Source organism: Nicotiana tabacum, chromosome 15 (genome assembly GCF_000715075.1).
Source record: "Nicotiana tabacum cultivar K326 chromosome 15, ASM71507v2, whole genome shotgun sequence".
Lineage (NCBI taxonomy): Eukaryota > Viridiplantae > Streptophyta > Magnoliopsida > Solanales > Solanaceae > Nicotiana > Nicotiana tabacum.
The window spans coordinates 12,443,771-12,515,859 of record NC_134094.1 but is presented as its reverse complement, the minus strand read 5'-3'; the positions used below and the strand labels follow the sequence as shown (position 1 = coordinate 12,515,859).

At 38.8% G+C, this 72,089-nt stretch overlaps 1 protein-coding gene and 2 long non-coding RNA genes across 3 annotated transcripts in view; all 3 read right to left on the bottom strand.

Annotated features, from left to right (window-relative positions):
* The window catches only part of LOC107774449 (uncharacterized), a 4,833-nt gene extending 269 nt beyond the window's left edge, over positions 1 to 4,564 (bottom strand). The window contains exons 1-4 of the long non-coding RNA XR_001645505.2: positions 3,638 to 4,564; positions 3,205 to 3,292; positions 1,231 to 1,369; positions 1 to 254 (exon numbers count right to left, since the gene is read on the bottom strand). The exon at positions 1 to 254 is cut by the window's left edge and continues 269 nt beyond it. This is a non-coding gene — a long non-coding RNA (uncharacterized LOC107774449). The remainder of the gene's footprint in view (positions 255 to 1,230; positions 1,370 to 3,204; positions 3,293 to 3,637) is intronic.
* A 22,673-nt stretch (positions 4,565 to 27,237) lies between these two features.
* On the bottom strand, positions 27,238 to 40,107 carry LOC107774450 (uncharacterized). Its single transcript, XR_012699139.1, has 3 exons — positions 39,154 to 40,107; positions 38,517 to 38,682; positions 27,238 to 27,596 (listed from the first exon to the last, which is right to left on the bottom strand). It is a non-coding gene; the product is annotated as an uncharacterized LOC107774450 (long non-coding RNA).
* A 1,386-nt stretch (positions 40,108 to 41,493) lies between these two features.
* On the bottom strand, positions 41,494 to 70,442 carry LOC107774451 (putative DNA (cytosine-5)-methyltransferase CMT1). The gene is made up of 21 exons (XM_075230576.1): positions 69,330 to 70,442; positions 56,522 to 56,556; positions 56,300 to 56,402; positions 49,928 to 50,032; positions 49,703 to 49,822; positions 49,429 to 49,522; positions 48,385 to 48,575; positions 48,245 to 48,310; positions 47,912 to 48,160; positions 47,586 to 47,644; positions 47,171 to 47,237; positions 46,741 to 47,070; positions 46,432 to 46,500; positions 46,222 to 46,311; positions 46,035 to 46,122; positions 43,989 to 44,110; positions 43,816 to 43,917; positions 43,654 to 43,697; positions 43,484 to 43,553; positions 42,513 to 42,616; positions 41,494 to 41,922 (listed from the first exon to the last, which is right to left on the bottom strand). The coding sequence occupies exons 1-21, from the start codon at positions 70,410 to 70,412 to the stop codon at positions 41,754 to 41,756; spliced, it is 3,360 nt and encodes a 1,119-aa protein (XP_075086677.1). The 5' UTR covers positions 70,413 to 70,442; the 3' UTR covers positions 41,494 to 41,753.
* Positions 70,443 to 72,089: the final 1,647 nt, after the last annotated feature.

The window sequence follows — 72,089 nt, the reverse complement described above, 5'->3', positions numbered from 1 at the left end:
ACGCCAGCTCGAGCTCGCCTCAGGCCTGGCTTCGCCAGCTTCAATGCTCGGTGGATCTCGCCTTCTACCTCGTCTCGCCAGCTCTCACGCGAGCTAAAGGGCTCGCCCAGCCTGCTCTAACGCCTGCTCTAGGCCTGGCTTCGTCAGCTTTTCATTTGTCGGTTGCTCACTTCTTTCTTTCTTCTTTTCAACTGGTTTCGAGCACGCTTTAGACTTTAATTATTCTTTTTGCTCTACTTTCATTTCCAATGCACCTACACATAAAATAGACTCCATTACGCGCAAATAAAGTGTAATTTATCATTAAAGCATATAAAATGCAAAGCAAATAATGTACTAAACTATGGAATTATAGCCACACATCAATCGCTATATATCCTTGAGAAATATGAGCTCTCCTTCCTCAACTAAGTAATCTGTACTTGAAAGATATACCAGATTAATGGTCTAGCTAGTTATCAAAAATAATATACGAATAATAGCAAAGGACTAATAATTGTTAAAAAATTTATTAGTGACCCAGTAGAACTTTACCACAATAAGCTAAAAGTATGTAACATAGAATGAATTTCAATTATTTATTAGGAGCAAGATTTGATATCTTTGGATTAAATAGTTGATGATTGAATAGTGTGAAACTATCTTGTTTTACATAGAATGTACAACTATTCATGGTTAACCTGTTGTGAAGACATAACTTCATTAAGTTCATGAACTGCACGATGATACCTTTTATGTACTGTATGTTTAAGTATTAACATAAAATTATTTGTTAAGAGGAATTACAGATTAATGTAAAAGATTTAGCAGTAAACTTAGAAAACATGCCTCTTTTGGAGGTGCTGTTTCAAACTACAAATAATTGAAAATGTTGACTCCAGTCACAATGTTAATGCATATAACTTAGGGAAGGACTCACCCTCGGTAGATTGCTTTAATTGGTAAAGGGAACAACCAGAAAACCTTCAAATAGAAGACTTTTTAGTTTTTACTGTGATAAAGGACATTTTTTTAAATTTATCATGCTAAAAATTAGAAGCATATATCAAGAAGTTGTACAAGCTCCACAATGAAGGATCCTCAGTAAAGGGATACTGCTCGCTGCTCAACAGATTTCTCAAAAAAAGATAATCGTACGTCTTGAAGATGCAAATCTAAGAAGTATCATAGGAAAAAAATTTCATTGCTTAAAAAATGCAGTACAAGAAACAATAAAAAAGACTATTTTACCTCACTAGCAAATCCGTAATCATTGCAAAGTGGAAGTTACAATTGATAGCACATATCTGGCTGCCAAAAAAATATAGCTTCTTGTCAATGTTTTCAGACATCACATTGAGTGCAGATGTTGCTCTTGTGAACTAAATACCTGGAAAACAGAAACGGCACATCCTTAAATTGACAACTTAGAAACTGGTGGAAACAGAAAGAAAAAAGATTAATTTTCTACCTGCTGAAAGCTAGTCGACTCGCTATCCTAGTTGTGGGCGCCCTTTTACATCAAAAGTTTTGACTCTCAAAAACTTTAATTTATGCATTAAAATTTGTCACGACCCAAAATACGTTAGTCGTGATGGCACCTAACTCAACCCGCTAGGTAAGCCAATTAATAACTATCCAATTTCAATAATGTTAACAAGTCAATTAAACAGAATAAATTATCTGGATCTATTATATTTCTCAATGATTGGTAGTACAAATCATGAGCTACTAAGAATAGAATTTACAAAGCGGAAATGAAATAAACACATAGTCTGTTTGAAAACTACATAAACAGCACAATTTAATCTAAGGCTACCCAGAACAACAGAGGCAGCTACAACATGGGCGCGGGTACATCTTCAAATTCAGCAACCCTCGAACACAGCAACAACTGTAGCCAACATTTGCACGCAATGTGCAAAAGTGTAGTATCAGTACAATCGACCCCATGTACTGAGTAAGTAACAAACCTAACCTTAGGTTGAAAGCAGTGACGAGCTATCACAAGGTCGGGTCTCATACCGGAATTCTACAACAGTTCATAACAGCATAACACAAGAAGTAAAGGGGTATCTCCGAAGTAAAAATGCACAACTCGTTCATAGTTCCAGAAAATAGGCATGCTTTTCAAATATCTTAGTAGAAATTCAATTCTTTTGCCGAAGATGCCAAAAATACGGGTAAGTTTGAAAAATATAATTTTTCCAAAATCCTTTCAACAATGAGTGAGAAGTTTCATTTTCTTTCCAAATAACAAGTATAAAATCCCTCTCTATGCCCACATATCAATGTGTGTAAAAATCATGAATGACGTGATACCGTACAGAAAAATGCATCTCTATGCATGTATGTCATGTATGCATGCCAATGCCATGTACCCCAGAGATGAATCATGTACTCACACTCTCAGAGTACTCAATCTCACTATCTCACTTTTTTCACTCATCAATGCTCAACTACTCGGTACTGTATATGGCCCATACGGCCTAGGGAAGATCCATCCCGGAGTATATACATCACTGATCATCAATCATTCGGTACCGAGGAAGGCCAATCCAGCCCCATGGAGAAGATCAATCTCCAAGTATATAATGTTTCGGACAAGATCCATGTTCAGGGAAGATCCATCCCTCAATATAATCAATCGCGCTCACTGGGGGTGTATATAGACTCCGGAGGGGCTCCTACAGCCCAAGCGCTATCATAAGTGGGATCCAGGTATAAATCAATATAACATGCTGTGACGTGCAGCCCGATCCCATAACTGTCACTCACAATCAGGCTCTCAGCCTCACTCAACCATCCATCTCTCCAGTCTCACTCTCGGGCTCATAATGTCATGAAACTAGCCCGACTACAATGATATGATGTATCAATAAACACTGAGACTAAGATATGATATGAATGCATGAATATGACTGAGTACAAAATCAGTGAGATGACAGCAAGAAACGACCACTATGGGTCCTAACAATATCAGCATAAAAGCCTAAACATGATATTTAGCATGATTGACAGCTCAGATACTTTATCACATGGTGGAAACACAAATATCAACAAAATAGGGCCGTTATACAGTGCCATGGAAACAACCGAGTCCCTATTAACAGGGTGCACGCCCACACGCCCGTCACCTAGCATGTGCGTCACCTCAATACCAATCACATAACACGAAATGCGGGGTTACATACCCTCAGCACTAAGTTTAGAAGAGTTACTTACCTCGAACGAGCCGATACCAATGCCGAGCAAGCCAAGCGATGCTCCAAAGATGCCATCTCGCGTGTTCCGACCTCCAAACGGCTCGAAACTGACCAACAACAATTCAAATACATCAAACAATGCTAAAGGAACCAATCCCGATCATAAAAGATCGAATCTTGAATCAAAGCCCGAAACCGGCCCAAAAGCCCAACCCGGGCCCGCACCTCGGAACCCGACAAAACTCACAAAATCCGATAACTCATTCAATTACGAGTTCAACCATACTAGTTTCACTCAAATCCGACTCTAATTCGATGTTCAAAACTCAAAAATTCATATTATGAAACTTTAGGCCAAAACCCCCAATTTCCTCCTTAGCAATCATCAACCAAAAGCTAAAATCGATGATAGATTCATGGAATATAATCAAAACCGAGTAGTAAGCACTTACCCCAATCCTTGTGATGAAATTTGCTCCAAAATTGCCCCAATCCGAGCTTGGAAATGTCAAAATGAAGCCAAAATCACGAACCCTTGTATTTATCCTTCTGCCCAACACTTCCGCATTTGCGGTCAAATTGTCGCATCTACGACCACCGCATCTGCGGTCATATCCTCGCTTCTGCGACCACACTCACCAGCCGACCCTCTCGCACCTGCGGAACAATTTCCGCTCTTGCGCACCCGCATGTGCGATTTTTCCTCCGCATCTGCGATGAGCTCCATCCATGACTTCTTGTGCATCTGCGACACATGGCTCGCACCTGCGCAATACCGATCGCAGGTGCGGAACACCAGAACCAGCAGCTGACATACTGAAGAAAATGGTCCGAAATCAATCTGAAACACGCCCGAGCCCATCGGGACCCCGTCCAATCATACCCACAAGTCACATAACATAACACGGACCTACTCAAGGCTTCAAAACACACATAACAACATCGAAGCGACGAATCACACCTCAATTCAAATCCAATGAACTTTGAACTTTCAAATTTCCAAAACACGCGTTGAAACATATTAAATCATCCCGGAATGAACTCAAAATTTGCACACAAGTCCCAAATGACATGATGAAGCTATTCCAACTCCTGGAACCATAATTTGAATCCGATATCTTCGAAGTCAATTTCCGGTCAAACTTATGAACTTCTCAAGCCTTCAAATCTCCAATTTTCGCCAATTAGTGTCGAAACCTTCTAGAAATATCCAAATGCAAATCCGGGCATACACCCGAGTCCAAAATCACTATCCGGAACTAACGGAACCATCAAAACTCCGTTCCGGGGTCAAATTCTTAAAAAGTCATATTTGGTCAACTCTTTCAACTCAAAGTCTCAACCATGAAACTCATTCTTCCATACCGATTCCGAATAACCTGAAAACCAAAATCGACGATTTACATAAGTCATAATACATCACACAGAGCTACTCACACCCGTAAACTACCGAGCAAAGTGCAAATGGTCAAAACGACCGGTCGAGTCGTTAAAAATCATTGTATTGAGTCTCTCAGAATCCAATTGTCACAATATCACTTCAATAATGTTATCTGATTGTTTAGTTATTGTTTCTTTTTTTATTTTTTTTATTATGGAGAAGGTAAGATAAAGTAAATCCATAATTTTGTAATGTATCTAAGGAAAAATAATCCTCTAAATTATTTGGAAGTAGAAATGTTTATTCACACTATACTTTTTTTCTTCCCTTCCCACCAAACAACTCCATTTTGAGGAATCCTCGAGAAACCACGGCGGAAACTGGAGATGAGTATACTTGCTACTACTATTATGTTAAAAGAATCATATAGAACATAATAATGCACAACAATTACTGGATGACTTTAATTGCTGTAAAAAAACTAAACAGATACCACTGAATCTAAAGAATTGGATCAGCTTCAACTATAGGGTATACTTGATTAAAGTACTATCATCAAGAAAATGGGCACTCAATACCTATAGGTATATTTTGTATGCATATAAATGAGAAAAGGCCCAAAACCATACATTATCTTTGGCTTTAGACTCAAAGTCATACATATTCTTTCACATGGAGCACTAATAGTCCATTTACTTTAATAAAGTGGTGCACTTTTAGTCATATCACTAGAAAAAGCCTAAAAACATACATTATCTTTGACTTTAGACTCAAAGTCATACATATTCTTCCACATGGAGCACTAATAGTCCATTTACTTTAACAAAGTGGTGCACTTTTAGTCATAACACTAAATATATTTTAATTTTTAACAGAAATCTAAGATCTGACAAAATATATGTTCCATTTATTTTCTTGTTTACCGAAAGAAAGAAAGATGACAGATTTATCTAGATAGTAAATAATAAATATACATAAAATTTACTTACTATTTATCTATTTACTATTTATTTACTATACGTAAAATATACATTTACTAAGAAATGTTAAACACCGTTAATTTTTATTTGCAATGATTGTTATCTAGATAACCTCAAATGTTATTTAAATTTTTTTATTATATACATAAAATTTATTTTTATTTTATGTATATTTACTATACGTTGACTCCCCTTAAAATAAAAAAATCTAATAAATATATATTTATTTTATGTCAACGTATAGTAAATATTATGTATATAATAAAAAATCTAGATAATATTTGAGGTTATCTAGATAAAAATCATTGCAAATAAATTAACGATGTTTAACATTTCTTAGTAAAATGTATATTTAACGTATAGTAAATAAATAGTAAATAAATTCTTGATAAATCTGTCATCTTTATTTCTTTCGGTAAACAAGAAAATAAATGGTACAGATATTTTGTCAGATCTTAGATTTCTATTAAAAATTAAAATATGTTTAGTGTTATGACTAAAAGTGCACCACTTTGTTAAAGTAAATGGACTATTAGTGCTCCATGTGGAAGAATATGTATGACTTTGAGTCTAAAGCTAAATATAATGTATGATTTTGGGCTTTTTCTCAGTGTTATGACTAAAAGTGCACCACTTTGTTAAAGTAAATGGACTATTAGTGCTCCACGCGAAAGAATATGTATGACTTTAAGTCTAAAGCCAAAGATAATGTATGATTTTGGGTTTTTTTTCGCATATAAATATAGCGTTTGTGAGTAATGCTCAAAAAGGGGGAAATCAATCGGAGTGTGGAACTACAAGGATAAAAGCGATGAAAAATTGTCACGAAATAAAAAGACAAAAGAGAGTAAAAAATGGGGAGTTTTTATTTTCAGAGAGAGAGATTTAGGTCAAACGAAAGCTTCATCGATTTTAGCCGCTTTTAGATATCTATCCCAAGAATAGATCACTTGCAGTACTTCTCACATACTTGCACCTGGGTATACATTTTCTAACATGCACGAGCAAAACAGAGAAATTAGTGACATACATGTAGAAAATCGAATAAAAAACAACCCAGAAACAACCCAAAAGTACAAACGGTAACAAAGAAAGTGAAATAATCAAGGAAATATTGCAGAAAAAATTGACCAAAATAAAAGGCTCATACTTTGAAAGATTACCTCTAAGGAAGAAACTGACGACGTGTGATAGATTCAGGAATAAGAAAAATAGAGGGATGCAATAGAGAAAGATAAGGAGAAAGAAGGAACAGTGAAGGAAAACTGTGTATAGAAAAGAAAAATGGGTATGAAAGCCAGTTCTCTGTATTGTTCTCTCCAAGTTCCAAGCCAACTGTGGTAAACATGTGTTGCCGAGAATGGAGAAATGAAAGGTACCAAAATGCCAATATAAAAGAACTTTATTATGAAACTACCCTTTAGCGTACTAAAAGTTTCACTTATTATACCGTTAAAGTGGGGTGGTTCTTGACCACGTGGAATCGAAAATAAATGGGTGAACTTAGTGCCTAAAATGTGTTTGATAAAATGCCTTCTTGAATAAGAAAATTGTGAAATTTGTTGCTTAGTTGGAGGGTAATTGTTTGGTGCTAATGTGATAATAGATGATAAGTGTGGGGTGGGAGTTCATGTTCTTATATTGTGAAACTTTAACGTGTTAGCTCCGAGTGCAAATCAATTGATTACCTCGTGCTAATGTGTTGCTAGGTGCTAATTGGGGTGTTCGGTTCATGCTACATACTTGTGTACGTTGTATTGTAACTTCTTCCTTTTGTTAATGGTAAATTAGTATAACTTCTTATTTTTCTTTTCTTAGTTACTAGTTTAGCTTCTTAATTTTGTATTTTACACTAGTGTAGTCCATAATTATGTTGTTGTAGTATTATGTTGGTAGTTGGGTGGTGTGTTAATTACTTGTGGCGTGTTTTTAATGAGTTAGTCTGAGCCCCGATATACATTGTACTTGTGAACATGCCAATAACGTAAGTGTCGGGTGGTTACCCTGTTTGGTCTTGTTTTTATTTGAAGTGTTGTGACTAATGTTGTTCGACTTGTGCAGGTACTATGTCTTGCTGTCCTAGCAAACGTTCTAACGCAGGTTCCTCCGAGGTTGCCTCTAGTAGTCGTCGAGGAGGTAGGCGGGCACCTCCCCCACCCCAGTGGGGGAGGAAGAAGAGCGCATTGATCCAGATGCGGATGTAGTACCGAGCTGCAAATATGGTATTCGGGTTGTGCTAGCTCATTCCGGGATGTGGTACCGGACCTTTGTTCCGGCAGTGAGTCCCGACCCGGAAGTTAATATTGATGATGGCAAAGCTAGCCAGGAAGTACTCGGGGATTTACCACAATATCAGATACCTGGGTTTTGAAAGCTTGTTCTGTCCCGGTGAGTCGGTGAACGTGAACATGGTCAAAGAGTGCTATGCTAACTCGCAACTTGAAGCCAGTATAGATGCAGTGTATGAAGTGGAGGTGAGAGGCAAGATGATTCCCTTTTCCTCACGGATAATCAATCAAATCATGGGGTTTACGGAGCACTCTCTATGATGACCCAATAGGTCATCTATAATTTTAACGTTCATTTATGTATTTTGAGACCTCGAATAGCTCCATTCAGACTTCTTATATTTGTGTGCGCAGTCCGTGTCTTAATCCGGGAGGTTTTTATGTGAAAAATTTATAAAATATGAAATCATGCTTTAAAACGTATTTGAGTTGACTTCGATCAACATTTTGAGCAAACGGACTTGGATCAGTGTTCTGACGGTCCCGGTGGATCCGTATCCTGATTCGGGACTTGGGCGTATGCCCGAAATTTAATTCGGAGGTCCCTAGCTTGAATTATTGTCATTTGTTAAAAACTTAAAAGTTTAAAGATTCTAAAGTTTAACCGTAAATTGACTTTGTTGTTATCGGGCTCGAATTTCGATTCCGAGAGTTGGAGTAGTTTCGTTATGTCATTTGGGACTTACATGCAAATTTTGAGGTTATTCCGGATTGATTTGGCATGTTTCGTCGCGAGTTATAGAATTGAAAAATTCATAAATTCATTAAGCTCGAATCAAGGTGTGATTTGTAGTTTTGACATTGTTTGACATGATTTGAGACCTCGAGTAGGTTCGTGTTACGTTATAGGACTTATTGGTATATTCAGACGAGGTCCCGAGTGGCTCGAGTGAGTTTCGGACGAGTTTCGGATCATTTTTTGTCAAGAAGGCAGGTCCCATTCTGGTGCGTCGCACATGCGAAATCCTTGAGAGCAGGTGCGTGGCCACTCCTGCGGAATTTTTGGTCTCTTCTGCGATGTTGGCACATGCCTGTTTCTTTGCTCCTGTGGAAATTTTTTGCGCAGGTGCGCAATCGCTTCTGCGAAGGGCGAGCCCGCTTCTACGAGATAGACCGTTTCTGCGGTCATTTGGGCGCGTCCGCGATGTCGCAGGTCGATATTTTCTTACGCAGGTGCGGACCTCTACCTAGCAAACTGGCTTATTCGATCTTTTTCTCACAAATGCGATCTCGTAGTCACACAAACCAGTCAGCATGCGCGAAAGAGCTAGCAGAATGCTTAAGTTCGGGAGTTCGACATTTTTGTTCATTTTTAGAGTTTTAGACCTCGGTTTTGGGCGATTTCAGAGGGATTCTTCACAATTTTGAGTTGGGTAAGTATTCTTTATCCGAAATTGGTTATATTTCTTGATTTCATACTTATTTACATCAATAATTAGTGAATTAAATGGAAGAAAATGATATTTTTGTAAAACCTTCCAAAAAAAAAAATGAGGATTCGAAGGACGATTCGATATCGAAATTAGATAATTTTTGTATGGTTGAACTCGTATCGGAACGGGTGTTCGAATTTCGTAAAGTTTTGTCGTGTTTCAAAGTGTGGGCCCCGCGTTTACTTTCGATTGACTTTTGTTAATTTCGTTCAATATATATTTAAATTGAACTCTTTTCATTCGTGAGTAGTTTCTAAAACTTATTATGAATCGTTTGGTCAATAATTTGCTAGATTTGATTGGTTTGAAGGCTTGTTCGAAAGGCAAGATCATAGTTAAATTTTGAGTTAATTGCAGAGTGAGGTAAGTGTTGAGTTTAACCTTGATTTGAGAGAATTAGGAACCTTTGAGCTATGTGCTATGTGAATTACATGTGTAGCGGCGTATAGGCGAGGTGACGAGTGTCTATACACCGTCAAATCCTTGTTTCCATACTTTCCCGTATTTCATTAATTGCTTTATTTCATGACTTAACTGTTATTTTACATATTGCCCTTATCTTCCTTGCTTAATATTATGTCTTTATTCCATGCCTTATTTGCTAAATGCTTATTTGGCTTTCATGTCATACTTGCTACTTGACATTTAGCATTTTTTTGTATCCCCTCTCTGATTTTCACACTTATTTGTTACTTGTCCTTATTTGTTTTCCTCGTATATCGGAACAATTTTGCATTAATTGTTGTCTTCATTGAAGTAGTTTCACTTATAAGTATTGTTAATTTATATTGTTTGGGAAGCGGGTTGCAAGAAGCAACAGAAATTGAACGTAAATGAATTGAAAAGGCTGGATAAGGATGGTATGATATTGACAGATGATTATATGGAGGGGGTCGGGTTGCGCGCCGCAACGAATTTGTTTAAACTTTATATTGTGGGATCGAATTATGCGCTGCAACAGAATTATTTAATGTTTATATTATTGGATCGGGTTGCACGCCGCAACATATTGATAAAAATAATAATTTATGATTCGATTGTTTAAATGAGTTATATGACTGTTTATTCGAAGATATGTGCTAGCTGATTTGAGTTTTATTGATATGAGTTATCTGCCTTACCTCTATTCCTGTTTTTCTGTTAATATTATTACTGCCTACAGGATAATATAAGCGACCTGCCTTAGCCTCGTCACTACTTCGTCAAAGTTAGGCTCGGCAATTACAAAGTACATGGGGTCGGTTGTACTCATATTATACTCTGCACTTCTTGTGCAGATATCGGAGTTGGTCCCAGCGGTGTACCGTAGACTTGCTCAGATTCAGCTACCCAGAGGACACTTGAGGTATAGTTGTACGGCTTCCGCAGCTCTGAAGTCCCCTTCTACCTTATCTTAGCTGTGTATTTTTTTTCCAGACAACTTTACTTTCATTCAAACATTTATCTGTATTATTCTAGTTGCTCGTGCACTTGTGACACCCGATTTATTCTTGACAAATTATCCTCCTCAAAGCGATCTCTTACATCAAGAAAAATGCTCAAATCCTCAAAGTGCTTGATTGAACTTGCTGATGGTTCGTAAATATGGACTTTCCTTATTTAGCTCAGTCAGCTACAAGAGGCACCAGGTTCCGGTAGTTCTCATAATTCATAGGTTGCCCGCCTGACGAAGGAGAATGCTGAGCTCGGGAAACAGGTGGAGGACCTGAAAAAAAGATTGCTCAGTGAGCAAATGTCCGCGAATGCTCGCATGGATCTTGTCCTCAAAGCCCCTGCCCTCTCCTCGAAGCCCTCTTCCTCCAGTGCCCCCTAAGCAGTGTCCAGTTTCTAGTGGCCATCTTCTATGAATGTTTCTTATGATATTTTTTTGTTGTTGGTACTTGCTTTTGTTTTTGTTTTGGAATTGTGGATGGTAACATTGAATCTGCTCATATTTGTAAAATCCAAATTGTTTTATGGAAGCTTTTCCTATTTTGTCGTGTGTGATATTGTTATTTTGTCTCTGTTTTCTATCATGTTTGTGTGCACACAAGTGGTATGAGTTAACCGCACTAGACTTTTTTTTGATACCTACTTAGTATTCTTCTTTTTATGATACCAAAAGGGGGAAGATTTTTGCATAATTGAATAATGATGTGCACTGATTAAGGGGGAATACAGATTCAGGGGGAACTAAATGCTTTCCTGGTTCACTATCTGGTTTTTGTGGTTCTTCGTAGGATTTTCAATTATAAGTTTGTCATCATCAAAAAGGGGGAAATTGATAGGTTATAAGTACTTTTTTTTATGTTTTGATGATTTAACAAACTTAATGACAAGAACCAGATGAGGAACCTGATACACATTTGGTCCACATTCCCAAGCGCATGAAAACAACCAGAATTAAGCTGGAGATGTTCATCAGTACCTCAGAAGTTAAAGAATCAACAAGGGGAACAGATGGTCTTCAGTTTCCCTGGTGATTGTACCAAGTCAACTCTCCATAGTTGGAAAGTGACTAACTACACACACAACATTACAGCACAGTACAACAGTCAGCTCCATTGGGAAGGACCTTGTACCAAAGTTGCTTACATCATACAAGTGATGTCATCGATGTTATATTAACATTAAACCAATGATAAAACATCACTTGAACACTAGAGAATTCACTCAAGCACTCCAATAGTGATTAAGCTTCCGATCAACAATTCTCAAGTGTATCAAGAACAAAGAACAACACTGCTACAGACCAGTTCCCCATATCAAGTGATTGTATGTCCTTAGTTGAGTTGTAACTTTGTTAATGTTCTTACTTGGAACTCCTACTTAGCTTACATAGAATCAGTGTGTAGGAAACTCTTGTAAATCATAAACCTCAGTGCTTGTGTCTTGGCTAGAGTTAGTCAAGTTATAAAGTCTTTGTAATAGAGGTATTACAAAGTGGCTTGTAATATGTGTGTTACAAGTTAGTGAGGGATTAAGGAGTTAATTCCTAGGTTACAATAGGTTATAATCTAAAAGTTTCCTCAGTAGTGAAGTTGAAATCCTACAAGGGTAGGTCGTGGTTTTTTTTATCCCGTTGACTAGGAATTTTCCACGTAAAAAACTCTCAGTGTTATTTACTTTCTGTTGTGTTCGTGTAATCTGTGGAAACTAATAGAGAACCTGGTTCTCTATATAGTTTGGTGGACCCTCGAATTCTATCAATTGGTATCAGAGTGAGTTCTTTCTATCAGGCTAACACCTAGAAAGGATTCTCATGGCTGCTCCACCAAACTTTGAAGAAGGTCAGTCTACCTACATGCCACCGAGGTTCAATGACCAGTACTATGGGTGGTGGAAGACTCGTATGCACGACTTTATCATTGCTGAAGACTCTAGGCTATGGGATGTCATCTGTGACGGACCCTTTGTTCCTACCAAGAATCTTGGCGACCCTGTTGTAGCCATTCCCAAAACGAGGAAGGTTTTCAATGACGCCGATCGAAAGGCCATAGAAAAGAACTTTCGTGCAAAGAAATTTCTTGTTTGTGAAATTGGTCCTGATGAATATAACAGGATATCGGCATGCCAATCAGCAAAAGAAATCTGGGAGGCTCTTCAAATAGCTCACGAAGGAATAATGCAGGTGAAGCAATCCAAGATACATACTCATAACTGAATATGAGCTCTTCACGATGAAAGATGATGAATCCATCCAATATATGCATACTCGATTCACCTCCATCATCAATGAGCTTCACTCTCTTGGTGAAATCATTCTAAGAAACAAGCTTATAAGGAAAATCCTTAGTGTATTGCCCAGTTCTTGGGAAAGCAAAGTAAACGCCATTACAGAAGCGAAGGACTTGCAGACACTGACCATAGATGAACTTGTTGGAAACCTGAAAACTTATGAAATGAAGAAGAAGAAGAAGGACAATGAAAGAAGAGAGCCCAGAAGAGAGAAGAACCTGGTCCTCAAGACAGACAACAATGACTCAAGTGGTGAAGATTGTGATACGGCATACTTGACAAGAAGATTCCAGAAAATAGTTCGCAGGAATGAAGGCATTCCAAAAAGGGGCAGTTATAGCAACCAAAAAATTATGACCTCTGTCATAAATGTGGAAAGCCAGGACGATTCATCAGTCCTCTCCTAAAACAAAATCAATTCAAGCACAATTGAGAAAAAGCAGCCAAGAGGAACCCGGTTCCTCATAAACGCTTCAAGAGAAGGAATGTCTCTGACAATGTTGTAAAACAAGCTCTTGCTGCATGGGGAGACTCCTCCAGTGAATCTGAAGAAGAAAATGATCATGGTGATAGCTCAATGATGGCAGTGGAAAGTGAAGCAACTGAGTATGACTCAATCTTTGCTTTGATGGCTCAATCTGATGATGATGAAGATGACGACGATGATGAGGTAAATTTTCTGGATGTTCAGAGAAATCTGAAATCTTATTCTCCTAGAAAACTCATGTCTTTGGATAATGTGCTAATTGATACTTATCACAGTCTTATAAATGATAAAGATGCTTTAACCCTGGAATTAGGAGAAGCAGAACAGACCAGAGATGACCTAGTAGTCGTTGTAGTTGATTTAAAAGAAACAATTAAGAATCTGAAGAAAGAGAAGGATGCCTTAGATGAAAAAATTGCAAATACAGAACGTGAGAGAGATGATCTAATGGTTGTTGTGGTAGACTTAAAGGAAACCATTGAGTGTGTAAGTAAGTAAAAAGAAGTCTTAACTGAAAGAGTTGCTAACATTGAGTATGAGAGAGATGACCTTTTAGTGGTGGTAGTAGACTTGAAGGAGACAATTGAGGAACTTAAAATGGAGAGTAGGCCTGAAAATTCTCAAAAGGGAAAGGAAGTTGAATGTGAGGCACACATTAAGCTTGAAAGTGAGTTAAATTTAGTGAAGTCCAGTCTGTGTGTTGAGCTTGAGAAAAACAAACAACTTTAGGAAGAACTAGGAAGAGTGAAGAGTGATCTTGAAAAATCACTCAAGTGGACCTGGTCCTCTGATGCTATTACTACCATGTACATTAATAATGGGGGGAACATGCACGGAATTGGGTTTCAAAGGGAGAAGACTCCCTACAACCCTAATAGCAAGTATGTTATTGTACCCGATAATTGGCTTTGTACTCGCTGTGGTAACAATGGGCACCTTAAGGAAAATTGCAAGGCTAGGGTTCAGTCTCAACAGAAAAATAAAGTTTTTGCTAAGAGAGTAGTTGTTGTTAGGGAACCTGGTTCCTCATATAGAAAACGCATACTGCCTGCTAGGACTAAAAGAGCACTCATTCCTCCCTTCCCTCACTACAAGGGACCCAAACTTGTTTGGGTTCCTAAATCTAACCCTTGATTTCTTTGTGCAGGGAGCAGTAAAGGGGAGCAGCCAACAATGGTACATGGATAGTGGATGCTCAAAGCACATGACTGGAAACACAATCAATTTCCTTTCACTAAAGGCCCTGCAAGGAGGGAGTGTATCCTTTGGAAATGGCAAAAAGGAATGCATTTTGGGAGTTGGAGGATTGGGAAGTCACTCACTCACTCAATTGAAAATGCGTAATATGTCAATGGCTTGAAGTATAGTCTGCTAAGTATCTCTCAGATATGTGACAAGGGAAACAAAGTGGAATTATTGTCAAAGATATGCACAGTCACAAATCTTGTGACTGGTGAGGTGGTGCTAGTGGCCAAAAGATACAAGAACATTTATGTTACTGATTTTGAGTCCCTGCAAAGTGGTGGTCTAAGTTATTTAAGAGCTGTTAATGACGATGCTGAATTATGGCACAAAAGGCTGGGACATGTAAGCTTTTCATTACTGAACAAACTAGTCCAGAAGGACTTGGTTTGCGGTCTGCCCAAGTCAAGCTTCAAGGAACACAAAGTATGCGATGCTTTTGCAAAAGGAAAGCATATCATATCTTCATTCAAGCCCAAAAAGGAAGTCAACACCTCAAGGCCACTTGATCTTCTTCATATGGATCTATGTAGACCTATGAGGGTGCCAAGCAGAGGAGGAAAAAGATATATCTTTGTAATAGTGGATGACTACTCCAAATTCACTTGGACCCTGTTCCTCAGAACTAAGGATGAGACTTTTCAAGTATTTGTTGCCTTTGTCAAGAAGATCCAAGTAAAGATGGGCACAAACGTGGCCTGTATCAAGTCAGACCATGGGATTGATAATGCCAGTTTTGATGAATTCTGTGTTGAAAATGGCATTACTCATAACTTCTCAGCTCCAAGAACACCACAGTAAAATGGTGTTGTGGAAAGTAAGAACAGGACTCTTGAAGACATGGCGAGGACAATGCTAATTGATAGCGGGATCGCAAAATATTTCTGGGCAGAAGCAGTTAACATTGCATGCTATTTGATAAACAGGTGCATGATCAGGTCCCTTCTAAACAAAACACCTTATGAGCTGTTGAATGGAAGAAAACCTAAGTTGACTCATCTGAGGACATTTGGCTGCAAATGTTATGTTCTCAATAATGGCAAGGAACCGCTTGGAAAATTTGATGAAGCTTACAAAGTATACAACAAAAGAACTCAATGTCTTGAGGAGAGTGTACACGTGATCTTTGATGAGTCCCCTCTCTTGTGAGAAGGACATGGATGTTGATCAAGATGGAGAACCCTTATTGGTTCCAGGTGAAGTTATTGACATGGCAATGGGAAGGCAGACATGACGAGTCATGTTAAGGAATCTAGTGAAGATGATGCAACTACTTCTCCATCCATTGGAGAGGAACCTGGTCCCACAATCACAACAACTGAAGCTGAAAATAGAGTTGTTGATGCAGTCCAAGGAACTCCACTTGCTGAAGTAAGAAGCGGCCAAGAACCTCAGTCAGATATACCCGCTTCCTCTACCAATGAGATCCAGGTACCAAATTGGAAGAACAAAAGCTCACATCCTCTTGACAACATAATCACCCCTCTTAATTCAGGAGTTCAAACCAGATCAAAAGCCAGAAATTAACTTGCCTTTTAGATTTTCTTTCCCAAAGAGAGCCCAAAAATATCAAAGAAGCACTAAAAGATGCATATTGGATCATAACCATGCAAGAAGAGCCGCATCAATTTGAGAGAAACAAGATATGGCACCTGGTTCCTCGACCTGCAGATCAAACTATCATAGGGACCAGGTGGGTATTCAGGAACAAACTTGATGAGTTTGGAAATACAACAAGAAACAAGGCAAGGCTTGTAGTTCAAGGCTACAATCAGGAAGAGGGGATTGATTATGATGAAACATTTGCTCCAGTTGCTCGAATGAAGGCTATAAGAATTCTTATTGCCTTTGCATATCATATGGAATTCACATTGTTCCAAATGGATGTCAAAAGTGCATTTCTGAATAGCTTCCTAAAAGAAGAAATTTATGTCAAGCAGCCTCCTGGATTTGAGTGTCACGAGCATCCTGAGCATATGTTCAAGCTGGACAGGGCATTGTATGGTCTAAAGCAGGCTCCCCGGGATTGGTATGAAAGGTTATCAAAGTTCCTTCTAGAAAATGGCTTTACAAGAGGAAAAATTGACAACACCCTTTTTCTGAAGAAACGAGGGAGGAACCTGCTCATTGTTCAAGTATATGTTGATGATATCATTTTTGGAGCCACAACTGACTCTCTTTGTGAAGAGTTTGCAAAACTCATGGGGAGTGAGTTCGAGATGAGTATGATGAGAGAATTAAATTTTTTCTTGGGACTTCAAGTGAAACAATCCAAAAAAGGAACATTGATAAGTCAGCAGAAGTACATCAAGGAGCTGCTGAAAAAGTTTGACATGGAAGCATCAAAAGTTATTGACACTCCCATTGCCACAGCTATGCATCTAAACATGGATGAACTTGGTTCCCCTGTAAATCAGACCATGTATAGAGGCATCATAGGATCACTCTAGTATCTCACTGCAAACAGACTAGACATTGTGTTCATTGTCGGTCTTTGTGCAAGGTTCCAATCAAATCCAAATGAGTCTTATATGAAGGCTGCTAAAAGAATATTGAGATATCTTAAAGGAATGCAGGACCTGGTTCTCTACTATCCCTCAAGTGACAACTTTGATCTCATTGGGTCTGCTGATGCTGATTATACAGGATATCCGGACGACAGGAAAAGCACGTCTGGAATGGCACATTTTTTGGGTTCTTGTCTCATCTCATGGGGTATAAGGAAGCAAAACTCAGTGGCACTCTTAACTGGTAAAGAAAAATATGTAGCACCTGCTTCTTGCTGTGCTCAATTATTTTTTTCAAGCAGCAGTTGGAAGACTTTGGAGTGTACTCAGATTGTGTACCTCTTTTGTGTGACAATACAAGTGCACTCAACACAGCCAAAAATCCAGTCCAACATAAGAGGACCAAGCACATTGATATACGTCATCACTTCCTTAGGGACAATGTTGAAAAGGGGATCATCTGTATGAAGTTTTGCAGCACTGAAGATCAGATTGCAGACATCTTTACCAAAGCCTTGAGCAGAGAACATTTTGAAAGAAATCGCATGGCACTGGGTTGATAAAACCCAATTGAGAACCTGGTTCCCCAATGATTGGCTATGAAAGAAATGTACAGGTAAAATTAGCTAAAAGTGTTTCCTGGCAAAGTCTAACTCATTTCTATACCGTTACATGCAGACACGCATGATGATTACAGAGTAGCTGATGTAGTGCAGGCTGGTAAAAGGGGTGCTTACTCTTGCAAGACCTGTCAGGGAACCTGTTTCTCCTGACACAGGTTAGTGGCTTCTTTGTTTTATCATACACAATTTAGAACAGATAAAAATAATGCCACATCATCAGTGTGTCAATCTCTTTACTTGGCGTCTTTTGAACCAAAACGTCTCACTTGTTACTAAATGATGCAACTCCCCAAAAACTGTCGTCGTTTCATAACCGATCCCTCACCTCTCATAAATACATCTATAAATGTCACAAACCCTTCACTTAAAACTTCAAAATTTTCATTCCCTTTCTTCTCTTCTTAAACCACTACTCTCTCCAGTGAACTCCACCATGTCTGAGAATCAAGAAAATTCCGACGTTCTCAACAATACCCCCATCGAGTCCACACCAGTTGAAACTCCAATGGTAGACTCCTCACCCCAACACAACCACCAGTCCAAAACCTAGAGCAACGTCTCCCCCCACACTCTATTTCTTCTCCTACCCACTCAGGTTCTGGTTCTCAACGGAATCGCAAAACCTCAACTCTGAAAAAGTTTATGGCTACCAGCTCTCCTCCAGTCTCGCTAGTAAAACAGAGTGAACATGGTAACTTGGTCCAAGAGGGAAATTAGGAAACATCGAATCTCGCTATGGAAGAAAACTCAAGTGCAAACCAAGAGGTTAGTCCTGAAAATGCTGGCACAACCATGACAGGTCGTGATTCTACAGATAACACTACTCCTTTTGTTGAAATTTCCATGAAACCACAAGAAAAGGAGGCAATAGAAAATATGCTCTCCATAGCTGCTGAAGGGGTTTTTGTTGAGGAAGGTGTAGGGGATCTGAGCCTCAAGGGGAAGAGCCTCATGCCATAATAGATGGGAGAGAGCTTGTGCCAATTGAAACATCGACACATAATGATACTACTGGGGTCTCTACTGATGGACCTGATCCCTCCACGGAGGATCCAGGTCAGGGGTCATCTCCCCAGGTCAGTATTGATCCTGCTCCTTCTCCCCATTTTTATGTTGAACCCTTATCTATAGTGGTGCTTGAGATGCGGTCTGATAGTGAAGAAGATTTGGATGGTATGGTGATTTTTAGTTTTATCAGGTCTAAGAGTAATCCAGTTTCAACTTCAGAGCCAACCCCTAAGCGAACCACTACACGGTTGCAGAAAAAGGAGGCTGAAGAGTCTGCACTCAAGAAAAGTTTAAGGAGTCAAAGAAGGAGAAAATTGGTAAATGATGGAAAAGTTGTACATGAAAAGGTTGTTCTTGATGTTAATGTGGATGAGGAAGTAGAAGAGGAGCCTAATTCCTTAAGTCTCAAGCCCTCAAGGCAGAAGCACTCTCTCTCTCAACCCAAAAGAAATACTTCTACAAGTGTTGAGAGTACAACCAAGAGTGATAATGTTGTTACTAGTGAAAAGGTTATGGAGAAATCTGGTGATAAGACAGTGAAAGAGAGTGGTGGAAAGTCTGATGGTGAAGAAGTGGAAGATTGTGGTAAAAATGTGCATGAAATGTCAGTGAAAAGAAAAGTGGATGATGCTAAGGAACCTGGTTCCTCCAAGAAACCAAAAGTTGGTGAGAGTTTGAGTTATGGGAAAGACAAGTTGTCACGACCCCAAATTTCCTCCGTAGGATATCGTGATGGCACCTAGTATCTAAGACTAGGTAAGCCTATCAATGCGAAATAATAATAAATATCTGAAATAAATAAACTACAATTCAAACAATTTCAACTCCCAAAACCCGGTAGAAATAAGTCACAAGCTTCTAAGAATTTATTCTCAATGTCTCTATATGTCAAGGTCTAGATAAAATATAAGGAAGCAACATAAAATGATAGAAGGGGACTCCGGAGTCTGCGGACGCTGGCAGATATACCTCGAAGTCTCCGTGTGCAGGTAACTCAATGATGTCTAGGCTGGTAAAATATACCTGAATCTGCATAAAAAGATGTGCAGAAGCGTAGTATAGTGCACCACAGCGGTACCCAGTAAGTGCCAAGCCTAACCTCAGTAGAGTAGTGACGAGGTCAGGTGAGGCCCTACTGGAATATAATAATGGCATGGTAAAATGTTTATCAATGTAGTAAAATAAAATGACATTGAAAATGAATCAAATAGTATGTCACATTTAATGACACCAAATAATTGCAAATAATATCTCGTGGAAATCAAAACAGAATTTCCTTCAACTTTATAAAAATCACAATAATAATCAAAGGCAACTACGGCCATAAATCAATATCAACAAGGGCACTCCCGAGGTACCGCCTCGTAGTCCCAAATCATAAATAAATTCACAATATCTCATTTCCTTATATCACCGCGGGAGCCTTCACAATTTATTTAAAGAAAATATTTTTTCCGAAATAGCATCCCGCGTTTTAGCCACCCTTATCACACCGCATGACTTCTAGTAGTTCCCCTACTAGCCACGCATATCAAGCCACCCTTATCTCACCGCATGCGTTTCAACACCCAGACCTTATACCACCGCATGCGTATCAATATCACAATATATCACAATTTGCACCTCAAGTGCTCAAATAATTTAACTTGCCAAAATAATTCAACAACAATATTTTTCTACAATAAAGAGCTCACGGCTCATGCCAAAATAAATCATCAATAATAGTTTGCCACAATAAAAAGCTCACGGCTCATGCCAAAATAAATTCATCAATAATAGTTTGCCACAATAAAGAGCTCACGGCTCATGCCAAAATAAATCATCAATAATAGTTTTCCACAATAAAGAGCTCACAGCTCATGTCAAAATAATTCATCAATAATATTCTTCCACAATAAAGAGCTCACGACTCCCTCACAATGAGTATAAAAATATTCAGGAGTAAATAATTTAGGAAAATAATATTTCAAAATCTTTACTACGTTGCTTCAATATAAAGTTTAAAAATGTCAAATACTTCATATTAATAATATTTAATTTAAAGAAAATCAACCTTCAAATAATGCACAGAATAAAAGAAACCAAGTTTCAACTAAACAGGTAAAATAATTAGTAAGAAAAGATCAAACAAATTTGAAGTATATATCTCACATCAATGATGAAGAATATAACAAGATAAAATAATTTAATAAATGCGCAACAGTGATCTACACAATTTAAAAATATAATCTTTCGCAATTTAACCCGTGTACACACTCGTCACCTCGTGCACATGACTTTCAACATATTTCAATAATCACATCAATACCAATCCTAGGGGAAATTTCCCCCACACAAGGTTAGACAAGTCACTTACCTCGACTTGCTCCAATTTAACCAAGTATTATGCTTTTTCCTCGAATTTTCTGACTCCGATCGACTCGTATCTAGTCATAATTAATTCGATACAGTCAACAAAAATTATAGTAATCACTTTCATAAGAAAATATTACATTTTCATTAAAATTCGAAATTAGCTCAAAATTTGCCCGTGGGGCCCACATCTCGGAATCCGGCGAAACTTATAAAATTCGATAACCCATTCAATTACGAGTCCACCAATACCAATTTTACCAAAATCCGATAACAACTCGACCTCCAAATCTTAAATTTTTATTTTTGGAAGATTTTGCAAAAATCTTGATTTCTTCCATTTAAATCCGAAATAAATGATGAATATGACCATGGATTTATGAAATATAATCACATTTGGATATAGAACACTTACCCAAGTTGAAGTCTTGAAGAAATCCTCAAAATCACCCAAGAACCGTGCTCCAAAACTCCAAAACGAAATGAAGGAAATGACCATTTTTGGTCCTTAAGTTTCTGCCCCAAAAACACTATTCCGGTCGCTAAAAGTCCAATCCCATCGCTAAAAGTGTCACATCTGGTCGCTAAAGGTGCACACCAGGACTATTTACACCAGCAGTTTTATTTCACTAAAAAGGCTCTATCTCCATCATACGAACTTGGAATTCGACGATTCTTGTTCCTATGAGTCATAAATAAAACTACGAACCCATTCGTTCAATCGAAACTCAATTCAGAGCTCATTTGCTCAATGTGATACCAATTTCGCTCGTTAAACAATTAACTCATATTTCGCGCTTAAAACTCAATCGCGACTTGATGAAATTAGACCAAACTTTTCAGATCACTCCTATAATTCATTATCAAAATGTCGAAAGTCTCGAAATCGAATTTCAATCTCTAGAACTAAAAATGGACTTTTGGATCATTACATGCTTATGTTGAAAACATCAAACTCTTCCTCGACAACCTGTAGTGTATCAATCATAACTTCTTGTACTCAACTCCAACTACCAAACGTTCAAAGTTCTGCAAACTAGATACAAAGTACTACAACTTTTATGTTTTGCTCATCGCCCAACTCCTTATAGATTGCGAGATATAAGCTCCCAAAGTCAGCCCTGTGCAGCAGAAATTTCTGGCGATGCACACTGCTGTAGCAAAAATCTGCAGTAGCAGCTTCAGTCAATCGATCATAACATTTTGTATAAATGTCTGAATGATAAATGGTTTATCATTCTGGAAACTAGAATCAAAGGCTACAACTTTCATGTTTTGAAAATGTTCAGATTCCTTATAGATTTCGAGATATAAGCTTCCAAAGTCAGCTCTGCGATTGCACTGGTTGCTGTCCAAAAACAGCTTCTGCAGCAGAAAAAATTCCAGCAGCTCCTTTTTGTCCGAAATTCATTTCGTTAACCTTCCGAAATCCACCCGAGGCCCTCGGTACCTTAACCAAATATACCAACATGTCCCAAAATACAATATGAACTTAGTTGAGGCTTCAAACCATGCCAAATAACGCCGAAATTATGAATCGCGCATCGAATCGAATTATGAGTTTTCAAATCTTCCAACTTCTATATTTTGCGCCGAAACATATCAAATCAATTCCGATTGACCTTAAATTTTGCACACAAGTCATAAATGACATAATGGATTTATAAAAAATTTTAGAATCGGATTTCGACCCCGATATCAAAAAGTCAACCCCTCGGTCAAACTTCCCAAAAATTCAACTTTCGGCATTTCAAGCCTAATTCTACTACGGACTTCCAAATAAAATCTCGATCACACTCCTAAGTTCAAAATCACCATACGGAGCTGTTGGAATCATCAAAATTCTATTCCGGGGTCGTTTGCACATAATTTGACATCCGGTCACTATTTGAACTTAAACTTTTAATTTTTTATCAAAATTCCATATCTCTGGCTAGGGACCTCAGAATTTGATTCCGGGCATACACCTAAGTCCCAAATCACGATACAGACCTACCAAAATTGTCAAAATACTGATCCGAGTCTGTTTGCTCAAAATGTTGACCAAAGTCAACTCAGTTGAGTTTTAAAGCTCTAATTCACATTTTAATCCATTTTTCACCTGAAAACTTTTTCGAAATTTTTTTACGGACTGCACACTCAAGTCGAGTAATGGTAAATAGTACTTAGATCACACAATTAATTATTAAATTTAAAGATGACATTTTGGGTCATCACACAAGTTGAGAAATCAAAAGGTGTTGTAGGGCCGCACATTTGCCCCTGATATATGGAGCTTGTTGGGATGAGGCAGTTGGTGGAAATTTGTGAGTTCAAATAGTGGACTCAATTGTTTACAAATGATGTCCCAAAGGTGTATGAGGAGGAGGAGCGAAGTTTTTATGCCGACCTCTTCACAGTTGAAGATGATCACATTTGTGCGTTGGTAAAAGGGGTGGAAATAGTGATGGACTTTGCCGTGTTGGGATCAATTATACGTGTTCCTGCTTAAGGGTTGTCGTATGTTCAGGGTGCTTGCTCGTCAAATTTCAGAAATGCCATTGTCAAGGACAGGCAATACAACAGGGGGAACGGGTGCATAAGAAGGCACTCCTTCCAGTATATCAGTTGCTTTTTGAGATGGCTAACAAAGTGTTGTTGCCTCGCGCTGAGAGGAGATCTATTACGTCCAAAGCTGACCTGGTCCTTATGGAAGCCTTGGATGGTTTTACCACCATCAATCTGCCTGGGATAATGATTGAGCATATGCAAAAAGTGGCAGACTTGAAGGATGGTAACCATGGGATACCTTATGGGTTTCTTCTCACAAAGGTCTTCGAGTTCTTCAAAGTGCCTCTGGGACAGGCCAAAGTGGGCACTAAAAAGCAAACCTTCTCCAAGACCACTCTTGAGGAGTGTGAGTGTATTGACAAGGTCGGAGGAATTGGAAGCACCTCTACTATCTCTCAACTGATAAATGCTCAGAATAGTGCTACAGAGGAGATCCGAAAGTTGAAGGCAAGGAACGCGATTCTTTAGAGTCAGCTCAGTCAGCTACAAGAGGCACCAGGTTCTGGTAGTTCTCACAATTCATAGGCTGCCTGCCTGACGAAGGAGAATGTTGAGCTCAGAAAACAGGTGGAGGACCTGCAAGAAAGACTGCTCAATGAGCAAATGTCCGCGAATGCTCGCATAGCTCTTGTCCTCAAAACCCCTGCCCCCTCCTCGAAGCCCTCTTCCTCCAGTGCCCCCTAAGCAGTGTCCCCTTCGGTGTCCAGTTTCCAGTGTCCGTCTTCTATGAATGTTTCTGATGATTTTTTTGTTGTTGGTACTTGTTTTTGTTTTTGTTTTGGAATTGTGGATGGTAACATTGAATCTGCTCATGTTTGTAAATTCCAAATTGTTTTATGGAAGCTTTTTTCCTTTTGCCGTGTGTGATATTATTATTTTGTCTCTGTTTTCTATCATGTTTGTGTGTACACAAGTGGCATGAGTTAACCGCGCTAGACTCCTTATTGCTACTTAGTATTCTCCTTTTTATGATGCCAAAAGGGGGAAGATTTTTGCATAATTGGATAATGATGTGCACTGATTAAGGGAGAATACAGATTCAGGGGGAACTAAATGGCTTTCCTGGTTCACTAGCTGGTTTTTGTGGTTCTTCGTAAGAATTTCAATTATAAGTTTGTCATCATCAAAAAAGGGGAAATTGATAGGTTATAAGTACCTTTGTTTTATGTTTTGATGATCTAACAAACTTAATGACAAGAACCAGATGAGGAACCTGATACTCATTTGGTCCACATTCCCAAGCCCATGAAAACAATCAGACTTAAGCTGGAGATATTCGTCAGTACCTCAGAAGTTAAAGAATCAACAAGGGGAACAGATAGTCTTCAGTTCCCCTGGTGATTGTACCAAGTCAACTCTCCACAACTGGAAAGTGACTGACTGCACACGTAACATTACAACACAGTGCAGCAGTCACCTCCATTGGGAAGGACCTTGTACCAAAGTTGCTTACATTGATGACATTAAACCAATGACAAAACATCACTTGAACACTAGAGAATTCACTCAAGTACTCCAATAGTGATTAAGCCTCCGATCAACAATTCTCAAGTGCATCAAGAACAAAGAACAACACTGCTACGGACCAGTTCCCCATATCAAGTGATTGTATGTCCTTAGTTGAGTTGTAACTTTATTAATGTTCTTACTTGTAACTCCTACTTAGCTTACATAGAAGCAGTGTGTAGGAAACTCTTGTAAATCATAAACCTCCGTGTTTGTGTCTTGGCTAGAGTTAGTCAAGTTGTAAAGTCTTTGTAATAGAGGTATTACAAAGTGGCTTGTAATAGGTGTGTTACAAGTAAGTGAGGGATTAAGGAATTAATTCCTAGGTTACAATAGGTTGTAATCTAAATGTTTGCTCAGTGAAGTTGATATCCTACAAGGGTAGGTCGTAGTTTTTTTGTTCCCTTGAGCTGGGAATTTTTCACGTAAAAAATTCTAAGTGTTATTTATATTTTGTTGTGTGTATGTATAATCTGTGAAAACTGATAGAAAACCTAGTTCTCTATATAGTTTGGTGGACCCTCGAATTCTATCAGAAGCTCTAGATTCGGAAGACATTCAGCTAGTGTTGCGCACTGAATGAGGGATTTCACTATTTAGTCCAAGCCTCAGCTTCTTCTCATTGATGATACTTCTTCCATCCCATTATATATAACAACATTTGATTGGACATGAAGTTCCAAATGTTAATTTGAGTTTATATAATGGAACCGGAACAAACCATTAAAATATTGGTTGAAAAGTTAGTTCGAACAAGAACATCACATAAACGTTTAAAATTGGAATAGTAAAAATATTTGAATTCTTGAAGTGTGTAGAATAATATTATTATAGGAATAATGAATGCCTTGGGACATTCCAAGATGGAATAAGTTACACAAATAGGGATGGAGGGAGAAAAAAAACTCTATGATTATTTCATCTATGCATGGCTTATATCAAAGGTTATCATAATATGATTGGATAACACTTTCTGTTCTTACACTTCGTCATATGTTTTTGTTTAGAAGGAACTTTCTGAAGCAGAGAAAACAATCCAATTATGCAAGAAATTTACTTGGAGCAAATGAAAGGTAACGATTAGGCAATTTCGATTTCCTTACACAAATGAAAAAGAACAGACAAATGAGCAAGCTGTATAGACATTTTCGAACATTTATACATATGCAGTAACATGGCAGAAAGAAAATTTCTAGTAAAAATAGCACGGGCTAGCCAGTTTTCGGACTGGTCATTCAAAAATAGCCAGTGTTTGTCAAGTCATTGAAAAATAGCCACTATTTTGCTGCAACAGCGACCGGTCCAGCATAATATACTGGAGTTCGGTGCACCTGTGTATGAACTTCCAGCATATTATGCTGGAACTCCAACACGCAGAAAGTTCCAACATAGTATACTGGAGATTCGAGCACATGTGTATGAACTTCCAGCATATTATGCTGGACCGATATACTTTGCTGGAACTCCAGTATAATATGCTGGAGTTCCAGTATACTTTGCTGGAACTCCAGTATATTATGCTGGAGTATTTTCCGTATTTTGAACAGTGTTTTCGTTCAGATTTATCTTTACATAAAAAGTGCCTAAATGTCGATTACTTTTGAAATTGTGGCTATTTTTGCATGACCACTTGTAAATCTGGCTACTTTAGAATTTCTCCCAAATTTCTAAGGGATGCCATATATAGAAGCTTGACTTCAGCTACAAAAAGGTAAATGAAGAACAAACATTTCTTCTAGCAAGCTGTATGCAAAAGACAACTTAGACAGATCGATAAAGGCAATACCCATATCCTTGGCAAACTCAAGCTTTCTCTTAATGGATTTCTCATCATCATATCCGACCCAAGTTGTACTCAACAGTTAGCACTTAGCATTGTCTTAATTCTATAAGTCATTGCTAATGCAGGATCTTCATGTGGCTGGAATTCATGGCATTCAATCCATCATACCTCGAAATACTAGTCTATTGCAGTTCATTTTCAAAAAAAGAAATCCAATATTCTTCCCTTTTCTTATGTTTGTGTAATTGTGTTAGTAACATAGGCCAATAAAAACAAACCATTGGTCACGTAATGAATCATGAAAACTACTTTCAACCTTAAATTTTCGTAGTGTAAAAACACGATCATGCTTCTGCAATATGAATAGAAGTTTCTAGCACTGTTGCATTCTTGAGCAAATATTTGACCAATAGAAGTACAAGATTATTTCCACTTAGTGGTCCATGAAAGTTAATGATCTTGATGGTCTTTAGGTGTAGCAATGAGCAGTTAACATTATGTGTCTCAACACTCCTGCTCCGTTGAACTTCATTTGTGTAACTTAAAAGCCGGTCCTGCAGGAAAAATCCGCTATATTAACCAGATATTCTCCTAAGATGGAAGTAGAAAGTCAAGGAGTTAGTTGTGGATAAAATTAAAAAAGAGATTAATTTTTAGATTCAAGGAACATGTCAAGTGCTTAGCAAATGTTACAAAGTGGTACATGCAAACAACAAATAGAATGTCAGAAAGCTTCATTGAAGCTGATCCTTCATCTCCTCGCATGAAGGCGAGCACTACTATCCCTTGTTAAACATCTTTACCTACAGGCTACAACTACAACAAAGTTGACTGTAGAACTGGACAACTCAGAGAACTGATAGTAATTTGATGAAGTTTCTGTCAAAGCTACTCAAGCTGAACTATTTCCTTGAGGAAAATAAATTGAGAGCAGATCTAGCAAAGAGAAATGATCAACTTTTAAGACTAAAAAGCAGATCCTGAAATCCTTGCAAAGTAGCATTCCAACTTTCAAATGAAGATTTCAGAATTTGAACTACGCATTCCCTGGAGAAATGTCTTTGACCACATTGAGAAATACTCACCCTGATGGGTAAAACTAAACACATATGGCGCCTGCAGACAAACAAAATCACTGAAGCATTTGCACTTTCTTATAGACCCAGATTGTGATGACCCGCCATGTCATCATGCCACATAAGTGCCATTTGGCATATATTAATGCCATGTGGAAGCTTACATAAGAGGAAAGCTAGCATTTGTGAGAAGATTCTAGAGAAGTATGGACATTTCCTTTGGAAAACCCTAGATCCTTATGGAATTGCTAGGAAAGTCCTTGGAATCTTCTAGGCTTGTAGAAAATTCTAGATGGTATACTTATTTGTAAATATGGAAGGACTTGGGGAACAATTATTATTTACACACTAGCCCCTAGATGATTAGTATAAATAAGGGGGCATTCATTTGTAAATTCACCAAGCAAAACAATCAAGTTCTCTCTAATACAAAGCTTCCCTTAACAATTCTCTTGTGTTCTTTTTACCATTCTCTTAGCGATCTTGAGTGTAGTAAGGCTGACATGGCATAGCAAGAACGTGCGCAAGCTGTGCAAGATCGTGAGCGAGTTGTCAAGTGTCGCATGTGTACTTAGTTAACGACTAAGGACGTGACAACGTGGTATCAGAGCGAAGGTTGCAACTAAGGAAATGGCGAACGACGGAGAAATTAACGCTGCCAACACCCAAGCCAACGTCATCCAGGATGTTGCTGGCAAGAGCGGTCGTAACAAAAAGAGGAATGCCACCAACAAGAGCCAGGAGGTGCCACCCGACGTTGTGTCAAACGAAGGGCTTACATCCCAAGAACCATCTGCCACTGAGGCGAGCAAGGATGAATCGGAGGTCCTGCCTGAGGACGTCTCGCTCGGTAAAGAGTGGGTGATGAAGATGAACGCGGGGACGGACGCCGTTGAGATCTTTGGCCAACGTTTGGGTAAGATGGAAGGCACCCTTAGCGTTCTTGAGGGGCATACTCTTGAAGAGATTGAGAGTATCCGAAATGACTTGGAGGGACGTACACATACCGAGATGGAACTAAGGCAAACCATCACTGCCTTAGAGTGCAGACTCATGGAGCCAGCCAGCATGTTAGTGCTGGTGTGACCGAGGAAACCAGCAATGTTGTGGTGACAAGGGAGGCTAAGATCGAGGCTCCCAAACCCCCGGTGTTCAAAGGTGTACGTGATGCATAAGTGGAAAACTTCCTTTGGCACTTGGAGAACTACTTAAGGCACAGAAAAGTAAGGGACGACGAGGCCAAGATCAACATTGCCGTGTTGTACCTCTCAGAGACCGCCATGCTATGGTGGAGAAGGAAGATGGCCGACGTGGATAAAGGTCTATGTACTATTAGCACGTAGGATCAGTTCAAAGCCGAGTTCAAGCGACAATTCTTCCCAAACAATGTCTTGTATGAGGCAAGGCGCAAGCTTAGGGAGTTGAAGCAAACAAGGAGCATACGTGACTATGTCAAGCAGTTCACTACCCTTATGCTTCAAATTCCCAACCTGGCCAATGATGACTTGTTGTTCCACTTCATGGACGGGTTGCAAAATTGGGCTAAACAAAAGTTGCAACGCCGGCAAGTCTTGGATATAGACCGAGCCCTAGTGGAGGCTGAATCATTGATGGATTTCAGGCATGAAAAGCACGACAAGCAAAGGCAAGGAGTCAAAGGTTAACAATGTCAAAGGCAGGAAGATACAACAACAATATTGCACGACCCAAGATTCCAAAAAGTCGAGTGGCCGGCAAAGCTACGCCGAGAAGAAGGCACAGGCCGAGAAGAAGGGATGCTACATATGCGGAGGGCCGCACGGCTTCAGGAACTGTCCCGACCTAAAGAACCTCAGTGACATGGTCCGTGAACGGAAGGAGCAGCCGCAAGGAGAGAGTTCGGGAACCGCACAGTTGGGTATGATCGGATTATGTGGTGCTGTCACGAAGCAAGCTGTCCAACCTACCGAGAATGGCAATCAGTACGTGGATCTCACCATCAACAACAAGCCCGCTCGTGCAATGGTGGATACCGGAGCAACTCATAATTTCGTGACTAAGGCTGCCGCAAAGAGATTAGAATTAAAGCTTGCTCCAACCAACTCTCGCATCAAGGCCATGAATGCCGAGGTACAAAATACTCGTGGGGTAGCTAATGGAGTTGGTGTCAAATTGGGAACTTGGAAAGGTATGACAAACTTTACTGTAACCGCTATGGATATCTTTTACATCATACTGGGGCAAGAGTTCTTTAGACATTGTCATACTTTGATCGACCCCTACCTCCAACGTCTCTTGGTTATGGAGCGAGAAGGAGCTTGCATGGTACCCACAGTGACTATGCCACACGGACAGATCCAAGCACAACTCTCAGCCATGTAGCTTGTCAAGTGGATCAAGAAAGGGGAGTCAACGTTCGTGGCAACCATTGCAAGTCTAGAGGAGGACAAGAGTTTTCAAGAGATACTGCCGCCTTGCATAGAGAAGTTAAATGAGGAAAACAAAGATGTCATGCCCGAGGAGTTACCTAAGCACTTGCCGCCTAGGCGAGAGGTGGATCACAAGATTGAGTTGGAGCCAGGGGCTAAGCGACCCGCATTTGCCCCATATCGTATGGCACCGCCCGAGCTAGAGGAGCTCAGGAAACAATTGAAAGAGCTGCTAGATGCTGGTCACATTCGCCCATTAAAGGCACCTTTCGGCGCACCAGTATTGTTCCAGAAGAAGAAGGATGGATCACTGCGCTTGTGCATAGACTACCAAGCACTTAATAAGGTCACAAGGAAGAACAAGTACCCGATCTCACTCATTGCTGACTTGGTCGATAGACTTGGGCAAGCCAAGTACTTTACCAAGATGGATCTTCACAAGGGCTACTACCAGGTTCGCATTGCAGAAGGGGATGAGCCGAAGACAGCATGTGTGACGAGATATGGAGCCTTTGAGTGGTTGGTGATGCCCTTCGGCTTAACCAATGCACCGCCCACATTTTGCACCCTTATGAACAAGATTTTTCATCCCTACCTTCATCAGTTCGTGGTAGTCTACCTAGACGACATAGTCATCTACGGCAACACCTTGGAGGAGCACATGGAGCACTTAAGGAAGGTTTTCCAAGTCTTGCGGGAGAACGAGCTATACATCAAGAGGGAGAAATGCGAGTTTGCACAATCAAAGGTGCACTTCTTAGGCCATGTTATTAGCAATGGCGAGCTACGCATGAACGAGGCTAAGGTACGTGCTATCCAGGAGTGGGAGGCACCTATAAAGGTAACAGAGTTGAGATCCTTCCTTGGCCTTGTTAATTACTATCGTCGGTTCATCAGTGGCTACTCAGCAAAGGTCGCACCATTGACGGAGTTGCTAAAGAAGAACAAACCATGGGTTTGGACAGAGCATTGTCAAAGGGCGTTTGAAGACCTCAAGGCAGTTGTAACAGAGGAGCCAGTCTTGGCATTACCTGACTTTTCCAAGACATTTGAGGTGCATACAGATGCCTCAGATTTTGCCATTGGGGGTGTCTTGATGCAGGATAAGCATCTCATAGTGTTTGAGTGCCGCAAGTTAAATGAGACGGAGCAGCATTACACGATGCAAGAGAAGGAGATGACTGTCATTGTGCATTGCCTTCGTACATGGCGACATTATTTGCTCGGGTCAAGGTTCGTAGTCAAGACTGACAATGTAGCTACTAGCTACTTTCAGACGCAGAAGAAGCTCACACCAAAACAGGCTAGGTGGCAGGATTTCTTAGCCGAATTTGATTATGCGTTGGAGTATAAGCCGGGCAAAGATAACGTTGTAGCCGATGCCTTAAGCCGGAAAGCCGAACTTGCTGCAATCACTTCAACAAGATGGGACATTCGTGAGGCTATAAAAGAAGGCATGCAACATGATCCAGCAGCCAAACAACTTATCGAGTTAGCCAACCAGGGCAATATGAGACGTTTTCGGGTCGAAGACGGCCTACTACTTACCGCAGGTCGGCGGGTCTACATGCCTAAGTTTGGAGACATTAGACGGCGGATCATAAGGGAGAGTCATGACACAATGTGGGCTGGTCATCCAGGCCAACGTCGCACTAGGGCCTTGGTTGAGTGAGTCTACTATTGGCCACGCATGCGAGATGACATAGAGTGTTATGTGCAGACTTGTCTTGTCTGTCAACTATGGCTATCCAACGGGACGGGACGTCCCGTCCCGTCTCGGTCCCGTCCCGCGTCCCGTCCCACTTAATTTTAAACGGGATGGCCCCATGTTAAACGGGACACGGGATGGGACGGGATGGCCATTTCGTCCCGTTTATCCCATCCCATTTCGTCCCGTTTCGTCCCGTCCCGCTCGTCCTGTCTGTCCCGTCCCGCCTGTCCCGTCCCGTCCCGCGTCCCTTTTTTTTAAAATTATAGCCGTTGGGCAACGGCTATAATTGCAAAAATAGCCGTTCCCAACGGCCAAAAACGGCCATATTTGGCCTCCACTCCCACCAAAACACCCCCTACCCCCAAACTTTTAATATAATCCCTAAGTTTATTAAATTACACTTTGGCCCTATTTTCTACTATAAATACCCCAATCCTTCTTCATTTCTTCCCACAAAAATAAATTATTCTCTCTCAAATCCCTTTCATTCTATCTATATTATTCTCTCAATTTTCTCGCAATCAAGTGATAAGTTTCAAGTATTTGGACAAATATTTGGAGCAACTTTCAAGCTTCAAATTAATTTATCAAGTATTTGGAGCAATAGTTTGGGCAATTTCTTCAAGTTTCAATATTTAATCACGGTGCACTCGTTCCATCTCCTAATTTTAATATATATTTTTTGCGCATTATTTTAGTGCTTAATTTTTGTGTTTACTTTACGTGTTCTATTTTCGTATTTCATTTGTGTTTTTAATTTTTGTGTTAACTTTTTAAATTTAATTTCGTATTTAAATTATGGCACCTAAAAATGTATTTGGCGTATTTAAAAAAACTAGTAAAAAAAGTAGTAAAGGTGAAAGTAGTAGTAATCCTAATCCTAGTCCTAATCCTAGCCCTTCTCCTATAATTAGAAAACATATAGATGAAATGACTCATGTTGATGAAACTTCATTTTTCCAACCCCCCGCATGTTATTAATCCTAGCCCTTCTCCTATAATTAGAAAACATATTACCTTTTACCTTTCCTTCTCACCCTGCTTTTGTTCATTATATACAAGAAACTTATAATCCTTCTTTTCAAGGTTTTCCTAAAACTACAGGTTTTTAAATTTCAAACCGAATATCTTCAGTATATTCGTTGTGTAGTTTTTCACTTAGATTGTAAAGTGTCCATCACATCTGATATAGGTCGTAGTCCTAATGGTTGTGATTATTTAACTGTTACATGTCATTGGGTTGATCATCACTTGAACATGCAAAAACGTATTATTGGTTATAAATTTGTTGATTCAAAACACACTGGAGCATATATTGCAACTACTGTTCTACAAATACTTGATTTTTATGGACTCATTGATAAAGTTTTAACTATCACCTTAGATAATGCTTCTGCTAACACAACTGCAGCAATTAGTTTAAGAACTAGATTTTGTCCAATTAATCCGGCAATTTTTCATTTTAGATGTGCATGCCATATTTTTAACTTGGTTGTAAAAGATGGTATTAATTTATTTTCTGATGCTTGTAGTAAAGTACAACATGCTTGCGGCTATATTTTTCGGGCTAATAAAGCGAGTAGAATTCGTGAATTTGCTCAACAATGTGCTAGTGCTAACCTTCCATATAGAAAAGTTCCAAAAGATGTTTGTACCAGGTGGAATTCTACTTATGAAATGCTTAAAGTTGCTTATGATTATCGGGTGCCTATACAAAAGGTATTTAATATGCATAATGGTATTCCCGCTGATCAAATTGTTGATTCTGATTGGGATCAGATCAAAGAGCTTACTAAATTTTTAGAAAATTTTTATTATGCTACAAAATAATTTTCTGGTATATATTATCCTACTATTACACAAATATTATGGTATATTTGTGGAATTTCTGTTGTATTTGGTAAGTATAAAACTAATCCAACTTATGCACCGGCCATTAATGAAATGATTACAAAATTTAAAAAGTATTTTTTCCCTATTCCCCAAGTTTATTTAATTTCTACTATACTTAACCCATCTTTAAAATTAAGAGGTGCAAAGGGACTTGTTCGTAAAATTTATGAGAATTTAGCAATTCAAGAAAATGAACAACCATCTCTCGAAGAATACCAAGCAAACATATATTCTTATGTTAGATCAATGTTTGATAAATATAAATCTATGGAAACAACAGGTGGTGAAACTGCTCCTTCTACTTCTAAGTCTAGAGTAGAAGTTCTATGGGAAGATATGGATGATATAACAGGTTTTGATTCCTCTATTGATGATGAACTTGATTCTTATCTTAATCAAGGATTGGAAAGTATTAAAGACGAAGAAGGCAACGAACAACTTTTGGCATGGTGGAGGGAGCGTGGCAAGGCTTTTCCAACACTTTCCATAATGACCCGAGATATCCTTGCTATTCAAGCATCATCAGTAGCATCAGAGAGTGCTTTTAGCGCGGCAAGATTTCAAATCGGAGATCATAGACATTCATTAGCGGAGGACAGCCTAGAGATTTCCGTATTATTCAGAGATTGGATTAATTCAGAAAGAAGAAATCTTGGTTTTGAAAAATTAACCACTAGGGAAGAAGAAGAATACAATGAGATACTTAGCATTGGGAGCGATGACGGCATGGAACTCATGGAACATCAATCAACATTGCCAATTCCAGAACAATGTCTGAGAGAAATTATAGATAAGTTACAACGAAGTTTTTATTGGCTACTAAGAGGCCTAGTTCAAAGTTCAAACAGAACCCTTCCTAGAAGGTGGCTGCATAGATTAGGTGCTCTTCAAAAGAATTATATTTGTATGTGAGATTTGAAAGTTCTATTAATAAAATAAAAGGCTCTAAGCGTTGAATTTGTTTTATGAATTCTCTTACACTCGAAATTATATTAAATAAATTATAACTCTATTATATATTTATAATTGCTAGAATATTTTATTACAAGTCTTTTGTTTTAATATTTTATAATTCTTTACTTAGTTTCCTAATTTTCGTTTAATTTTTAAATTTATTGAATAAGTCAAAAAACTAGATGTTGCAAACTTTAAAAACTTAGTCATTGCCAAAAGAATATCCGTTGTCAAACTCAATGCTTAAATAATTTTTTTTAAAAATGGCACTTAAGGCCCGCGAACCCGTCCTGTCCAGTCCCGTCCCGTCCCATCTCGTTTGTTAGCGGGATGGGATGGGCCTACCGTCCGTCCCGTCCCGTTCCGTCCCGTCCCGTCCCGTTTGTTAGCGGGACGGGATGGGCCTACCGTTTCATCCCGTTTGTCCCGTCCCATTTCGTCCCGTCCCGCCACCGTCCCGGCTAAATGTCGTCCCGTCCCGTTAATTTTGTCCCGTCCCGTTAATTTTGTCCCGTCCCGTTGGACAGCCATACTGTCAACAGGACAAGGTTGAGCAACAAAAACCCGGAGGACTTTTGGAGCCACTACCAGTTGCAGAACGTCCATGGGAGAGCGTGACTATGGACTTTATCGCCTACCAAAGTCCGACGGTTATGGTACTATTATGGTGGTGGTGGATAGATTTTCCAAATATTCCACCTTCATGCCCGCCTCATCAGGTTGCACTGCCAAGGAAGCCGCCAAACTATTCTTTAAGAACGTATGAAGTATTGGGGCTTACCAAGGCATATTATCAGTGATCGAGACCCCCGTTTTACTGGAAACTTTTGGAGAGAGTTATTCGACATACTTGGCACAAAACTACACTTTTCCACTAGTTTCCACCCACAGACGGATGGACAAACAGAACGGGTCAATGCCTTACTAAAATGCTACTTGAGGCATTATGTAAGCGCGCATCAGAAAGATTGGGCAAGGCTCCTAGACATCGCCCAATTCTCTTATAACTTGCAGCGGAGTGAGTCCACGGGGCGGACACCATTTGAGCTAGCCACAGGCCAACAGCCACAAACTCCACAATCCACATTCATTACCAGCTGCGTTCGAGGGAAAGAGTTTGGGGGCTTATCATATGGCCAAAGGATGGGAGGAGGAGCTTGACACCGCTAAGTCCTACTTGGATAGGGCAGCTAAGAAGATGAAGAAGTTTGCGGACCGTAAGCGGCGTCCCACGGACTATAGAGTTGGGGACATGGTCATGGTGAAGTTTAACCCAAGACAATTCAATGCACTACGGGGCATGCATCAGAGTCTGATTCGCAAGTATGAGGGGCCATTTAAGATCGTTGCCAAGGTAGGCAAGATCTCATACAAGCTTGACATGACATCGTATCTTAAGATCTACCCTGTCTTCAATGCAAGCATGCTTAAGCCATATCATGAAGATAAGGATGATCCGAGTAGGGGCCATTCACATCGAGCGCCTATTACTATCACCGCCTCGCATAATCGGGAGATTGAGTCTATCATAGATTACCAGGCCAGGTGAAAACAAGGGCAAAAGGCCACCGCTATGTTCCTCGTCCATTGGAACGGGCAATAACCGACGAGGCCACGTGGGAACGATATGAAGACTTGTGGCAATTCAAAGATAAGATCCGAGAGTTTATGCAGCAACATTGTGCCGCGGTCGTCGCAACATTAGGTGGGGAGAATGTGATGACCCACCACGTTATCATGCCACATAAGCTCCATTTGGCATATATTAATGCCATGTGGAAGCTTACATAAGAGGAAGGCTAGCATTTGTGAGAAGATTCTAGAGAAGTATGGACATTTTCTTTGTAAGACCCTAGATCCTTATGGAATTGCTAGGAAAGTCCTTGGAATCTTCTAGGCTTGTAGAAAATTCTAGAGGGTGTACTTATTTGTAAATATGGAAGGACTTGTGGAACAATTATTATTTACACACTAGCCCCTAGGTGATTAGAATAAATAAGGGGGCATTCATTTGTAAATTCACCAAGCAAAACAATCAAGATCTCTCTAATACAAAGCTTCCCTAAACAATTCTCTTATGTTCTTTCCACCATTCTCTTAGCGATCTTGAGTGTAGTAAGGCTGACTTGGCATAGCAAGAACGTGCGCAAGTTGTGCAAGATCGTGAGCGAGTTGTCAAGTGCCGCATGTGTACTTAGTTAACGACTAAGGACGTGACACAGATGGTGTCTTGAACATGGTATTAAAAACATTTGGGAGGAAGCCGATTCTTTACTTATTTTAAATGCTGTCAAGGAAGTCGCAAAACCTTCTTGGCACTATGAACCTACTATTGAAGAGATTAAAGAGTTGATTCAAGGTGTGGCTGATTCTTTAGTGGGGTAGAGCCACCTATTGGACACAGATAAGAAGTTTTTCAGCTTTCACTCACTACCAAGAGAAGCTAGAGAAAAATGATGATAACAGAGCAATACAAACAATGCCAATAATGCTTTATTGTCCCACAACACAGAGAGGAGTTGCAACTGTATGTTTGACAAAGAAGTTAGATAAATGGTTCTGTCTATTCATAACAGTTTCAGCTATAAATTCAAACACATAGCAACACAAAAATGCAAATAATTCTTGTTTTCTTCAAAGAAGGGAGAACAAACTGAAAGTCTTGAGCTTAAAGACACAGCAAAATATGCGAACAGAGCTGAACTAGAATAATTTCTAAATTCCCATTAATTCCAACCCAATGAAAACATATACTAGTATTCTCCACAGCTCACAATAGGGCAAAAGGTTGAAATCTTCAAGGGACACACTGTTACAGAGAAGCCAAAGGTGTGGCTGATTCTTTAGATGGATACAGTCATCTATTGGACCCATAGAAGAAAATTTTCAGCTTTAACTAAACATCAAGAGAAGCTAAGGGTCACTTAAGGGTTGATAAGTGGCAGCCCCTTTCCTCCTGAATTCATAAGAAAGACCAAAGCTTACCTCCAATAATGCAACAAGATGAACTTCCCCCCTAAGATCTTCTGTGAGCTCACATGTCACTTGAGAATAGTCCTCACTTTTACCTTTTTAGTTCTTTGGGAAGCAGTGTACAGGGGAACAACTCTCTCCACACGTTAGAAGCTATTGTTGTAAAGCTCATCAAGCACTGAGGCTAGTTATGTTTCATATTGTAAATCCTTCTATAAAGAAACACTCTTTTTGCTTACACATCAGAGGTTTATATCCTATACTTTTGTCACAGATTGGAGAATCCTCAATCTTTAAATATACCACTAAGGTGGTTCAATTTTATTTTTTTTAAATGAGTGATTTTTCACCTAAAGTACTAAAGATAAGAAATATACTGATATATATCGCCTTCTTCTTCCACTAATAGTTGTTTGATAAAAATGAAGTAACAAGAATAAAGGTCTAACCGAAACTTACTATCGTTTTGTAATTGGCCAGTCAATGACCAACGTCTCAAGCTCCGATGAACTCTGTAGAATGCTGTAAATTTCAGGCAAGTGTTCAAAGGCTGCGATAAGTTTTAAGTATTTCCAGCTTGATGGTGGAGATTGCCATATCCTTTCAGCTCCAGTATGGAAAGCCACTAATAAACCAAATAGATATACCAGAATATGTCAAAACAAGGAAATGCAACACATCCAATAAATGACATGCGAAATGTTGAATAATTCATAAAAACAGCTTGGATTACACGGCAGTGTTTTGCCACAAGCCACATCAAAGTGTTCAAGGTTGGGTTGGAAATCTAGTTTGATTTTTAAACACTTGGAGAAATCCATTCACATGACTTAAAGAGTATAATCACTGTAAATGAATCCAAATTTTAAATGTTTTCTGTGCATTGCAAACTCTTTATTCTCACAGTTCATCATAAAAGATTTTGTTCAATAGCCATTGTCCAGCAAGATTGGCAACGAGATTTTTATTCTTCAGTAATTAAAACTTTAGTTATCAGATTATCCTAAGTAGTGGCATAGTTATTAATGTTACTAAACTGATGAATTAATATCAAAAAGAAAATCAGAATTTTGGATAATCCAGAGTATGAATAAACCTTGATGCACCAGGGACCCAATTCAACATTCTCGACATGGGAAACGCTGAGAAAAAGTTCCTTCAAATATCTACACTCCTTCTCCAACTTCTCTTCTTCATCTTCAAATTCATCAAAATCAACATTTAAATTAAGGACTGCAGTGACAAGTGAAGCCACATTGCTCTGCTGCAAGCGTATCTCATCATATAAGAACCCCGAAAGTACCAAATTTTGAACATAAGGGGCAAATATTTCGAGTGAAGGGATATTTTCATCGTGCCACTAGGTATATTCATTAATTTCATCATTTAATATGATCAACTTTCTCAGCTTCACAGAGCTGATTACCAAACGACGAATGCCCAAAACATTATCCAGTTCCAAGCTCTCCAATTTAGGGCAACCTGATATTATTTTTTCCATGACACAGTCCGTCAATTTCAGGTGCCCAATTGAAAGAGAAACGAGACTGCTCCAGTTCACACTACCAGAAGGGTTTAACCCGCAGTTGCCCAAAACCAAATTCCTTAACGACGTATTCTTATACGCAAACTGAGGAAACTTATACATGTAATCTGGAAAATTGATAATGCAAAATTTAAGTGTAAACTCTTCAACATTAGCAACCTTAGTTGCAAAATGTACCCAAAAATCCACATCTTTAACAAGATACTCTTCGTATTTAACGGGGAAAACCCTAAATGCTTTGATTTTCTCGCAAGACCTCCAATAATGAAGCTCTCTATTGATGGAAGCTACGAAAGCAAGAATTTTCTTTTTGGTTCTTTCATCATAGGGGTAATCGGGGACGCCGAAATTGAGTGAAACTTCAACGGACTCATTTGAGTATTCTTTAAGCTCTGAGAAAATTATATGGAGCCAAGTTTTGTATAGTAAATATGAAGTCTGGTATTTATAAGGTCTTTCACTTTGATAAAAGAGTATGATTCTTTTCTCTTCCTTCTGTGTATTGATTCGGGTTTGATAACCTGAAGTTGGCTTTCATTTTGCTCCTCATTTTATTCCTTTTTGTCGTTTGCATCTTTTGGTTACAAGTTCGTGGATTGATCCCATTTGTGTCATTACAGCTCGTTTATTGTTGCTCGTGGATTGTCATTGCTTGAAAAAGTGTCAAAGAATCCTTCTACAATCATTCTTCATTAGGTTAAGACAACAAATCACCATATCTTTGGAGCTCCTTAGCACAACAGTAAGAGTTGTCTCTTGACTAGGAGGTCAGGGGTTCACGCCCTAGAAACAACCTTTATTTAAATGCAACGTAAGACTGCGTATAATAGACCTAATATGGTTCGGTCCTTTCCGACTTGCTTAGCCTAGTTACCTTGCAAAATAACTATATCTTTACATTTCATTGATTGTTGTAGCTACCTTTTAAGCTTTACTGAAACCAAACATAGAGCCCGTTTGGATTAGTTGATTTGAAACAGCTGATAAGCATTAGGTGCTGAAAAATACTTTTTAGTGCTAAAATTAATTTATTAAATAAACAGTTACGTGTTTGGATACAAGTGCTGAAATTGATAATAAGTTGCTGCACTATTTGATAAAAAAGTGTTGATAAGCTCTTTTTCTATTAAAATGACTTAAATAACCTTAGAACTATTTACATTTATAATGGCATAATTTCTTCAAAATTTTAGATAACAACTATGGTTATATAAGATAACTTTTATGATACGCATATAATCATAAGTTATAACAATTAATAAATTAATAGAAATTTCTCAGTAAAAATTAAACCTAAATAGGACAAAATATTTGAATAGAAACAAAGATTGATACACCAAAATTTTGATGTCATCATTTATTACATACAGTTGAAAGATTAATATACAATCACATAGCTATAAATATGCAATGGAATAGATAATTTGCTTATCTTAAATAGTCAAGGAGAATTGCACACTTGAAGAGTGGGGAGGGGGGATTGAAATAGTACTTGAGGCAGCGAGTATCAATGTAAGAGTTTTGTTCTAAAAAGAATATTTTAAGGATAAAATAGTAAAAATTTTGGTCAAACTTAAAGCGTTTATAAGCTAAAAATTTATAAGCTAAGGATGACCGGCTTATGGCTTTTGCTTATTTTTAACTTATAAGCACTTGGGTTATAAGCACTTTTAACTTTACCAAACGCGTAGATTAATCGAAAAATGCTTATAAGCTAGTTTGACCAGCTTATAAGCTTAGCCAAACAGCTCCATTATACGTAACCAGAAAATTGTCTGGGGCAAATGAACCTTGAATATCAAGCTTTCTACACTAACAGGAATTTGAAGACTTCATATATTTTTTTAAGTATACGAGAAATTTGGGATAAGAGATAACTAAGACTGCAAATACCAAAAACGAGCTTTTTATAAAAAGGAGAAGTCATAAAGATAAGAAACAGGATCATATAAAGAGGTTTTGGTAGTTCATTGATCAATAATCAGTCAATCAACTAAGAGTCTAATCCCAATCCCAATCTAGTTAGGACCAGCCATTTGTATTCATTCCGATGAACGACGGTTCAAATTACAAGTAATAGGAATGGTGTACTCATGGATCAATAGTAGCTCTGAATTGGCGAATGAAGAAAGAATGTGATGAATGTGCACTCAATTTTGCAAGACAACAATGTCATCAATTGGAGGCTTTAAGAATGAGAAATTTGGTGGCAATTTAATAAGAGGCTCATTTCCAGTTAGCCTCTGGAAGGCAAGTCCAAGTGCATACCCGAGCGCTCGCCCAACAGGAACTGCTACAGCATTCCCAACTTGGCAATATCTACACCAAATGAAAAACACGATGAAGAAATACTTGTAAAAGGTATAAGATATAAGGAATAACTTGAGTAGTTTGACTCATATGATCATGTGAATGACATCAAACCAAAATATGTTGGGAGGAATCAATTGCTAATGGTTAACTCTTTACCACTTCTTCATTTTTAATGGTAAATATTGTTTAACTCTTTACCACTTTTGAGATGTACATATAAGAGAAGATCTTGGCTGCAATTACTTCAATGAGATCCAATAAATGTGATAAATTACAACAGTGACCAAGTTCATTCCACAATTTAAGGTTAGTGCATTAACAATTTAGTAATAATAATAATTCGCAACACCCCTTCCACGTAGCTACTTTTCCCATTTGAACATCATTCTCTTGTATTTTGGTCTTGTCGAAAGGAGAAAGATTATGCAACACAACTCAAAAAATTGGTTTCAAATATAATACAAATCACAGAGATATTTCTCTCATAGAGACGAACACTACATTTATATATGTTTTCTTTTCATTGCCTTAAGATCTTTAATTAGTAACTGAAATTGACAAGCTAATAAAATTACTTTCATCAGAAAACAAGATACCTTTCCTTGGGAGTGCCAGAAAACCTATAGAAATCTGGAAAACCTTGCAATCTTGCATACTCTCGTATAGTAAGAACACGATCCTGCTCTGGGTGTAAGACCGCCTGAAAAATATTGAAAGCTCAGAAAAGCCTACAAGTTCTATATTGCATATTTTATTGCAAGAATAACACCTAGACTTAAGGGTAAATTTTACAGAGTGGTGGTCCGACCAACTATGTTGTATGGGGCTGAGTGTTGGCCAGTCAAGAACTCCCATGTGCAGAAGATGAGAGTATGAGACGAGGATGTTGAGATGGATGATTGGTTTTACAAGGAGAGATAAGATTAGGAATGAAGTTATTCGAGACAAAGTGGGAGTGGCTTCCGTGGAGGATAAGAAGCAGGAGTCGAGGCTGAGATGGTTCAAGCATGTTAAGAGGAGAAGCATTGATGCTCTTGTTAGGAGGTGCGAGAGGTTGGCCATGGCGGACTTGAGAAGAGGTCGGGTCGAGGTAGGCCAAAGAAGTACTGGGGAGAGATGATTAGGCAGGACATGGCGCTGCTCCACCTTACTAAAGACATGACCCTTGATAGGAAGATGTGGAGGTCGAGGATTAGGGTAGAAGGGTTGTAAGTAGTTGATAGTTTCTCCTTTTCTTACTTGTGGTATTAGTAACACTTATGTCCCTTCATATTCTTAGATTTATATTACGTTTCGTATTTCCTTGTTACAATTTGGTACTGCTAATTCTTTTTCTCCTTTTTTTCTTCTCTATTCCTTTTCTGTTTTTTCCCCTCCCTCTTCTTCTTCTTCTTCTTCTTCTCCCTCTTTTTCTTGTTCTTCTTCTTCTCACCTTCTCTGAGCCGAGGGTCTATTAGAAACAATCTCTCTACCTGAATTAGGTAGATGTAAGGTCTGCGCACACACTACCCTCCCCAGACCCCACCTGTACTGGGTTTTCTATTGTTGTAATAACACCACAAAGTACCTGGGCACGATGATTAGGAAACGTCACTAAAGTTGCTACTGTTTCATCCCACCACAATCTTGCATATGGCCTACAAATTCAAAAAGGATTTAGTATATATATTGGATATTATCAATTAAAAGGAGATATAAGAACAAAGTATAACAAGCTTCTAAGGAAACATGCATTACCTTTTAGACTTTCCATGTTCAAAATTGAAGGCACAATCAGGAACCTACATTTCACAAGAATGATTCCTATTAGCAAGAATGACACGTTATTACGATAAGTTACAAAATTCATCATAATAAAGTCAGTACTTTTTAACAGAACAATAGTAACAAATAGCCTACCATGGGCTTTCCATTTGGTAGCACCTTTGGATCTTCTGTATCACGACGAGCCACATTATCCTTTCCCACAATTACACCAGGGAGGTCCCTGAAGTTCGCTCCCTACAATGGAAATATGTTACAAGGGCAAACATCTAAAAAACTTATTTTCAGTAACATAACAACCGTCAAACCTTTTTATGTGGGACTAGACAAACTCGCAAGTAATCGTCTTCTGCTAGTTGGCAAGGCCGATGATCAGACAAAACAGGATCTTTTGTTTCCGTATCTCTAGTTGATGAACACCCCACTATCTCTGAAGGAGTAAGAAGGAATCATTTCCACATGTAAAGGATAAGCATTCAGCTCATAGACACTAGCATGAATAAATTATGAAACTGAAGTCATTCCAGTAATTTTAAGTATTAGACTAAAAGTTGAGAAACTATATCATGAAATCTACTAACAACAATGGTTATATAGTATTTTTTTTTATACTATCAGAGAAACAAACATCTTGAAGCCAAAGTGTCAGATAAACTGGGAGAGAGGGAACATCAGTTTATTTGTTCGAAGTTTTTGAGTAAGTCTTTTCATGCCAAGTGAAGAGGTCAAAGGATGAAAAAAAGGCAAGTAGACCATGTACCATCTTATTGTATAATTCGTTGGACGTTCATTTATTCTTCATTTAAACTATAACACGTTACATAACAAATATGAGACGCTTTTAACAACTGTTAATCAATTCTCTTAGTTTCAGATGACGGTTACTTGAACATAACTTCTATCATACACCATGAGATATGTGGAATGTGAATCAGGAAGCATTTCAATTTTTCGGGACAAAAGTGTTCTGGATTGTCCTGAAGTTAAGATTTTTAGTTTAAAATTTCAGGACAAAAAAAGTATTGGCTAATCACTAAATAGCATTCCTGAAAATGGCTATCTCTGCACTTGCCCCTCAAATTTCAGCTGAACATTCCTTGAGAAATTTGTAGAATCAAATTCCTCATATCATACTAGAGTATGGTGTTAGCATTTAGATTTTGGCATGCAAAGTACCAAATTTTACTAATGCGTGCAGTGTACCTAAAGCATCATTGTTACACCGTAAAATGTTGATAATATGATTATCCAAGTATTTAAGCAATTGTATTACCATTGATCATCTTAAATTCACTTAAACAACTTTAAGAAGTCACCCTTTTTAACAATATAGAAAATTAGAGTACTAAAAAACTCATATTGGAAATTGGACACCACCCCATAAATTGCGAGGGCCACAAAGCTAATATGTTGTTAGTTTGTGTGTGTTCTAAATCGACAACTGCTTTAGATATTAAAATTTGATGCTAAATTTTTCCAACTTTTAAAATCTTACCGTACCGTACCCACATTGCATATTCACATCATGTGCCTAAAGCCTTAATATTTAATTCTCTCTAGACCATTCCTTAAGTCTGTTCTAACAGTTTGAATCATTTCCTCACGCTTCCAACAAAAATTAGCCACCCCCAGTTTTCAAATTACTCATCAGAGGAATGTTAATTTAAAATGCTGAGTCTTAACATTGCATATTCACATTATGTGCCCAAAGCCTTAATATTTAATTCTCTCTAGACCATTCCGTAAGTCTTTGTTCTAACAGTTTGAATCATTTCCTCACACTTCCAACCAAAATTAGCCACCCCCAGTTTTCAAATTACTCATCAGAGGAATGTTAATTTAAAATGCTGAGTCTTTGACAGAAAGAGCAATGTACATACACAAACACACACATAAGAAGAAATTGATTTAGAAGCCAATACAATCAAATAGAAGTTCTTAGAAAAAAATTAGAGAGCAAGTAATATGAAGAACAACAGCCATTCAAATTAGTTGCAGCAAGTTAACATATCCCATATGGTTGAACTTTAAATTTCTTGTACATGATTCTTCTTCCTTCGCATTTCTCAGGTAATAAAGGCCTTTATCCGTTAGCTGGTACGAGTCATTATTACCAAGGCATGCATTAGAACTTGTTTCATAAGGTACGCAAAATCAGCTCGGTCTTGTTACTGATAGGAACAGTTTCTCTTAACCAAAGTAAACATTTGTCACTCTATTTCTAGAATTTTCAGACCAGATCACAAGATTGCAATTGTAGCTTTTGATTAGAAATCAATGCAAACAGAATAACAAGAGAAAATAGCCCGAGTCCAACAAAAAAGGCTTTAACACTAATGTTTGAGAGAAATTACCATGTTTAGGTAATCTTATGTATTTCTGGAACTCCGATTCCGCGGGCATCTCATATGGCATTTCTTCACGAGTTTCATGCCATGTAACCTATAAAAGAGTACATCTATTATTCCAGTAAAAAGATATTTCTAAATAGATACATCTATTAAAATGAAAAAGGATCTCTAATAAACACAACAATCATACAGCTGGAAGATCAGATATAGCATCACGAAGAACAAGGGCTTCCTCAAGGTCACCGCGTGGTTGTCCTTCATCATAAGCAACAGTATTCCGCTGCAAGAAGGAAATTAGATGCAATAAATGCAGCATCAATATGAAAAGCCCGACTTACAGAAAGTAGAAAGAATGGCACAAGTTTTCAGGTAATAAAGGCAGTGAAAGTGTAAAGGATACCTCAAATTCAGGTGAGGGCCAATATTTAACAATCACGTCATGCGAAGGAAGTGGAAATGGGGGCAATTTCTGAACAAGAGAAAGAATAATTGAGATTACTTGAACATCGCATAGATGTAATCACCAACTATGGCCCAGTATATCAACATGAATTGAGAAATTTTCTACCAAATCCAGTTTAAGATCTTTACTGTTCTTTTAGAGAAGAAATAGCCTTTCCTTTAGAAATAACTATTCCTTTTATTCAGTAATTCTGATGACAACAGGCTAATGTGCCATTTTTTTTATATGTTTACTGAATATACTCACCTCACTCGGAAGTGCACCCCAAAAGAACACTCGCAATCGAAATTGTGGGAGACCATAACAACCAGCTGCCATAGTTCCCAATCTTGCTTGGTATCTCATATGTACCAAACGACTTAAAGCATATCTTCCAAGAGATGCTTTATCAAACCTCAATATGTCAGCCACATTTTCCATCAACACATATTTAGGCCGTAAGAACTCCACGACATCCATAAAAATAATAATTTGACGATTTTTCTCATCAGACAATGGGTCGTCAACATTTCTGTGGCGATTGTATCCACTAATGCCCTGGCAAGGAGGACCCCCACATATCATATCAACATCACCCTGCAAATATAATTAATCAGGAAGGGAAATTAAACAGGGATAATGATTCCAATGCCATTTAGTGGTAATCATTGTAAATGCAATTGAGGAAGTAACTTACTGGTAGAGGCAAAATTTTCAATTGTTGCCCCCTTCTAACAAATTCTTTTATGCTGTCTTGGCAATTTCTGAGAAAAAAATAAGTGAATTGCACGTGAAATTGAGGATGTGATGAAAATGCATAACAAAATGTTAAGATCTTCTGAATTTTCTTAACCTCAGAAACTCCTTTTTTTCTTATTTCAACTTTTGGCAACATTCAGTGTGAAAATCAACTGGTCTGTTTCTTTATATTTCAAAGCTGATAGTACTTCTAAGATTCTTCCAAAACCAAATATGATAAAGGAGAGTGTTAAGAGCTTGGATACTCAGAAAGAGAAACAGTGCTTCTAAATTAACTAACCAAATTTTTCGAGCAGCCAAAAATGAAAGATACTAGTAAAGTATGGAAGAAACAATATTTAGCAAGTACTTACTCCAAGTTCTCAATTGGCTCCCAAGTATCTTCACTTGGACCATAACCTTTCCACCGCACCTATAAGAGTACCCCAGAAGAAGAAAGCATCACCAGCGATATCAAAGCTAAGATCACAATCAAACTTGCAATCTAAAACAGTCAAAATAAACAATACAGAAAGTCAAGAATTAAAATTCACTCCTCCAGCAGTTTAATCCCATGGCTTCTGATAATCACCTAACACATTAACTTCAACTCGGATCTGCTTCTCTTTAAACAACTCAAGGTTTTCAACTCTAAGATTAAACTATGAAAACCAACAATATATGAAAGAAAAGTTTATACCTTAAAATGCAGTCCAGATTTTCCTTTGTTGTTCGGATCCCCGTAACATATGTCAACCAATCTCAATACCTCATATTCTCCAGAAGATGCCTTAGAACCAGCCTGGAAATTATCATTGTTTTCACCCTCATCTGCGTCGTCTAGCTCACAATTTGAGCTTGTTTTGAAATTACTACAGCCGTAAGTGTTAATTAGCTTCTCCCATCTTTTCAGTAGCTCTAGAAAATCCTCAACAGCTTCATTCCTAACCTAAGAAAAATGTTAACTATGATTGAATATTAGCTCAAACACATTGATAACCTCTCTCATGACTGCCACAAAATAAAAGCTTACATGTGTCTGAGGATGATTCAGTTTCAGGCTATCACAGGCAGACCTATTAAAATCAACTGCCCATTTCTAGAGTAAAAAAGAGAAATTTTAGACGCATAACTTAAAAGATATAAGATATGACTAAGAATTCTATTAATTACCGTCACAAGTTTAAGACCAGAGAGTTTGGTACCAAGGCACAACCCCATAGACATGCCACCACAACCAGCGTATAGATCCAATAATGACAACTTCGCTGTCATAGGTTCACAACTTGGCAATACCTCCAGAGGATATGTAGTGATAGGCTTATATGAAGTATCAGCTAACGAAGGGATAACCAAGCTCTTGACTGGATAGTTCAAAAGAAAAGCAAAGTTTTAACCAATATTGGTAGAGAAAAATAGAAACGGGTTAGGTACGATTACAAGCTATGCTACAAACTGCTGCAAGAAGTCCATTATTAATAACAGCATGGTACCATATGAACTGCTAACCAAAAACTACAAAATTTGAACTTGTATTGATGGATCATAAAGATACAAGCCACTAAAATGCAGACGGAAAGTAGAATGTTAGAAAATTTTGATGTCACTAACAAGTAAGCTACAAAAGGTACCCTCACATTCAAGATACAACTCCAACATCTTAAGCAAGAAAAACTTGACATTCATGGACACTTTGGAATGCTCCTTTTGCACAATAGTAGCAATGCCATTAACCCTTAAATTATAAAGAGTCTACCTGATTTCACTTGCCACCACGTGGCATCAACTAATGCGAATCCATGCTCTGGATCAACTACTGCTATCATTCTCGATATTTTATGTCATTTCTAATATATAAAAAATAAGACCAAATATACACAACGTCTCAATCTGACTAATTGTGATCTAATACATTCTTATTCATCATTCTCAGAAGAAAGTGACACTTATGCAGCTCGCATCTCATCCTTAACAAACAAATAAAAGTATAAAATAGATCCATGCCAATAGAAATTTCCTTATGAAAGTTAAAATTTAAAAGCAAAATAATTGATAGAACAGTCATGTTCCTGAAAAACACTGCAAATGGAAGTCATGAGCATCCAATGCTGCCTATTTTAGTAAGATTTACTACAGAAGGTATACGTCATCAGGTGTTTTCTCACGTTGTTTGAGCACATAGGACAGTACAAGATTATCTGTATCAATATAACTTACCATTATCCAATGTACGGAATGTGGAATAGTCAACACAGTATTCCATGTCGTAATAAAAGTGAGCAGGTGGAACATCCTTTGTATTCAAACCATTCTGCAGTAGTAACAAAATTGCAAAAGATTCAAGGAGCAATCCTCAACCACAAATATTAAGAGGAAAGAGCAGAAAAACAAAAGAAACAGCACAGTAGTCAATAATAGTGAACAATGGAACTAACAAGAGTAATCTTAAGCAATTTTAACAACAGGAAAAGAATATCAGGAAGGAGCATACGCTGGCTGGTAATTCTACCACATTGACTTTAGAAACAATGCAGTCTAGTGGATTATCATTCTCTAAAGTAGAGTAGAATATGCGCTTTGTGTCATGGAAAGAAGCAGCACCTTTCAACACCTGAAAGAATTATGCAGAGAGAATGTCCAAACGAATAAATCAGAAAATAGGGCTTCAAATACAATACATTAAGTGAAAGAAAACACTCTTATCAAAAATACAAACCGTATCTTCAGCTCTGAAAAACCATTGTACCCTGAAATAATCTTCACCCTCTGCTGTCTTGAAAAACTCCAAGATCCTGCCAATATGATTTTTCCTGCCTTCACCCTGAAGGAATTGTTCAACATGTAAATCTTACCTTCTTTTCAAGACATAGCCAGATGAGTGATTCATAAAGGTCACATGGCTGGCAAAGAAATTTCAACGTTTTGTATCAGTTCTGAAAATAATTTTTTCTTCTCATGTGTTGGCATCTCACCGTGGAAAAAACGATTGAGTTCAAACATCAGGTTGTTTAACAACATATAACATCATAGAACACAATAATACCAAGTTATTTCTGGTGACATCTGGCTTTTCAATCTAACTATGTTGCAGGAATCTTCTTTCGCCTTATACAGATATAGAGGATCAGAGAAGTTGAATCATTAAGTGACAAACTCGTGGTAGTGAGCAGCAGCAAGGACTGCTAGAATATGAACTTCAAATGAGGAACTTACTCGCGGAAATAGCATACACCCAATGTCATGTATGTTGTCTTAGCATGACAAAGACAAAACATACGAATTTCCTCAAAGGACTGGTATGAATTCTCAAGTAACATAATGATGCTCCAGTATCGCATACCAGAAATTCACCGCGTTCATGGTGAAGCTTCAAAGAAATGAGGAAAGGGGCAGAGTTCCACAGCAGTTGCTGTAATCCCGCTGAGGTCACAGAGGACGTGTAAAATAGAGGGAGACCAACCACCACAGTGGCGGTGAAGAATCAAAATGAGGATCACCGTGGTCACAGTGGGCTTCGCGTAATACGAGAAAATTTAAGAGCTTTTGTGTCTACTTGCTATGTTTTGCACTGTACTACAAAAATCGAGCCCTTAATCGTTTTGGCCATTGAAAAACAAGACTATAAGTCAATAGCTATTCTAGACGAGATTTAGAGAAATCCAAAACCAATTTCAAGAGATCTTTAAGATTTAAGGTATGACCTAACTCTAAATTCATGATTCTGCTTGAATTTCATTATGGATGCTGAAAATATAATAAAATAAATAAATGTGTGCTTTCACTGACAGCTTAAGATTCTTTGATGAGATGGTCATACAATTCAATATCACTGCAGGCAAAGATACTTGGTTCAAGTTTTACCGGCCCAATAATCTTTACGTGTTTGGCCCATAAAAGAATAAGACAAACCCACACGGGAGGTGACTTGTTGAAGACATAATGAAATGAATAAAAGTATGCTCTCTCTAACAGATTAAACTTTTATCTGAGATGTTCACACAATTCAACAATGGGTTAATGGAAACCGTGTTTGCCATCCAAGTTCAAGATTGAGATATTAGATGAAAACTAATAATTAGGGTTCTAGCAAAGAGCATAGTATAGTATTTGAAACCTAATAGGTTGTATACCACATTTCTAGGTTTTTCTCCCTAGGTGTTGGAGAATTTATTAGCATTGGTTGGAGTAGAGTCCTCGAAGAAACTATATGCAAAGAGTCGGAGATAACTTAAATCATAAATTATTTGATTTTATGCATAGTTTATGAAAGTGTTGATGATTCAAGCTTTTCTTCATAATGGTGGTACCCCGGCCAGCTTGCATGAACCTCGACTAACTCGCGCGGGTACTTGCTACCTCCCGCCATTACAGGTACCGGGTAACCATGTCCACCAAGACTTAGCCATATTGGAAGAGATAATCTAGTATTTTTTTCTTCACTGGAGTTTGAATTAGAGACTTCATGATTCTCTACCCACTTCACTGACCACTAGGCCACACCCTTTGGTGCTTGATGATTCAAGCTTTTACAAGTACCTTGTGTGTGTTTTACAAGTTATGCATGTATGGGACAAGTTCCAAGTTAATGAGTATTTAAGTTATGTGTTGGTAGACGTTTACCATATTTGAGTATCTAAAGATAAGTACTGACCATGAGCCTAAAGTTGTTTCACGAAGCATATAAGTATCTAAAGATAAGTACTGACCATGGGGTCTGGGGAGGATAGTTTGTACGCAGACCTTACCTCTACCCTGGGGTGGGTAGAGAGGTTGTTTCCGATAGACCCCCGGCTCCCTCCCTCCAAGAACTCCCCACCTTGCTAACCTTGCTCTTGGGGTGACTCTTGCTCTTGGGGTGACTCGAACTCACAACTTCTTGATTGGAAGTGGAGGGTGCTCACTACTAAAGCAACCCACTCTTGTCTAAGCTACAAGGATGTTTACAGTTGAAAAATTATTAACATCCTTAAGAAAGCATGTTTAAAGTTGAAATATACCAAAGCATTCAATTAAACTACACTGAGGTATGTTTTCGCTTACCAAGTTATGTGGATTACTTTGATACATATGATTCCTCTAATGTATGAGTTTGGGGAAGAGCCTAGAGAGGAAGCTTTAACATATCTGAGCTGATAGACTGCTCACAAGACCGTAGTCGTATTAAGCTTATTGGGTTGGGATCAAATGGCTTTGACATAGTTTATAGTGTACATGAATACCTAACTTATCGGGTTAGGATCAGACAACTATGGTATATTTCATAGTATGCCCCCGTTACTCAGCTAATCAGCTTAAGATCAAACTAGTTCAAGCTTGCCAAAGTATGAGTATAAGTTTTGAGTATCAAGTAAGTACAAGTTACAAATTTTGAGTATGAGCTATGTACTTGGGGCACAATATTGAGATTACCCAATCAAGAAGTATGAGTTTAATGATTCTTAGAATAACACTATAGCAATTATGAGTTTTATGAATTCTGATCTCAACCATTGATTCGTGTAATAAGGACGAAGAGGAAGACTTGGGTATTTGACGGTGCAACCAAAACCCCAAAGCAGGTAGATGCTGGCTAATCTAAGTAAGAATCCCATAAATCCTTAGGATGGTGGGGACTGGGGCTTATATAAACTCAATGGAGACAAACAATTAAACGGCCCTATTTATAAGGCAGACAGCATAAGACATTTGAGATAGTGAGGAGATGTACTCTGATGTAGAGAAATCAAACCAGGTTTTGGATTGAATCTTCTTTGAGGGACAAAAACAATGTAATCTCTCTGTGACTAAGTTAAGGCGAGAACTGGACATGTTGTACAATCATGATTGGAATTATACTGAGAACAGTCAAAAATATAACAAACTCGAGAAGGATAGAATCTATGATATATTTCATGGCCTAAACCGAGAGTTCTTACGGTTGTACTTTGTTTGGAACATTTCTCAAAAACTTTGTTTGGAACACCTGAGGGTCATTTGAGTAATGGATTTGCTTAAGATATAACCTTATCTTTTAGTTAGAAATATAGTACGAGTCACTTCAAAACTTCCGATTTGTCCACCTTTCCCTAATTTATAACTAGGACTCTTGTACTTTGTTTGGAAAACTTGAAGCAATTGATTTGGAAATTACAATCTCTATTTATCCCCTTCTTCCTTGTCCCTTCTCTCTAGAAGCCACTCTCCCGTTCTCCCCACCCCCACCCCCACCCCCACCCCACCCAATACCGTTCTTCTCAAATCTCTCCCTTCTCATTTCTTCTCCTTGCTTTCCTCCCTAATCCAATAAGCATAACATTCAAATGCAAGAACTTTGAGGCACATCTCCCTTAGCCACTCATAATCGAGAATGATCAAATGAACACATTCTATTACATGTCAGTCTAGCCATAATAAAGATAAACAATGATAGGTGTAATCTTGCCACAGATCAAGCAACAATGAAAGGGAACATTGGATACTATGCACCTAAACTTTCAGATGTGCAGCTTTACTGACTATTACAGGATAAATACACACACACAAAAATTAGTAACACTTATCATTTAGCTCTTTTCTACAAATATCAGTAGCTACAGGCTGAAACTTGTGTATCATCCAGCATGATGTCTATTTTGTAGACCATGGGCAAAAATAATCTTTTTCAATATATAGGTTTAGGTGGTTAGGGATAGTGATTTTTATATTCCATGTTGAGTTGTTTTCATAAATTTTCTATATTTCATGTCGTTCAAGAATAAAGAAATTCGTATTGCAAGTTTCAGAAGATCAACTAGAGAGTATCACATTAACCACTTATGAGTACCTATCAAAAAAAAAAAAAAAAAAGCACTTGTGAGTGGTGAGCCTTTCTTTCATGTATTCCCAGTGGAGCTGGAAATGACAAATCGCTCTTTACATCCATTGACTAAATGGAAGTTCAGACGCTATGCTTTTGAAGGTCTTCTATAAACACCTCTAATTTGCTGGCTTTCTCCTATTCCTGGCATCAGTATTCTTACTATTGCCCCATCACATGTTAAAGATTAGGCATGTCACCTTCTAATCTACCCAGCACTTCAGAAGTCTACTATAACTGTTTAAAGTAATTTTTTTGTAATAAAGATATAGATTATTCTTCAAAAGACTTTTACCATTTCATGTCAAATAGTTCAGGCACAAATATGAAGAAATAGAAAGATTCCAACCTCCAGTGTAAGGAACTACTACAAGTATTTTTATCATCAACTTTCTAAAGATATTGAGCATGCCAAATGTTGTCAAAGTATTTTTATCATCAACTTTCTAAAGATATTGAGCATGCCAAATGTTGTCAAAGTGGTTACAAAGAAAGCTTTGATGTTGTTGTAAACCTAAACAGGAAAACACATGTCTCCACTCTAATAGGTTTTACTTTTAGATCATGTCCTTGTTTCCCATCCCTATAAAAGTGCTAAAAAAGCTGGACAAATTAAGGAGAGACTTTTTATGGGAGGGGAATAGCAATTCTCACAAATTTAATCTGATAAAGTGGGACAAAGTTGTGCAGCTCAAGTGCAATGGTGGGTTGGGGGGTCAGAGATCTTGCCATGCAAAATAAGTGTCTGCTAATGAAGTGGTTATGGAGGTATGGTACAGATGAAACAAGTCTTTGGAAGAAGGTGATCAATGCTAAACATGGGGAAAAGGACAATTGGAGCACTAAAATTGTCAATGCCCCTTACGGAGTAGGACCTTGGAAGTATATTAGCAAGTTAGGGAATGAATTTTTCCAGAATGTCCATTTCAAGCCGGGCAATGGAGCACACATCAAATTCTGGAAAGATAAGTGGCTCAACAATACTACACTTATGGAGGACTACCCTAATCTATTCCACTTTGCTCTGGACAAGAACTCCTCAATTGCTCAAAACAGAACTAGCAATACCTGGGGGATGTGCACTTTAGAAGAGCAGCTCAAGACTGGGAGATTGAAAGCTTGATGGAAATGATAGCCAAAGTGGAGGCTTACAATATTGATGGGAATGCTTCAGACATGATGAGATGGGGCAGTAAGGGTAGTTTCACTGTCAAAGAATGTCATAGGCAGCTCAATTCTCGGAATCAAGTTCTTGATGCATGGCCTTGGAAGCTAATATGGAGGACCAAATTACCAGTGAAGGTCATTGGTTTCAACTGGACAGCCCTACATGAAGCTTGCCTAACTCAAGATAATCTCAACAGAAGAGGGTTTCAACTGGTTAATAGATGTTATCTATGCAGGAGGAACCAGGAATCTATCTGTCACCTATTCCTGCACTGTCCAGTAGCCATTGACATATGGAACATGTTCTATTGTATTTTTGGGATAAGATGGGTCATGTCACAGAATCTGAGAGACGTCGTACTTGAGTTGGAGTCTTTGGCCAGTTGATAAGTCCATCAAAAAGATCTGGATTATGATCCCTGCAGTTATTTTTTGGTGTCTATGGAATGAGAACAAAAGATGTTTTGATGACATCTCAACTCCAAACCACTCTATTAAAGCCAAATGATTAACCAATCTTTTTTGCTGGACAAAGTTGTCCCCAATAGTTAGTACTGAACACTTTTTGGAGTTTATTAGCTCTCTTGTCCTAGATTGAGACATTGTTGTATAGGGGCTAACAACTCACTTTTGTTTTTTTGTATATCTGCTTCTTGTAAGTAGCTCCTTGTACCCTTGCATCTTCTTGATGCCTTTTAGTACAACAATTTATTTCATCAAAAAAAACAAGGTTTTACTTTTAGATGAGATAGTTACACAATTCAATATAGTGGCAGAGTAGGCAAAAGGTCTGGAACAAGTCTCATTGTCACCCAATGAAAAAGTATTTTCATGTGCTTAGCAAAAAAAAAAAAAGAATAGGCTTTCATGTGCTTAGCGAAAAAAAAAAGAATAGGCTCATATGTCAAGGGCCATGTTACAAACCTAAAACAAATAAATAGAAGTGTTCCTTCTCCGACGGTTTAAGCTTTTAGATGGTCATAGAATTCAACCAATTCTTATCAGCACCACCATAATCTAAAATATAGGTCACAATGAAAATCTCACAAAAGGAAGAAGAAAAATGGAGAGATAGCAAATAACTACCTTCACATATGCACAATCTCCGATATTGAAAGTGAAACCAGCCACCTTAGCTTGAGCATAATGGCATTCCACATTGAATATGATTTCATCTTCTTCACCAGCGCTACAATAATGAGAAAGCATAACATTTAAGGAGTGAAGACGTGCTACAAGACCAAAAAAAGGTAGAAAAGGGCAACATTTTTACCACCGGAAAGGACAAGTTCATATGGTATCACTCACTTTAATTTCCAGCCTTGACGCTTTGTTTTTCGACCCTGCAACATGTATATTCAGAAAGAGTAAAGTTTAATGACGTGTATGCCGGACAAAGAACTAAGTTATTGCTTAGATATCCAAAATAGTTCAGCTAAATCACTGAGAACACAACGCAATAAATTAAATTGGCAAATAAATAATAGTTAGCTTATAGGAGATGGGAGAAGGTTCCGGTAATTATTCAGCTCCTTTGGCAAGTCCTAGAGCCAACTACTTATGCATCCTATATAATCTTATCCTTTGCACTGAAATGTCTACGCACATCCTTCCTATAAAGAACCAGGATTGAGAGGTGGACCTATCTTTTTGCGTAGTAAAAGTTGGTTAGATTTTCAAAGTAGTCCAGCTAATCACTTGAGAGCACAACATAATCAGTTAAAAATGACGAATAAATAATATTTAGCTTACATGAGCTAATAGAAGATTCCGGTGATCATTCGGCTTCTTTGGCTTATGAAATCCTAAAGCCAACTACTTATGCATTATGTATAATCTTATATTTTTCGGTGAAATTTCTATGCACTTCGTCACATAAAGAACCAGGATTGAGAGGTCCACCAAGAAATCTCTGAGTGTGAGTGGCACATGGCTCGAAACTCAATGGATAATGGACCCGCTACTCTACCCTTCACCATTTAAGTAGCAAGCTTTTGACTCATGACATGCACCTAACCAATACACCTCGTGTTTCACTCTTATAAAACTAGACCAAAACCCTGAGGCTCGAGAGGTCCACCTATCCTTCTTTGTATATATGCAAGCAAAGGCCAAACTATGTGCATATATTGGTGTTCGGAAGCCCAACCACAAAATAGATCACCACAAGTAAGTTATTTCATCTACGAATTTATGAAGATAGTTCTGAAAGTGGAATAACCCAATTAATATCTTGTGTTTATTTAGATTATCTTTATCCGGCTTTTCCCTTTTCTAGCTGGCACACTTTTTGTGATTTAGATGGTGTATTTAATAGATTAAGCATTAAAATGTCCTCACAACAAGTTTAAACAATCTTATTGGTTTGGTTTGAGGATATTTTATTTGAGTTATCAACAAGTTTGATTGAAATTTCAGTGCCGACCTTCTCTTAGCGCGGGCCTTGGGCCTTTTATGCCTTGTGAGGCTTGCCTAGGGACCTCGCTCACGAAGCCTCGTGTTGTGCAAGCTCTGTCAGGAGAGAACCTTGGCACCTTTCCTTGTATCCTTTAAGGATAGGATAATATTTTTTTTCACAGAGAATAGAGTATTCCTTATGGAACGGAGAGCACCTTTTCACAAATAATAAGAGTGGTTTCAGTGGTGGACAAGATACGGGAAGCGAGGCTATGATGGTTCGAGCATATGAAGAGGTGGAGCACAAATATCTCAGACTCAGTGAGGAGGTGCGAGAGGTTAGCAGTGATAGGTCTAAAGAGATGTAGAGCTAAACCAAGGAAGAATTGGAAAGAGGTGATTAGACAAGACATGGCATATATTCAGCTCACTGAGAACATGACTAAGAAAGGAAAACACGGAGGCCGAGGATTAGGGTAAAAGGTTAGTAGTAAGTCGGGCGATTAGGGTAGAAGGTTAGTAGTAAGTCGGGCGATTTCACTCCTTTATGTGGTTAACAATAAAGAACCCCATCGTGAATGTTGCTGTAATTTTTTTCAATAGACACGGGAGTAAAGATTGCAGGAGAATCATTAGCAGATGTTCTGGGAAATTGTTTTCTTTTTCTTTTAATTCTCAATGTCCTTTGCTTTTGGAAAAATGATGAATAAACTTTCTTCAATTGAAAACAAGGTGAGGCCAGAAGTCCGGCGGGTGAAACCAAACTGAGATTTGGCAAAACTAGCAACAAAAACAACCCAGTATAATCCCGCGAGTAGGGTCTGGAGAGGGTAGTGTATACACAGACCTTAACCCTACCCGGGATAGAGAGGCTATTTCCGAAAGACCCCGGGCACAAGGAGATGAAAAAGAGGCAATGGAACAGTAACAACAAGGATTTGGCAAAACTAGCACTAAAAAATTTATAAGAAACAAAAAAAAAAAAAAGGATAGAGGAGCTAAACGATTTTGTAGTTAACCTGAGAGAGCAATGGAGAGAAAGATCTCGCCGGCAAATGAAATAGGTAGGGGTTCACAGTTCACCGGAGAAAGAGGCAAGAAACTTGGATGGGGAAGTAGCCAAGGAGTATTAAAATGTTGGGGGAAAGACGAAAATATCATCATTATTAAAGAGATGATAATGTGCTTGTAAGGGTACTTTGGAGAATGAGAAAACCGGTACAATGCTAACCTAAATATACATATGCATATACATATACACACACACACATACACACCCTTACATTTATCTATTATGTTCATTAGTGGTGATGACTTTTTTGTCCTTTTACTTCAAAATCTAAATCTCAGGTCCTCCTTCCTCTCTCTTGCGTTTCCATCCTCTATCTCGGGCCTCAGTGAAGAAGGAACTACTCCATTTCTTCTTCTTCTCTATATTCGCATAAACTAGTCCATATCTTATGCATTGGTAATACATTAAATTTATCTTAAATCTTCCCAAAGAAACTCATTAAACTGGTACTATTTTCCTCTAATTTTTATAACAAATAAGAGGAAAATTACAAAAAAAGCTCTCAAAGTAAGAAATTTTTTTTTTTTTCTTTTTTATAACCGTGGTGTCCGGGCCAGCTTGCGCGCACCTCGACTAATTCCACGGGATACCTGCCACCTCCCACCAGCAACAGGTACCAGATAACTCTATCCACCAAGGCTTGGATAGATAGGAAGAAATCACCTAGTATTTGCCTCCGCTGGGATTTGAACCTAAGACCTCATGGTTCTCACCCACTTCATTGACCACTAGGTCACACCCTTGGGTGCAATGCACTGATTGTTCCTCCCGTCATTTCATAATCAAATGAGGCAAATTGTTCGCATATTAGAATAATTACTGAGTAAATCTTGGAATTTACTAACCAAAGTGGATCGCTCCAATCCATTCTACTAGATTCCTGGATCCAATTATCAAACTACAACTATTTAATCCTCCCACTACTGGAAAAAGTTGCTGCAATTATTGTTTGAGTTTCATCAACCAGTCAAACTTCAGAACTTACTGCTAGGTGGTTTGGGATTCATCTATCCATGGCAAACCAGGAGAAAGAAAAGGGAAAAAGAACGGGGGAGGAAGAGAGCAGATGATGTATATATATCTAGTTTTGCTAAAATACTACATGAAACATACTACTTTCCTGAAGTATGTTAGCAATATACTCATTTTTGCTTTCACTAAAATATTTTTTTTTGAAAATGGTAAATCGTCCACTAAAATATCCCTGCCACCTCATTAAAATTAGATACTTTAAGGGGCATTTTGGTCTCAATTCCTTGTGCTAACGCAAACGGATTCCAGCATGGTCCCACAAAGTGGTTAAAGTACTGATAAGTGATAAGAGCATCTCCGTGAGAAATCTAACTTACCATAAGAAAAGAAAAACAAAGAGACCAAAAGAAAAGCTAAAACCAACACTATGTACCACCGCCAAGGGTTATATCAAAGTGGTATCGGTGCAAGTCTTCCACACATGCGTGAGTTTGATTTTCGTTGTTCCAATTCTCCTCCCCTCTCCTTACCCTTCTCCTTCCCCTCCCTGGTGTAATAAAAAAGAAATTAAGAAAAAACAGTATGTACCAAGATCATCCTCAATGGGATGGCTCAGTAGTTGCTTACACGAGTAACAGCCTGAAGCCACACTTAATTGAGCTATTCACGAGCAAATCTAATCCACGGGCAGATTTATCCAATATCTATGATGGTGGACTTGCCTGGTGGATTAGTCGAGATACACCCATACTTACCTAAATACCACACTTCCTCAGTAAATAAAAATAAATTAAAATCAGGGGCAAATGTAGTGTAGAAGTATGGCTTCATTCGAACTAGTAGTTGTAGCTTATACCCTATATATGTGTTAAGAAATTCACTAAATAAGTACAAATAATAAGTTTAGAAACAAGTAAATCAAATAGAATTTGATAGAATTTTGAGCCTCTGAGTAAAATAAAGTAAAACAAAAATATGTACAAGTACCAATCTTCAAGTCGTAACGCCATTGCCACCTCTCTTGAGCTTCCTCTGCAGCTCAAGAGAGGGAAAAAGAACGGGGAAGAAGAGTTTTGTTATAGTTTTAGCAATATACTCATTTTTTCTTTCACTAAAATGTATTTTCTTTTTTGAAAATGGTAACAAATTTTCTTTCACTAAAATATCCCTGCCACCTCATTAAAATTAGATACTTTAAGGGGCATTTTGGTCTCAATTCGCAAACGGGTTCCAGCATGGTACTGATAAGTGATAAGAGTATCTCCATGTGAAATCTAACTCACCCATAAGAAACGAAAAGCTAAAATCAACACTATGTACCACTGCCAAGGGTTGTATCAAAGTGGTATCGGTGCAAGTCTTCCACAAATGTGTGAGTTTGACTTTTGCTGTTCCATTCTCCTCCCCTCTCTTCCCCTTTGCCTTCCCCTCCACGGTGTAATAAAAAAGAAAATTAAGAAAAAACAGTATATACCAGCATTGACAACGTTGAGCTGGCCTGTCAAGTTGTCTATAGTTTGTTGCATGGCAGTCACCCTGTCTGCCTCTTGCCTCTTGTGCCCTGTTGGCTAAATCCTCGGCGCGCTCCTGTTGGAGGACCTCAAATTTACCAAAAATTTCGGCTGTCTCTGTGGCTGCCGTTTGCCGGTCTCCTTCAGAGTCGCGACTGATGTTTTCTATGTCAACTTCGGCCTGGATCAGTCTGCGGTCCAGGTCGTCCAACCTTTGCACTAGGCTGGTCTTTAGGTCAGGCACCATTTCCACGATGGGCCGTAATGCATTAACCGTTCCCTCAAGGGTCGCGATGCGATCCCCATAATTTACCATGATCAGAAATGGTGGTAATTACAATGTAATCCCTCGTTCGATGTCGAACCTATGCTCTGATACCAACTGTTACGCGGCGCCTTACTGAAGTTCCTTGGAAGGGCGACATAAGGCTAAGCAACCGATGTCAGTGCAATTGTTGTCCGCCAACTGAGGTCCCCTCCGTACGCTAGACTAGATTGTCAGTGCCGTACGGGAAAACCAATGCCGTGATCAATTGAGAGAGAGGGCAGAAAAGAGAATTGAGAATGAAAGAAAGCTTGATTGCATTGAATGAAAGCTATTACAGAAAAACAACATGGTGTCGGGGGGAGAGACACCAGTACAGATAATTGTTTGCTTGCTTGAAAGTTTGATTGCTTGGTCCTCCTTAATAATGCTTAAAAAAATAAACCAAAGTTACATGACTAGACCTATGAAAGCTGAAAAATCACACTTAAAGAAAATGCAGTAAAACTACTCTATATTTACAATGAAAAGGACTTAGTCTTCTACAAAACAGAAACAAATTCGTTGGCAACAACTTTGTCTTTAGCATCAGGGTCTGCGCGTACGGCATTGTCTGCGCGCGCGTCGCTGTTGGTATCTGCCTGTGGCTGGGCGCTGGCGATGGCTATCGGTGGGGCGACAGAGGCACATGCGCGCTTGTCTGTTGGCATCTGCCTGTGGCTGGGCGCTGGCGATGGCTATCGGTGGGGCGACAAAGGCACATGCGCGCTTGTCACTTGGAGCTGCCGAGACCACGGGGCCGACCGTGGCAATGGGCGTTGGGAGGTTTGCCAGGACGCCACGGGGCGCGTCCAAGGGATCATGGGGCATGGCTGGAAAGCCGTCCATGACATTCTCCCCCACCTGAGTTGGCGACGTCCTCGGCGCCTTCCTTGCAAGGTAATCATCAATCAGGCTCTTGTAAGCTTTGAGGTTTGTTCCCCTCTCCCAAGTATTCTTCTCTGCATCACATCCCTGCCATTTCACCAAGAACTCTTGGTGATCTGTCCTTGAGGCGTGAATCACTCGATCATCAAGAATAGCTTCAGCACGCCTTTTCCCGGTTGAATTGGGACCTCGAATACTTGGTATTGTGAGTTGGCTTCGTGAAGGATCCTCCATATCTTCCCGAAAAGGTTTCAGGAGACTGACATGGAAAACAGGATGGATTTTCCACCAAGCTGGGGTATCCACCCGGTATGCAACTTTCCCAATGCGCCTTTCAATGGACAAGGGTCCAATATATTTTTGCAATAGGCGAGGGTCATGGACCCCTGCAAACAAGTACCGCTTTGGGATTTTGACCATCACTTTGTCTCCCACTTGGTATTCAACAAAGCGGCGATTCTGATCAGCATGCCTCTTCATCCGCTTTTGGGCTTTGACAAGATAGCTCTGCACTATCTCCAAATTTTGCTTCCATTCTTTTGAGAAGCTAGCAGCCCGAGGAGATTTTGACATGTTTGGTGCGTTCACAGTGTGTGGGAGTAGCGGTTGCTATCCGGTAACAATTTCAAAAGTGCTTTTGTTGGTACTTGAGCTCTTTTGTGAATTGAAACACAGTTGAGCAGTATCCAGAAGCTTCACCCAGTTCTTCTGCGATCCGGTCACAAAGTGTCGGAGATATTCCTCTAGCATGCCATTGAATCGCTTCGTCTGGCCATCTTATTGCGGATGAAAACTTGAGTTATGACTCAATTTTGACCCGAGACACTTAATGAGTTGGGTCCAAAAATTGCTAGTGAAGCGTGAGTCGCGATCGCTAACAATGTCTTTAGGTAGGCCCCAATATTTGACGACATGAGAGAAGAAGAGTCGAGTTGTATCTTCTGCTGATATATATTGTGGGGCTGCTATAAAGGTAGCATACTTGGAAAACCGATCCACCACAACCAAGATAGTTGTGAGATCTCCGACCTTGGGCAATCCGGTGATGAAGTCCAGGGAAACGCTTTCCCAAAAGTCTTTTTGGGATAGCTAGTGGTTCCAAGAGCCCTGCCTGCGTCAAGCGGTCTGACTTATCCTTCTGGCATACTAGACAAGTCTTCACATACTGAGCGACGTCATCGACCATTTGAGGCCAATAATATGCACGACGAAGCAATGCCATGGTGCGTTCCTCACCGGGATAACCGGCCCACAAAGTATCGTGGCATTCCACCAGAAGAACCCTTCGCAGATCTCCTCCTTTAGGAACATAAAGTCGGTTCCCTTTCACTTTCAGGCAGTGTTTTGAAAAGCGAGCGCTTCGTCGCTTTAAGCGAGAAGCGAGGCAAAGCGAGAAGCTGTCGCTTTTTTCTTACCGAAGCGACACGACCAGCAGAAGCGATCGCTTCAGCCAAGAAAGCGAGAAGCGATCCAGAAGCGAAAAGCGCAGAAGCGAGCGCTTCTGCCCAAAGGGGTCATTTTGAAAAAAAAAAAAGTTTGGGTCTTTGTTTTTGTTATACAAAACAGACCCAAAGTGAAAAGACCTTTCTTTGTCTTGCCAAAAATTGAACGTTAGCAGCAGCAGCAGCCAACTAGGGTTCCAGCCTCCAGGTAATTTTTCTTCTTTTATTCTTCTTTCTTCTTCTTCTTCTTCTTCTTCTTCTTCTTCTCTCTTCTCTTTTTTAGTTTTTCTCGTCCAGTGTCTGCGCTAGGGCAGGCGTTGGTTCCCCCCCCTCTTTATCCTTCTTATTTATTAATTTTAATATGTATTTTAGTTTGTAAAATTAATTATTATATATATGTTATATTTTCAGTTTATTTGATTTGTTTAATGTGTATTTCAGTTTATAAAATTAATTATTATATATATGTTATATTTTCAGTTTATTTGATTAATTTTATATGTATTTCAGTTTATAAAATTAATTATTATTATACATGTGTGTTATATTTTCAGTTATATTTTCAGTTTATTTGATTTTTTTAATGTGTATTTCAGTTTATAAAATTAATTATTATATATATGTTATATTTTCAGTTTATTTGATTAATTTTATATGTATTTCAGTTTATAAAATTAATTATTATTATACATGTGTGTTATATTTTCAGTTTATTTGATTTTTTAATGTGTATTTCAGTTTATAAAATTAATTATTATATATATATATATATACACATATATGTTATATTTTCAGTTTATTTGATTAATATTATGTGTATTTTCAGTTTATAAAATTAATTATTATATATATGTTATTTTTCAGTTATTTTGATTAATTTTATATGCATTTTCAGTTTATAAAATTAATTATTATATATATATATATGATATGTTTTATTTTCAGTTTATTTGAATTTTTTAATGTGTATTTTAGTTTATAAAATTAATTATTATATATATGTTATATTTTCAGTTTATTTGATTAATTTTATATGTATTTTCAGTTTATTTGATTATGTATTTTCTTATATTAATAGGGATTTAAAAATGTCCCAAAGTTTTTAAATTGAATTTTTTGATTATTTATATTGTGTCTTTGCAAGGTTTACATTATGTTTTTTAAAAATTGAGTGAAGCGTGCTCTTCGCTTTGCGCTTCGCTTTTGAAGCGAGGCAAGCCCATGTCGCTTTTTTGCGCTTCTCGCTCTCAAAAACACTGCTTTCAGGAAACCATCTTCGGTGTAGAACTGGCGAGTCTTGTCCTGTCCTACCAAATCAACCAAATACTGTGCAGCAGGATCCTTGATGAGTAGATCCTGTATCTGGTCCTTTATGGTGGTGGTTACTTCGCTTCCCCTTAGGGCGACGAGTACACACACCGATGCTAGATCAGCTCTCCGACTGAGCGCATCAGCAACATGATTGGTCTTCCCACTTCGGTACTCCAAGTTGAAGTGAAATACCGCTAGGAGTTGCTGCCACCTAGCCTGTCGACCATTCAGCTTTGGCTGGGTCATGAAATGGCTAACGGCTGTGTTGTCTGTCTTGACCACGAATGGGGCTCCAAGTAGATAATGCCTCCAAAGGTGTAAGCAATGAACGACAGCCAATAATTCTTTCTCATGGGCGGCATAGCGCCGCTCTGCATCCTTCAGTTTTCGGCTCTCGTACGCTACGGGAAGCCCTTCTTGTAGCAATACTCCACCAAGTGCATAGTCGGAGGCATCCGTTTGTACTTCGAATGGCTTGGCCAAGTCAGGGAGGGCCAAGACTGGGCTACTAGACATAGCCATTTTCAATGCGTTGAAGGCCTCTGCTCGCTTGGGGCCCCAATCCCATGGCGTGACCTTCTTGAGAAGTTCTGTCAGCGGCACCGCAATGAGGGAGTAACTTTTCACAAAACGCCAATAGAAGTTGCATAGGCCAAGGAACGACCTCAAGGCGTGGATATCCTTAGGAGGCGGCCATTCTGTGATGGCCTGAATCTTGTGCTGGTCCATCTTGATCCGCCCTTCCTCGATGACATGTCCGAGGAAGTCAATTTGTTTCTGAGCAAAGGAGCACTTGGATAGCTTCGCATATAATTCGTACTCCCGCAATCGGGCTACGACCTTCCGCAAGTGCTCCAGGTATTCTTCCAGTGTCTGGCTATATACCACAATGTCATCCAAATAAACCACAACGAATTCATCAATGTATTCTCGGAAGACTTGGTTCATCAAGGTGCAAAATGTGGTTGGCGCATTAGTCAAGCCAAATGGCATAACCAGGAAATCGTACGACCCATATCTTGTCACACAGGTCGTCTTGTGCTCATCACCCTCTGCAATCCGAACTTGCCAATAACCTGTCCTCAGGTCTATTTTGGTGAATACCGTCGCACCACCCAGTCTATCAAACAAGTCTGCCATTAGCGGAATAGGGTACTTGTTTTTCACGGTGATTTTGTTTAGAGCCCGGTAATCCACGCAGAGTCGTAAACTACCATCATATTTCTTTTGGAATAGCACAGGGGACCCGTATGGGGACTTGGAGGGCACGATGATCCCTGTGTCTAGCATTTCCGTCAATTGTCTCTGAAGCTCGGTGAGTTCGGGTTGTGACATTCTGTACGGCGCCCGGGCAGGTGGCTTCGCACCCGGCACCAACTCAATCTCATGGTCCACAGTTCGCCTAGGCGAAAGACGCTTTGGCATATCTTGTGTGGCATGATGTCTTCAAATTCCAGAAGCAACTCCTTCACGGGTGCAGGAATGGGACCCGAGGAGCGTTTTATATCTTCCATGCAAAGGGTAGCCAGGAACGTGGGTTCATGTCTTTTTACCCCCTTCTTCAACTGCAAGGCCGAGATGTTCTCGGTGGCCATCTTCATGGGAATGTACGGAATAATACAGGGTTTGGCCCCATTTTCTCCCACCATCAGTAGCAAGTCTGCATACGGTGCGGGCATGGTATTGGTCTGTCTCAGGAATTCCAACCCCACTATCAACTCGAAGTCATCTATGATCACCACGCGCAGGTTGAACTTTCCTTCATAAGGGCCAAGTTTCACCGGTACTTCTTTGGCTATTCCACCCACTGGCTGAGGTGGTGAGTTGATAGCCTTGACACGACCTTTGCCCTTTCCTACAACTAGGCCAAGGCGCTCCACCTGAGTCGAGGCTAAGTAGTTATGGGTAGCACCCGTGTCTATCATCGCCCGAATGAGCTTGCCATTTACCTTCATGTCAACGAACATTAAGATCCTCTCTTGAATAAGCTTGATGAGGAGGAGTCCTCTCGTTCGCCTTCTTTTTCCCTTTCTTGGCGATTAGACAGGAGTCCTTCTTCTTACGGATACCAGCACCGGTTCCCACTAGGGGTTCAGAAATAGAGCCAACAATGGCATTGAATGCACCTACTGGTTCGGTTTGGTCCGCATCATCGGCATCGTCATCTGTCCCATCCTCAAAAGCTTGATGGGCGTTCATCTGTGCATGTGGGCATTCATTATTCCAATGTGGTCCGCCGCAATGACGGCATCCTGAGGGGGGTTTCCTCCCCCGATCATTGTTGTTAGATGCATCGCTAGTACTGCCTGAGGAAGGAGCCTTAGATTTGGTTGCACTCCGGTCTCCTCCACTTCTGCTAGGGCCACCAGTGTTCGGCTGGCCTCCTTTGTATCCTCCTCGGACAGGCTGTTGAGGCCTGTTGAGGCCTGTCCTTCCGGGCTTCCACTTGATAATCCCCAAGGCACTCTGCTGCTTGAATTGCCTTAGGTAACGTGTCTACCCTTTGTCTTTGTTTCAACCCTTCCAGGAAGGTGAAGAGTTTGTCTTTGTCCCCCATGTCGCGGATGTTCAGCATGAGCGCAGAGAATTCCTGTACGTAATCCCGCACTGATTTGGTCTGGCGGAGCTCCCGTAGCTTTCTCCTAGTATTGTACTCAAACATTTTCGGGGAAGAACTGTAAGCGTATGGCTGCCTTCAGTTCTGCCATGTCTCGAGAGCATCTTCACCAGCCTTGATGGCTTCGTATTTCACCCGCCACCAGAGTTTGGCATCACCCTGAAGATACATGGCAGCAGTTGCTACCTTCTTAGCTTCTTCTAGGCCCCCCACGGCATCGAAGTATTGTTCGATGTCGAAGATGAAGTTTTCCACTTCTTTGGCATTCCGAGCTCCACTATATGGCTTTGGCTCAGGAATTTTCAGTTTTTGGGCCACAGGGGTGAGGTTCACAATACCCCCGATTTGGTTTCCACCTCCTCGAAGCAGGCCTTGTAAAGTAGCATTGACAACGTTGAGTTGGCCTGTCAAGTTGTCTATAGTTTGTTGCATGGCAGTTACCCTGTCTGCCTCTTGTGCCCTGTTGGCTAAATCCTCGGCGCGCTCCTGTTGGAGGACCTCGAATTTACCAAAAATTTCGGCTGCCTCTGTGGCTGCCGTTTGCCGGTCTCATTCAGAGTCGCGACTGATGTTTTCTATGTCAACTTCGACCTAGATCAGTCTGCGGTCCAGGTCGTCCACCAGCCCTTGCACTAGGCTGGTCTTTAGGTCAGGCACCATTTCCACGATGGGCCGTAATGCCCAAAAACAGTATATATGTACAAGTACCAATCTTAAAGTCGTAACGCCATTGCCACCTCTCTTGAGCTTCCTCTACAACTCAAGAGAGGGAAAAAGTACAGGGAAGAAGAGTTTTGTTATAGTTTTAGCAATATACTCATTTTTTCTTTCACTAAAATGTATTTTCTTTTTTGAAAATGGTAACAAATTTTCTTTCACTAAAATATCCCTGCCACCTCATTAAAATTAGATACTTTAAGGGGCATTTTGGTCTCAATTCGCAAACGGGTTCCAGCATGGTACCAATAAGTGATAAGAGTATCTCCATGTGAAATCTAACTCACCCATAAGAAACGAAAAGCTAAAACCAACACTATGTACCACTGCCAAGGGTTGTATCAAAGTGGTATCGGTGCAAGTCTTCCACAAATGTGTGAGTTTGATTTTGGTGTTCCATTCTCCTCCCCTCTCTTCCCCTTTGCCTTCCCCTCCACGGTGTAATAAAAAGGAAAATTAAGAAAAAACAGTATATACCAAGATCATCCTCAATTGGATGGCTCAGTAGTTGCTTATAGGAGTAACAGCTGAAGCCACACTTAATTGAGCCATTCACGAGCAAATTTAATCCACGGGCAGATTTAGCCAATATCTATGATGGTGGAATTGCCCGGTGAATTAGTCGAGATACACCCATACTTGCCTAACTACCACACTACCACAGTCAAATAAAAGTAAAATAAAATCAGGGGCAGGTGTAGTGTAGAAGTATGGCTTCATTCCAACTAGTAGTTTTAAGTTTTAACTCATACCATGTACATGTGTTACGAAATTCATTAAATAAGTACAAATAATAAGTTTAGAAACAAGTAAATCAAATAGAATTTTATTGAATTTCGAGCCTAGTAAAGTAAAGTAAAATAAAAATATGTATCAAGTACCAACCTTCAAGTCGTAACGCCATTGCCACCTCTCTAGAGCTTCCTCTGCAGCTATTGGCTCGCCAATAAAACAGACATTGCTATTCTGTTTCCTCCCATTTTTTCCCACTGAATGTGATGAATTTTTCCTCTTTTTATCAGATCCTTTATTATTATTATCATTATTAACAAAACCTTCTATTTTTCTTGACCTTAAAGTCTTTTCTCCCACCGAATTACTCTCCGACAAAAGTTTCTCCGATGTTTTTGGCGATTCAGCTGAAACAGTATCTTTTCTCCGAGATCCTCGGGACTTTTCACCTACATTCACTGAACCATATCCGGCGCTGTTCTTACTCTCCAGCGTCAGCAAGGCCTTCAATTCTCTCCTCGTACCATATTTACTCGTGGCGCGTGAACCTGACGCGCTTTCTTGTGGCTCCGGCGACAAGGCTAGCTCTAATTTAGCTCCATTTACTGAAACACTTCCCCTGGAAGCGCTTGTCTCCAACGCGCTTCTCTTCTTACTCTCTGGCGTCAGCAAAGCCTGCGATTCTCTCTCCATACCGCTCTTATTGACGGCGCGTGTAACTAACGCGCTGCGGTTCTTGCTCTCCGGCGTCAGCAAAGCTAGCAATTCTCTCAATGTCCGTCTTTGTCCGGCGGATCCTATGCCCGACACGCTCTTCTGCGGTTCTGGCAATGCGAACAGCTCTAATTTAGCTCCATTGAAAGGGGTATTAAACCGCGGAGACTTTCTAACTTCGCGCATTATCTGCACATCCAAACACGGCCCTATTCTCTTTGTACCTTTCTTACCCTCTGATTTGCCCGAATTCACACTTTTGCCATTACTGAACACTTTCTCTGTGGCACTAGTACTGAACTTACTAGTAGTAAATTTAGAAGATCTCCTCCTTAAGGTGTTATCTTCTTCATCCTCAGATGGGTAAAAAACTTCCAATGGCACTGGCTCGTCGTTTCGAGGAAACGACAGAGCCAATGCATCTGGATTTGGTGATGAAGATGATGATTCTTTTTCATGTGGAAATTTTCTGGTAAAAATGGGTGTCGAATTGTTCTCTTCAGTAGCAGCCATTATTGGCATTGCTAAGAAAGGGTTGTGATGCAGAGGAAATAAGTCAAATTGTTTTATCCAATATGGATTTAGCTAAAAAGGAGTACTGTTAAGGTTATATAGGTAAATAAAATAAGTTTTCGGGGGTGAAAGTGAAAGTAGTGAGAATTAATGGGAGTATGTAACGGTAACGAGACAACGAAATGGGAGCGGGGGATCTATTAGCCCAAGGCCCGTTTGTCCGTGAAAACAATTGTTTTTTTCAAAACAAAATAAAAAATATATTTTTCCATGAAATTTGCATGTTTTTGAAAATTTTTTAAAAATGAGTTTTTGAATGTGATATTGACCACTTTTTTCCAATTTTTCACAATTTGTTTTCCTCACTCATAAAACTGTAACATTTTTCAAGTAGAATGCATGTCCAAGCATAATTTCAGATTTCAAATCTTATTTTTCAACTTAACTCCAAATACTACTTTTTAAAAAAATTACCATTTTTATGTCCAAACGCCTACTAAGTGGAGAAGCCGAATTTAGGATTTTTCCTCAATTAGTCGGACTTCAAAACGAGTACCGAATATCAGATAAGAAAAACGATTGTTCAAGACGAAATTACTGTATAAGTTATTGATTAATTTGATTCAATAATTTTGATTTAGACTTTGTATAATTAAAAAATCTACTAGATAATATAAATAATAGATGGTGAATCTATTAAATTAGATTACATGTGATAAAAATTTGAAATTTGAATTCACAAACTTTAGATCCCAAATATGCTTTGGCATTTACATTAAATATCAAAGAAGGGAGATTCATGTAATATATGAAATTATTAAAAAAAAAAATCAAGAAAGATTTGTGGAATTATCTTTAAAGTTTAAAATGGGCAATAAAATCATTCCTGCTAATGAATAAAGTATAATTACTTTAATGTGACGGAAATAATCTTTTGGCTTTATTATAACGATAATGATATAGTATTATGAAATTAACCCCTTGTGTATAAGATAAAAATTTATTTGCACTCGATGTTTAGGCTAAATTAATTAATTTAACTTTAGCAACTAAAAATTAAAATAAGAACATTTAACTCTTAACTATGCTATTAAGTGGTAAATACGTAGATGAAATACGTATATTATGCATTTGTTGGTTTGGTGTAAAAAATTGCATGCATGTGAGTTTTTATTTGTGTGTAACTCTCACACTATGTTCACTTGAAGATTTATTCAATTAGGAGTTTAGTTTGTGAATAAGTTACACGGGATTACAATGTGACAATCAAATAATTGTGAAATTATTTTGTAGATATACTTGTATAGGTAAATGTTTGATTTACTAGACTAAACATAAAATATACATGATATGATATAAAACATGTGTTTTGATTAATATTTGCTAAACTTGGATAAATTTTTATTTCTAATTGAAAATAAATATTTAAATGATGTTAGGAGAAGGACATTCGAGAAGGGCATTTTTATTTTTATTTTGTTTTTGTTGGGGTTAAACAGGCCAAAGATACTCTTAATATGATATAATATTGTCTGTTTTGGGGCAAGTCCACACGATTTTCCCCAAAAAAATTTTACACCATTAAGAGTATCCAACTATTTATATGTAGCTTGTTTTTCTTTTCTACTTTCCATGTGGGACGTTGTTCACACATATCCAACAATCTCCCCCTTGAACTAAGTTCCA

Bases quoted from the DNA above. Each gene is read 5' to 3' on its own strand.
- LOC107774451 (XM_075230576.1), bottom strand. From the start codon at position 70,412: ATGCCAATAATGGCTGCTACTGAAGAGAACAATTCGACACCCATTTTT. The intron at 46,501-46,740 runs GTGAGTATATTC...TCTCTTGTTCAG, and splicing joins GGGGTGCACTTCCGAGTGAG to AAATTGCCCCCATTTCCACT. The intron at 41,923-42,512 runs GTATCTTGTTTT...CATTTGGTGTAG, and splicing joins TCTGGCACTCCCAAGGAAAG to ATATTGCCAAGTTGGGAATG.